This window comes from Phalacrocorax carbo, chromosome 1 (assembly GCF_963921805.1).
Source record: "Phalacrocorax carbo chromosome 1, bPhaCar2.1, whole genome shotgun sequence".
Classification (NCBI taxonomy): domain Eukaryota; kingdom Metazoa; phylum Chordata; class Aves; order Suliformes; family Phalacrocoracidae; genus Phalacrocorax; species Phalacrocorax carbo.
The window spans coordinates 87,058,364-87,119,690 of NC_087513.1; the positions used below are offsets into that span (position 1 = coordinate 87,058,364).

Sequence of the window (61,327 nt, forward strand, 5' to 3'; positions counted from 1 at the left end):
TCACTGAACAGACAGATGTATAGAAATGGTCAAAGATTCTTCCATAGCATGTGTAAAATGTAAAATGAAACAGGTAAGAGTGATTGATTCACCCTCTCCAGCCAGTCTTGCTGCTAACCTCTGGGCTCTCAAGAATTTCAGTGATGTGCTTTTAAACTACGCCAAACTACACGTCTCAAGCGGTTCTTTATGTATGACAACGTGAAGGGGTTGAGTGGACTCTTTCCCGTGCTTTTTGGTTGCCTGTTCCAACTTCTCCTCATACTTCAGATCCTGCCCTACCTGGTCTCCCCTCTCTGCCTTCTCTAGTTTGTCTAAATCCCCTTTCCTTGCTCCTTCATTCAGGTATTACCTTGCTAATGACATCCTTCACTTAAAAAACAATGGATGTCAAATATTTACATGGCGATTTCTGCAAATTCATTTATCACGCTGTGCGTCGCGCACTCTTTGATCTGTGTCCATTTTGTCTGTTTGGATTTTGAGCTATTTGGAGCTGGGGCTGTCACCTGGTGTGTGCTTGGGCAATGCATAGCACAACGGGATCCTATTTTAGACAGTACCTGAGGAATACTGTTGCAAACAATAAAAACAATTGTAATTATAATTACCCCTCCCCCAAGCTACATTAAAGAACACGATCAAACACTCAGAAATTAAAAAATCAACTCTTTGATGGGATTTTAATTCATTTCCCTTTCTTCTTCTGTATAAATATTATGATACCACCTCTAGCTATATGATAAAATAGAATTTTTTCTGCAAGGGTCTTGCTTCATTGATTATTGTTCATTTTTAAAAATATTTTTTATTCAAAATGGTGTCCTAAAACTTCCTTACCATAGGATTTTCTGTCATAATCCCTCAACTGAGTAGAAAATTACTGATTTCCTTCTACATTTTTCTTTGTTACTTTTATCAGAGAATGTGAGTGATTCAAGAGTATTAGTGAAATTATTTTGACAATGCTGACTTGAATAGTTGTTATTCTTACTATGTTGTAAAGATGGGAGCTAAAGCACAAATAGAACAAGCATAAAAGAGAAATCTTACATGTTAGATTAATAGACATAGATTCTAATATTTTAGGCTGTTGCATGTTTTTAGCATATGGTATATTAGAAGCACAGTAGCAAAAACATTAGCTTCTGCTAGAAGTGCACAGAATTTCTGCAATTTTTCAGGTGAGGAACACAACATATTTTAGTACACATGATTTTTGAAAGTGGCAAGGAATAAAGCCAGGCTTTCAAAATTTATTCAGCTTCTTTAACCATCCTTCCTTTTTACAATCTGCTGCCAACAACCAAACAACTTCTAATTTCAATTTTAAATAAGTTGAGGAAGCTGTGCATAAAAACTCTCTACACATCCCTAACTAGTTCCCAGGATCCCATTCACATTGTAGAGCAACCAAGGCTGGGTCCTGTGTAAAGCACCGCCTCTTCAAGGCTTCATGAAAATAAAAGTTTTGTGAGCCTTATCTCAGCTGCAGAGGTCTTTCTACCTAGAAGAAAGAATCACAGACTTTCTATTCTGCTCCTACCACTATCTTGTATTTTCACTAATCACTTACTTGAGCATATGCCTAAGTCTTCCCTTAAATCATTTTACGGCTATTGCCTATGGTTTTTTCCTTGATTTTTCAGTGTCTCTTTTAAGGAGGGAAACCCAAAGTGGACTTAGTATTTACTGACTGGTACCCCAGTACTAAAAAAATCACCTAGTTGACCATTTCAGCAACAGGACTGCACTAGCAGATAGAGTTGCTTGTCCAGCACAAACTCTAGATCTTTTGCAGAATCACCATGTCCCAGGAGACACACGCATCTGAAAGATATGGTCTGGTACTCTTGTTTCCGAGTCAACAGTCAGTTTGGCGGTATTAAAAAGAGAGAATTGCACTAGTGATATTTTGACTGAGTTCTCGTTCATGTTCACCCGTTACTGGTATTTTCCCAATTTGGGCTCAGTGGCAGATTCTGCACATCTGAACAATCTTGAATAGATTCACAACGTGCATTGGGATAATATGGGTAGGGGAAAAGTGTCTAGGAATCATGCATAAAAAAGGTCAGAAGAGTTTTGGCAGCAGCAGAAGATTTCAGAGGACAATAAATATGAGCAGTGAATCCTTCTCCCCTAACTCGGCCATCTCTCAGGGTATAAGCAGTCTCATCTTCTCAGGGATTCTCAAGCCAACCTCTTCCTCTTCTCACCTGCCTTGCACATTCATACCACTCTCCCTCTTTGCCTGCACCAAGAATATCCCTTGTAGCTTCTTCTGCCCCTGCTAGATTTGTCATCGTAGTGGGCTCTTCTTGCATTAGAGCTATTGTAAATGGAGTATTGAATTTTTTCTTTTTGTTCAGCTTGAGTTTGGGTTCAACAATAACTTCAAAGTAATAACTCAGACTCAGTTCTGTTTAAAGAAAAAAAAACCCAACTTGGATTAAAGTTTTTACTTTGGTTTCAATTTGATTTTAAAACATGCTTTGTTTTAATACACTCCTATTATCAGAATGGTCTGAGTGATTGCCATGTTTTTAGTGTTATTTACAAGTCTGTCAATAATTGTGGCAAGGGCACATTTCAACGTAAATTATTCAGTATCTATTTGCAGATTACCAGTAACAGTATTGAGTAGGGCAAAGCATGGGTCACCACAGAACTCTACTAGAAGTCTCCCAATTCAAATTTAACAAGGAGGGCTGTCAGCTAATCAGCCCTTAGTCATTTAGTGTGTGCTTCTCTGGTATATTTAATTAGAATGCCCTGTAGTCAAAGGTATTACAAAAGTCTAAAAACCATCATCTTTTACTGTTCCATTATTAACTCAAATTCTAATAACCTTGAAAAGTAACACTAATACTTTTTAAGGAGTATTAACTATATCTTCATTCTTTAGTCTTTTATTACTGAATCCCACATAGCTTTTTTCTTCATCATTTTGCCTCAGATCAATGTCTGGCTTACTGATTGATAATAACATTATAATATTTATATTCAATAGATGCTGAAAGCTTTCTCCTTGGTAATTACATACTGGAAGAGAGTTTGGTTTTAAATTCTTTACAGATGAAAAATTGTCTTAACATTTCCTTATCATATTATCTCAATTTTCTTTACAGCTTTTTGAAGCTGAGTTTATATTCCACTTGCCTCTTCAACAATGCCCTCTTTACCATGTTAGTTTAAGACAGCTTTACCTGCTCCAATTAGTCTCCAATGGAGAACAGTTCTAGTTGTGAGACAGAGGATAAGGCTTCTGCGCACCATCAGGATTGTCACCTGAGGCTCCACTCAAAGCATGTCTCTAGTCTCACATTAATGGAGCAGCCACAGACTCTTGTTTAACATTTTTTGGCCTTAGGACGGGAAAAATCTAAAAAAATATTACCCAGACTTTTCCATTTTTCAGCTTCTTCCCTTATGTCTCCTACAACTCAACCAACCTCACATGATTTTCACCTAGTTATGTTCTCAAAAATAACTGATACATTTTTACTGAAACATAACACTGAATTAAAATGTCAGCCAAAGATGAACATTGCACACAGAATTTTTCAGCTCAAATTATAAACAAGAAAGTGATGATGCAAGTGTTGAAAAAATGATATGTACAATTTCTGGTTCAAGTTAAAGTTCTTATTGGCTATGCAAAGTAGATATTTTACTATCTGTATTATAGTAGAGTCTGTGGAACTAAATGAAGATTAGGCTCCCATGTACTAAGCAGTCTACGTACACAGTTTAAAAATCAAAAAAATTGTGATTAAACATTGCCTCAAAGTGAAAAAACCCCAAGCAGTTATGCATCTTTAGCTATTAACATTACTTCAGGATTTTAGAGTTAGGAACATTCTATGGTAATATCCTCAGTGATAGGGTTTGGACTAATCTAGCTCAGTACTGAGTTGGCTACTGAAAATAATCACCTGTACTATGTGCAGCACCACTGATAGCAGACCTACAAGCACACCTTCTTTCGTGGTTGCTGGTTTGTTTCTCCAGTTCCTCCAACAGCAAATTCCCAGAGTCACTGCGCCAGATATTTCCAGCCCTGCAGATGAGCTGCAGTTCACATCACCTAAACATTGGTAACAAGCATTTTGTGGCTTCTCAGCCCAGGAATTGAACTGGGGAGAAATTAACAGGAGAAACCTGGCACCCTTCTCAAAAAAACTGGCACAAAGGGCTGACGTACGTCTTCAGAAGCACGTTAAACCTCGCTTACAACTTCGGTGTTACTCATTTGCTTTGATTCTGTTATCTGGTGCACTGGACGCCACATGGGCACGAAGATCCCATCTGGGAACACACCACGTCAGAGGTAAAAGATAAGGAGAGCTGCTTCAGTCTTGGCATTTGGGACAAAGCAGGGCAGGTTTGGGCAGAGAGAAGTTTTTTAAGGTTTCCTGTGGAAACTAACTTTAGATAGTCTGATGCATGGAGAAGTGAGCCGGGCAGATGTGGGTATCTTCAAGTAGGGGGCCAAGCTGCGGATCTCTCAGCAGAAAGGCTGCCACGGGCAGGGTCGGGCTGCCTAAGGAGAAAAGGGGCCAGGGAGACCTCGGAGATTATACAGGAGCTTGGGGAACACAAGGGCATTACACGGGCAACCTGCGCATGAGGCAGGACCCGTGAAACAAGAGCGGCGATGCGCCGGCGTTTGCCCAGCGGGGAGCCCAGCGCTAACGGCCCGCCGCCGCGGCTCCCCTCTGCGGTACTCCCGCCCACCCGCCGGTCGGCCGCGTGACCGGCACTGGGCATGCGCATTCCCGCCGGCGGGGAGCCTGCTGCTGAGCGCAGGCGCTGATCCTTCTGGCGTTGTTTCCCTTCCCCCCCCTCCACCCACCCCTTCCCGCCTTTGCCATGGCGACACCGAGTGGGCTGATCCGGGCCCTGCAGCGCGGGACTCTTGGCCAGGTAACCGGCCTGGGACATTTCCCGCCTGGACATGGGGTCTCCTCCCGGTCTCTCCGGTTGGGCCGGCCCAACCGTCAACCCGCCCCCACCGTGCAGCGGGCTGGCTCCGCGCATGCGTGGTACGGCGACTACGGCGGGGAGCGTGGGGCGGGGCCGGGGAGGGGGCCGTGAGGCTCTGGCGCCCCTCACGCCGCCGCTGTCTCAGTCCCGTCATTCCCGCTCGCCTGCTGGTTGTCTCTGGCGCTTCTCGGGTGTAGGGGCATTTACTCCGCTTTTACAAGGGGTGTAGGGGCAGGAGAGGGAGGGAGGCCTGAGCCGGCAGGGGAGGTGTGGGGGTGCAGCGGCTGCTTCCGCCGCGCCTTGTCGGTGTCCGGGTGGTCGTTCAAACGCTGAGGTGCCACTGGGCATCATTCAGGCTTGGTCTTTACTTCTTCTCTAGAGCATTATCTTCCTATTTTAAATGTACCTGCAGGCTAGAAAATTCTGTCTTTTCCATTAAGGAAGTAAACCGTGGAAGTGCCTGAACACTACTTGGAGAATGTACGTCAGCCCCCCGCCTTGCTACTTCCACAGCGTCGGTGGGGTGTAGTAGTGGTTAAATTTGCTTAATGCATTTGGGGTTTTCATTGTAACCACAAAGAACATGAACTTGCCTTCCCCCCACCCCTATTCTTTTACAAAATTGAAATGAAGGAGTAATTGTTTGCATTGATCGTGTTTGGGAAGATATCCTAAGCAATCAGCCAAGTCAGGTAGGAATATATTCAGCGAGCATGTGATTATAGGCAACCTCCTTGGTAAAGTTTTCTGTCTATAAATGATTTGCCTTACCAATCTGAATTTGTATGTAGCTTGTTGTCTTGTTTTTAAAATGAGTTAAAGAATTACTTATTAAAACAATCTGATGACAATAATACTAATGCGTCATTTCAGTGAATGTTTGCTTCCCTTAGCTGGACAATTGGCTTTTTCAATAAAGTCATGCTCACATTCGTATATCATACAAATCTTGAATGGTATGCTCTTTCTGTAATGGAACATTTTATCCAGAATGGGTGTCAGGGTAGATGTGTCTCATGTTGCTTGTGAGGAGAAATAGGATAAGTAGAAGATCAAAGATGGCTTTCAGTTTCTTGGTGTTATGTGTACTATCTATGACCTTGCAGCAACTGAATTCTATCTGTAACCTTCAACCACAGAGGAGTTATTCTGAGATTTTCAAGCTAAAACATACACTAACACACAAAAAGTCAGAGTATGTAGTGGTGGGTCTGGGTAAACTACAAGTTGTAGGAATGTTTGAGTTACTTCACAACTAGGATTTTTTAAGGTTAAACTTAAGAAATGAAGGCATATTTCAGTTCCTTATCAAGACAACTAATAGCATGCAAGTGACCTTGATTCTCCCCTTTCTACTGAGGAGGTAGGGTGAGAGGGAAAGAAGGACAAGCTGCTATCCTGTATGAAACTTTCATAACCAGTATTTTACTTAGTAACTGTGTGCTTCATAGTAGATGTTACTATGAGGCAGAGGTAAGGCTTCTACTTACATCCTTTTGTTTCAGAATTCATTCATGTATGACTACTTTAAATTTTAGCCGTATAGAAGACCTGAAGAGTCTTGACATGGCATACTCAATAAACTTGTTCGGTGTTTCCATTCCTTTAGGTGCTTTGATTTTATTTCTCATATCTGTACCGAAGTCTTCAAATTTGAACAGTTATGCTGTCCCTGTAATACGTTTGCCAAAGCAAACAACAGGCAGGTCTTGCAAAGATGCCTCAAACTACTCTTTGTTTTTAGAACAAGAACTGCAGATTTCCTTGAAAAATATTGAAAGGGTTTGTATATGCTTATCTTTCCAGCCACTCACGGTGGCTCTTTGGGATCTGTTCAGTATTCTACCAGGTACCCTCCACCACCTTCATTCCTCTAGCAAAGGATTCTGGTTTATCTTGCGTAATAGAGAAGTCTGCTCTGAGTGAACTTGGCTCCATTGTATATTAATATTCGCTCTGACACGAACTTCTTCACCACCTCTTGAGTTGCTTGTCAGGTCAATATTACTCATCAGGTGCTTTGTCACCTGTTTACTGTTACCTGATGTCCTTTAGATGTGATAGGTCTGAGAATGTACTTCCTTCCTATTATTATTTAAATGTTTGAATTTAACAAACAAGAGGCCCAAAGTTAGTGTTGGTTATGTAACCTCATACTGCCCACCTCCAAGTCACAGTAGTAATTTAAGTTGTTTCTCTGATTTTAAGTTTGCGAGTCCAATATGCTGTGGGCTTTTGTCATTTTCCCACTTCAAGTACCCTTTTACGTCTACCTGGAAAGAATTGCGCTGGAATTAAAGCGGTACTTAAGTGCTTCTTCAAAAGAATTTATGCTGTTACTGTTGCCAGACTGGACTTCAGAGTAGTTTAACTATTATGGCAGACAGCTTGCAACAGATCATGTATTTGCTGTGTGCTAAGGAGTGATATTCAAATTTCAAGCTGGAAATGTGTTTGTCTTCAAATTTGAGCAGTATATATATCTATTGGCACCCTTATAGTTTTGGTGTTTTAGCATTTGATAATGCAGTCATAGTTATTAGAAGATGTCATTTCTGTGGTTTCAGCTTTGTTTCACTGTAGTGCACAGTTCATTGTTATGCTGGATTTATCATGGTGTGGAATAGTTCCTCTATACTTCTTGTTGTACATACTTCTAGTACACAACTAGAATATGTAGGCATAATATATGTGGTTAAGAAGAAAGTAACGTTTTGTTGGACAGATTGGTTATATTTTGGGTATTTTGACTTTTAAGAGCTTATTTTCAAATTCCTTGATTTACTGTTCTTCAGTGGTCTCTAAGCCAGGGTTATAGAAAGTCATTTCATCAAGTCTGTTTCTTTGATAAGACGCACTTAAAAATGGCAACTAACAGGTACTCAAGGGAATTACTGATAAAATATTGAGAAATCCACCTGTGGCATAACCTGTCAGTAGGAAAATCTAATCTAAGGTAAGTCAGTGAGCTGTTGGTGTGTGACCTCATAAAATATGAATTAGGTTTAATGCTGTCAGCAAAGCTCTACAAGTTGTTGCTATCAATATAAGTGTTCAGTTAAATCTTACTAGATCGGGCCTCACACTGTGTCAGTCACTGAATTTCCTGGGTTATCTTCATCGAAATCTTCAAGTGATAATCTCTTTGTAGTCTCACTGTTGCAAAGCCAAACCATTTAAGATCAGAAGTGGCCAGTGGTTGAATCCCAGCCTGTGTAGGCTTTCTTTTCTCCCATTCAGACCTTAATTCCTAAGCATAGCAGCTGCTGATAGAAAAGAACTCTTAAGTAAGTGCATGAAGTAAAGATAGGGACTATTTGTGCTTAGGTGACTAGGAAAGAAAATCTTAGCAGTACTACCAATGCCAGTGACACTGTTAGGCATTTCTGTATTAGTGTGAATTCAAGCTCTTTGACAGGGTATCTCATTTTTCTCCTTTGTATCCCATAATGGACTTCTAATTTGTTCAGAGAGGAGCCTAGTTAGCATTACACGTACCCCCTTCAGACTCTCTGATCTACGTAGCTCCTGCTACATAGTATGAGACATGCCAGAAGGTAGTTTACTACCCCAGTGAAGCAGAAGAATGACGAGGTCTGGCTTTTGATTGTAGAGTCTCATGCATCACTAGATGGCTTTCCAGGCTCCCAGCTAGAGGCCTAGTTTTAGTTGTTATTTGCCTTCAAGAAGTCAGGAGTCTTTGGTGCCATTTTTCTTTCCTAGTAGCAAAGTAGTTATCACTATTACAGTTATTGTGAGAATACTCTAATACCTATATTGCTTTTCTTCCTGAGAGTACATTTTAAAGAAAAAATGAACCTCTCATTTTGCTGCCTTTTCTCCTACCCTAGTCTTCCATCTTCGATAGGTCAGCCTTCCCTGGCCTTCACACATGTTCTATTACAATGGCTGTATTGTTGTTGCTAAGCTGTACATTTTGATGTCCTACAACCTTCATCTCTTGTCATCTTTCACAGGAGTGATGTGGGTTCACTTTTAGCTTTATGTGATACAGAACTGTATCTTCTAGCCACAAGGGCTCATATTTTGTAACACAAAGTACTTTCCTCTTTGATGCTAGAATTTGGTCATTATTTTCTGGCACTCAAAGGTTGGATTTGCTGTAATGGAAGTCAGGGCAGTGACTCTAGCAGGCACTGTTTGGGTGATACAAAGAGAAGATTGGTTTGAGTTCCACAGTCCCAAGGATGATGCTTCTACCTCTCGGTGAGTGCTGCACAGAAAACATCTCTGATGAATGTTTAATCAAGACCACTGCAAGTACCAGACCTTCAAATCCAAGGAATCTTAGCCAACATATTGGTAGTCTTATCAGCCCATTTAGGAACGCTCCTATTTCTTTACCCGAGTTAATACCTGAAAAAATGCCAAGGATAGATCCCTGTAGGTAGTTTCTCTAGCTTTCTTTACAGTTTGTGACTGCAGGTGGTGCTAAAATCAAGATGCATTTACTGCATCTTCCTCTACTGTGACAGCCTAATGGGTCTCAAGGCCAAAGTTAGACTAATCTGCCATGTTTTGCTCTTAATAAATCCATGTTTGCTGTTGTTTTCCTCTAGTTATCTTCTAGGGGATTGCAAAAGATGGTTTTTTGTTCCCTGAGAATTGATGCTAAGCAGACTACCTCCTGGACTGCTCCGCTTTTCCTGTATTTTTGGAAGCAGGAATGACATTTGTCCTTTTTTGGTCTTGTGATACTTTGCTAGGCCTCTGTGAACCTCAGTGATTCTGGCCAGTATTTTCAGTATTTTAAGAAGAGATCTTCTGACTGCTTGGCTCTGATGAAATTGTATTCTTTTTTTGAGGAAGTATTGTTCTTTCTGTATTCAGGCCACCTGATCACTCCATTGTTACTGTGCTAGTCATGTTAATGACTGGTCATGTTTCATATTTTTTAATGAAGATGGCCATGAAAAAGGCAGTTAGATAAAAATTGAAGGGTTCTTTCAGAGGATACCATTAAAATGTTTTTTCCCAGATTGCAAATTTAATCTTGAAAATTTTCAGCTATGGTTACCATATGGGTTCCAGAGAAAGGAAGTAACTGAAATTACCAGGCCCTAATCCTTAAGGATTTCAAAGATTGTAGTTAAAACTACAGTGGGAGAGAGAGCTCAGTTTTTAGTATCATTCAGATGTGTTTTGGATGAAATGCAAACAATTGAAAAGCATCCATGTTCCCATCTTGAATTTGTTGCTGTCGCACAGGGGTCACTTTAACCGTTAATGAAATGAGTCCCCAGATGCATGTAACAAGCTGCACACATACACAGGTTACTGCAGCAGGTCAACTTCAGAACGTCTGTCCAGACAGTTGTGTACTGAGATTGATGGATGAGCAGACAGTTTTTTAAGTGCCTGCCTTGGATTTATGATTGTCACTGTCCCCAGTGTAGCATCTCTTTCTTCTAGAGAGCATGAAGGTTGGAGGTTACAAAGTGATTTTGACTGAGAAAAAAAAAGCTGGAAATGCAGATACCTGTTAGACAGCAAAGACACGTGCTGTTTCCTGGTGTCCAGTATGGGGTTGTTGAGTATGTTGTAATCTACAGGACCTTTAGGAAAGATCGAAGTGACTTGAGAAATGCTTTCCAAATACAGGTAGACTCTATGTGGATTCATGTGTAGAAATTGATACCTTTTTATTATTATTATTATTATTTCCCATTTTCCTGAATTTTAACTTCTTTTGACTGTTGTTGTTGGGCACAGATGCTAAAAGTTACTTAGTTACCCAACTCCTCCTGAAATCAACTGGATTTAGCAACGTGTTCCAGCCTTTGGATTAAACCTCTAGTGTCTCCTGTCCAGGATGGAATGGAAGTCTTCCCTAATCAGTAATTTGTTTTTATTTTAATCACTAAATAACTTATGTTTAATTCTCTGGGAAAACTGGCTTATCTTTCAGATAAAGCATTGGAAGGGTTCTCTATGCCAGAATGAAACCATTGGCTTGTGCACCATTTTCAGAGCTGAAGTTAGTATGCAGTAAGAATATACATTTCTTGGGTCTTCACTGGATTTGAAAGAACTCAGATGTCCACAGAGATTTATTAGACCTTCCAGTCGTAGAGAGACTTATCCTAATCTGCCTTGCTTAATGCCTTGTCTCTGGTGGATTTTGGCCACTGTTGTAGCTGCACAGGAGAGAGCCCCCATTGTAGACAGAAATGAAGGATCTTTGAGGCGTGAATGGGTCCTATTCATTTCCGTAATGGAGTTCTAACAATAAAGTCTGGCAAACATAGATTGTTTTAGCAGGAAACGGCCCTTTATGCTGGCGTCTTGGCAGGGCTTGGGTAGAGTCCCACCATTCTTTCCCCCTTCTGGCCCTTGCTTTCAGTGTCATGGCTGAGCCTGTTTTTTCTCTTGAGAGACTTCTGTTTTTATTAACTTGTTTTTGTACAGTGAGTTTAATGAAAGATGCTACCCTGGCAGCCCTGGATGTTGAAGTTTTGTGTAAATTTCTCCGGTGCATACGGTGGACAAACATGTTGTGAATTGTACAGTCTGTAGTGGATCACCACTGTCTCTAGACCGCAGACTAGGGGTCTTGTTTTAATGCTGTTTCATTGGCAGATAGAATTTCCATTTACTAATACAGCAAGTGCTATTCTAGACATTCAACAATTACTTTTTCCATGACACAAGTTGTGGTTTATGCTGGGATTGTGGGGTTAGATGAACAAACATTTTGTGGAGTTAACTCAAATTACAGTAGGATCAGAAGTTGAAGTGAAGAAAACCCCTAAACATTAAGTCAGTTAAGTCACCTTAGATCATATATTTTTGAGCTCTGCTGAGCTCAAAAGTAAGTAGTGAATTGAAATTATTTTCCTTTTGGTTATTTGAGCCCTTGACTGTAACAATACCATTCTTGGAGTCTCCAACTCAGACAAATCACATAGCAGATTTTATATTTTTCTGCTGTATCAGGCAAATCTATGCATCCACTGGAGAGGATTAAATACATTTTTGCCCCCAGAGGTGTCCACCTTGAAAGTGCACTGAAGTTCTCACTGCAAGGGAAAGGAAATAGACATATATTTGTATATATGTATACACACACACAAGTATACAAAGAAGTATATATACTTACTTTTTCATTTCCCTTATTCTTGTGCTGAAATGTGATGATTGCTACCAGAAATTAAATGTCTGCTTCTACTTTTAACTTTGAGTTCTTTGAATTATACTGGGGCTTGCTTCTACTTCTTGGAGCTGGCAGAAGTAATGGAAAGGTGTTTACCTGACTGCTTTGGTGATGTCTGGATGATACCTGAATGAAGAATTAGTGTTGTGTGGAGGGAGCACTAATAGGGCTTTCCTCAGTTTTCATGGTGTTGCACATAGGTCGTGTTATGAACTACTACTAGGATGCTGATGTTATCTTCATAACCAGGCAGATAAAACCCTGCTATGCTTCATTTGTATTTAGATGGCACTTTCATAACTTTTAGGAATTTTTTTTCTTTTTTGGTTAGATATCCTTGTTTTTTACAGATAAGGGGTTTGGAGCCTTACAGTACACATTAGAAGGTGAATTAAGTGCTTCTTGATGATATTTCAAAGTGGGGTAGGCCCATCTATAGTTCACCTACTTAGGTGCATGTCAATATTTACATTCCTGTGCAGAAAGATCCCAGGGTTGGATAGTGCTAGGTTTCCATTTTTGAGGCTCAGAGCTCCTGTATAACTCTTCTAATTCCCAGAAATATTCAGAAGCTAAAGTGAGATGAAATTGTATACATACTCCCACTCTGACAGATGAAGTATATGTGGGGTGGAATCCCATCAGTGTCATTTCTGGTCACATACACTCAGCAACAATCAAATATTATACCTTGGCCTTCATAGTGTCCTCCTCACAAATCTGGATGCTGAACTGTTAATCTCATTTGGAAGGCTGTTGGCCAGCATTCAAAAAAACTGAATTGCTAGGATCTTCACAACTTCCTAAACTCACCATCATCTTTTTTCCTTTTGCCAGGTGCATAGTTCTGACTTTGGAATCTGACATGTTAGCTGTGCCTTGGAAAAGATATAGCAACATTTCCATGTTAATAAAAGACTCCAGGCTTCCTGATGATCTCACCAAAGATCCGCATTGCAACTATTTCTGTCACTTGCTTTCCCACTCGTAGGTACTCTAATATTCCTGTCCTTTGGCAGCAAGATTGCTAAATGGCCTGTTTTGAGCTTATTCAACAGCAGGAACAGTTCTTTTCAGGTATTCTGCCTTAATGCTAGGTCTCATAAGCATTCACTTTTCTGCTAACCGGCATTGCTTTTTACGTTAACAGCAAAGAAATATGGGGAGGTACAAACTTTTGAAGACAGTACCACGGTATGCTGTCCTTCCTAAATATAATCTTTTTATAGCCACATCAAAGTTTCTTTCAAAGGTGGTCTTTGACTTCTACTTGAATTGGGTTATCCATTTGCAAATATTTTTCTTGAAATCACATACTTGCCAAGATGTGGAAAGACTTTACTTAATAGGCATCCATAGGGTGCTTTCCGTTTGCATGGAAGAACAAAACAGTTTCAAACATTTCAAAGCCTCTTTGTTGCTTATGTAAAGGGAATGAGGGGTCCAGCCCTCTGAATTCCTGACTGAATCTCATTTTGCATCTCTGCTGGCAACAAATTAGGCCATGTAATTGCTGCCACCAAGAATGAGTACACATTCTGCTCTTCATACCCATTCCATTGTTTTTTGGGTTTTGGGGGTTTTTTTGGTTGGTTGGGTTGGGTTTGGGGGGTGTGGGAGAGGAAATAGCTACATTTGAGATCTTTGCAGAGTTAAAGCAGTGTCAGCACTTTGCATGTTCATCAAGCATTAAGCCAGGTCAAAACAGCCAAAGGGGCTGTCACTCCCATCAGAGGAACATTTTTACAGTTGGCCATGCAAAACTGATTGTAAGAGTCTAGTAGAATACTTGCCAGTACTCAAAGAAAAATGGAGTATTGCATGCCTGAGATACCTGCAGTACAAACAGTTGGCTTCTTTTCACTGATGTACTCTTAAAAGATACATGTGAATTGAGAGTTTGTAATTTGCCTGATTTCCTGTGGGCCAGTTTGAATAATACAGGTTAACTTAGCAAGGGAGAGCTCATCTTTAAAACAAAGCAGTGAGTGTCACAACTGAGCTAAAGAACTTTTCATTTGACATTTCTGGGTTCACAGTTTATAATAAGCGGGCCCACGACTACAGTTTGCTGTGACTTGGGTGGCATGTGCTGTGGCTGTTCTAGTCTCACAGGTAATGTTCTATAAATTTCTACGTGCTTTAGGTCTCAAACATGATAACGCTTAATTGTACTGCTACAAATCCTGACCTGCATTGCTTTTGTTTTTCCATTCCTTAGATGTTAGTGACCAAGGAGCAGACTTTTTAAAGCAGCGTTTTATTGTGCTAGTGACTGAAGATGCTGGTGCATGTTAAATATCAATCCTGCAAGAACTTCCTCTCATGTAAGCAAAGAATTTGCTCTGTGTACAGAAAACTTCGTCAGTTGTAAATTCAGTCTGCTTGTTCAATGGAAATACAGACACTACACTCCTCCTGTCTTCAACTCAACCTCAGATTAAATTCCTTAGGAAGAGAATATAGCTTTTACTAACCATTTATCTTTTGGGGTCAGTGCATGTATCTAAACCAGGGCATCCAGATGAGCTTCTGTGCTCCTGGACACAGGAACGTGCCTTGGCTACATCCTCTTGGAGGGCAAGACCTGAGCACAAATGAACCTCTCTGTCTTAGTCCCCCTCGTCCATTCCTCATCCACTCTTTGTCATTTCTGTGGAAACAGCCCAGTCTGGTGATTTCAGGACCAACCTGCACTGATAAAAACAGTTTGAATGTAGTACATGAGTATTGTCTTCTTCAGAAAAAGCTTTTTAAATTCTGTAGAAGTCCCTGATACAAACATGATTATTATGTCTGAAATATTTAAATTGATAGAATTCTCTTCAGCATAGACAAGGAGGACCAGCTGTAGCATTTTTCTTCGTGCATTTGTGCACCATTAGCAAATTTACTGAGATTTCCACTTCCTAAGGCCTCTCAACAGCCATCAGGTGGTTTTAAAACTTTCCTTTTCACCTGAGATGGATTTCAGGCAGTGACCACAAGGTGAAAGTTTTTGAACAGCTGTGTTAATTTTGGCCCCATGTGAAATGAAGCCAACTTTCCTTGCTACAGGAAATTGCCAAATAAAATAATGGAGAGGAAATGAACTACTCTTTGAGTTTCTAGGACAATATTCTGAAGAAACATAGTCATTCCAAACAAAAAATATTTTTTAAAAAACATCCCTCTAGCTGTAAGTCAATAGTCTTTGTTTATATCCCATAGGGCAATCTTGGTAGCAAGCAGACTTCTCACTTGAACAAAATATATAAAAAATATAATAAACTCTCTTTCAGCTAGAGGTCAGAGAAGGAGCAAGAGTGATCAGATGTTTTTAAGAGATGTGGATACTACTGTGATCAAAAACATGAAACTTCTTTCATTTCTCTGGGAGACAGTTATGGGGGCGTTCTTGAGCTGTTTGTTTTGTTTTGCTTTAAGATTGTGATGTTTTCAGTACTTAAAATGTTTTCATCTGTTAACTTAAAAGCAGGTCAACATTTCATTTATCAAATAACTTATATTTATAGTTTAGAAATACAATATGCTTTTCTTTACATTTTGACAGTAACACCTGTATCATGTAGCAAAATGAGTGGTAATTCTTCACTTGTTGCTATCAGTTTTATTCTACTGAATAAGTGTACACTTCTGAATGTAGGTATATACCAGTTTGCAAGTATTAAATGATAACCTGTATTTCACATCTCTTGACTACACAGGATGTTTTTTCGAAGCATGTCAGTGTTCAGCTGCTACCTGTGAAAAGGCCTCAATTCTTAAATTTTGTTAAATGCAGGTAGAAAGACTTGGATCTTGAAATGCCATGAGGTCTAGCCTATCTAATTTCCCTTTCGTCTTCTTTGGTCGCTGCACTTTGACCTTAATCATGCCTATATAAGATCATAGGCTGAGAGGACCAGAAGCGATCCAAACAGAGGTAATCTGGTGTTTCCTCCTCCCCAAAATAAAAATTAGCTGCCCCTACTTCTTTATCAACACATCTCATATTTTTATTTAATAAAGAACCTTTCTAAGCACTCTGGTTTTGTTTTCTTTTTCTTACTGTTGGAAAGTTTTCTTTACATCTGGTCTGAATCTTTCATACTGCAGCTTAAGCTCGTTGTTTCTTACCCTATTAACCATGGTCCCAAAAGTCTTAAGTAGAAGACTACATATTTAAGGCACGTTTAAGACCTTGTCCCTCCACAGTCTTCCTTCTGCTGGACTAAACCTCAGTTCTTTCAGGCTTTCCTCCATAGCCTTATTTCTGAGGTCTCTCATTGGACTTGATTATACTTCTATGGCCTCTTTCTACCACTGTTTTGAAACTCAGGACCTAAAACATGTCCCAGTGCTCCAGCTTGAGGCCATCCTCATCTTTAGTAGGACGAGTAAATTGGTTTGTGTCTTCTGGATTTTAATCCTATTCATACATTCCTGGGCAACTTTTGCTGTATTTTATAGAAGTGATGGGTTTGCAGCAGCATGATATTGATTCATACTCACCTTCTAGAATGTTACAAACCCTAGATCCCATTTTTCAGTTGTTGCCTGGACAGCTATTCTCTTTCCTGTGTTTGTGCAGTTTAATAGTCCTTTCTGTATGTACTTCTGCCTGTTAAACAGCATCCTATTTTTCACACTTTCTTCTTCGTTTTGTCAGTATCATTTTGAGTCCTTATCATCCTTCCAGCTTTGTGTCATCTGCAGATTTAATGAATACTCTTTATTTCATCATCCAGATTACTAATGAAGATATTAAAATATTAAATAGTACTGGACCCAAGGGAAGACCCTATAAAACTGTATTTGGTATATCTTTCTGCAACCACTGTAAGCCATCAATAAGTGCTGTTTTGGTTTTTTAGGGTTTTTTTTCTGTCCAGTTCCACCTGTGGCATATATTATGTTCTAGGTGCTGTTTCCCTAGTTTGTGGGAAACTGAGATAATATTGAAACTTAATGAAAATTGTGATATAACATTTAGTACTTTTTCACCATTCTAGCATCTCTTGTGCTATAGAAGGTTATTAGAGTGATCTGACATCACTAGTTTTTGAGAAATACTGTTGTCTACTGTTTATAGCTATAATTTCTTATAAGTTCTTTATTTGTTCCTGTATTTTTCCAAGAACTGAAGTTAAGCTGACTGCTACAGAGTAACTCCACTTTGGTGCGTTCCTGGGAGGGAGCATGAGGTTCTCTGCTCGCTCCCTGTGCCAGTGTGCTTTCTGCCAGCCCACAGGGGTGCAGCTGGATCGGGAGGAAGGCGGACCCAGTGGGTTCTTCGAAGAACTGTTTCCAGAAGGCAACTGTGCCCTCAGATTTTAATTGTTTGGTTGTTGCTGGTTCAGCCACATTGTTCAATGAATAGTAAACTAGTTTTTCTGTGGATTCGTGTCTCAGGGGTATTCTCTGCAGCATAATAAGCCTGTGTCTCTGCTCCCTCTCCTTTTCCCTTGTGCCACCTTCTCCAAGCAATGCCTACAGTACTGTAACTATCAAATTTTCAGCTTTGAGCATTGTGTGCATCATCTAATGGATTTGAAGCAGCACATACTGAACTGGCCTGACCTTCACACCTTACCCGGCTGGCCAGAATGTTCCTGCTGATGGTTCGGCTCGCTCTGCTCCCGCTGCAGCCTCCTGTCAGTGAGGCACTAATTTGGTTTCTCTCTTAGCACCTTACTTGTGTGGTAATTGTAGGAACATAGTGTTATTAAGTCCTTTACCCTTTTGCTGAGTCTGGGTGAAATGGGCTGATAAGGCCTGCATTTAATGCCTGTGGTTGGGTAGAAGCAGCTACTGAAGAAGGTTTATGCCTTAGCTTAAAAAAAGGGAAGTAAATGGTTTGAGAATAGTTAATGCAGGGTTAAGGCTGTATAGGCTGCTGCTGCTGTCTTGGACCATTTGAAACCATTGCCTGCAGTCAATGTCAGACTGTGTGTGTCTTTGAAAACCAGGAGGTGCAGAAGTAGAGCATGTTTCAGCATGTGTTGGACTTGCTCTGTAACTGCACCTCTTTGGGGTATGTCTCAGCTTTGAACAGATGTCGTAGCATGCTGTCCTTCCATTTGATGTGGAAAACTGCAGGGAGCACAGCACAAAAGAAAAATAAGACTGTCAGGCTGTGTACTTGCTAAGGAAGACATCATGACTTAGAATAAGCTATGGCGACTGCTGTTGGCTGCATGCAGACCCAGTGCTCGGTTCCTTCAACGACTGTGCACAAACCCTTTCCACTCTAAAATGGTATGAGCACCTCTTGTCCTAGGACCTCTGCAAGACTTGAGCAAGCTGTTCTGTTTTGTAGACTGTTTTGTAGACTTGGTCCCCTAGCCCAAGTTTGTGTAACCTGTTTCACTGGGCGTGGGAGGGAAGGGTCTGTGGCTGCCTCGGGTCCAGAGGCACCTTCTGTTGTGTGGCAGTGTGAACAGCGGCAACCTGCTGTAGATAATCTTTGTGTCTGTCAGTACAGCTGTCGCTAGCACGTTGAGTGGCACGTGGAGCTCATAAAGGCAAATGAGAGAATACATTTGTGGGACGCAGTGTACAACATTAAAAGATCCATTTGCTTAGTCATCTTTAACAAGGCAGCATGAGAGGGCAGCCTAACCCAAACACAGTTATACTGTATTCTTTTGCTAGCCCTAGAGGGCAGAGTTAAATTTATAGGGTGGGGTTAGTATGTGCTGTAAATGTTCCTCCTTTAAATGTGTTTCTCATTTTAAATATAAATAAGAAAATCTTACTTAAGTTTAAATATAAATGCATTTGACATTCAAGAAAGGGGTACCAGGCAGTGCTGTTTAAATTTTAATTTAGTTCAGTTTCTGAGCAAGAAGTTAATCCTTTCTCAGAAGCTATTTATCTGAAAACTTGCTCTGGTCTAAATATATCTCTTTCTAATTTAATATTAGCTCTTTAATCCCTAATTTTAAGCATTAAGCGTGATAAAATAGCAGTTGTGCCAGATGAATTTGATGTATTGAATTACCAGATCAAGATAAACATGTTTTAAAGGTTTCTACAGCAAGTTTGTGGAGAAGTAATTGCTTAAAAAGCAATAAATGAAGCAAAGTCTGTAGTACATAGGCTGCTTCTAAGTTTCCCTTTTCCTTCAATTTTTTTTCCATCTCTAATAACATTAACACTTAAATTGTCCTAATTAGGCTTTAAAATTTATGCTTTAGCTAGTAAAATCTGACCTGTCTTGTTTCCCTTCATTTTGCTGTTTAATAGCTTTCTGAAGACAGGTTTTGCTAAGCCAAGATTAACAGACGAGCATATCATTTTAGCAACGAGAGCTTTGAAGTTGCAGAGTATTAATGAGGGAAGTAAAAAAAAATCATAGACAGATGCAAAAGATTCAGTAGTAGGAGACTTTTGTCAGCCAAAGAATTTCTTTTGTTTCTGAGGTTGAGGCAAGTTTTGGGGGTTTTTTTGTTGCCTTTTTGATCCCTTTTGGGAGGATCATGATGTTTGAAATTTCAAATTTTCCAATTTCTATGTTTTACTCATGTCTGTGTTTGCTTATTGCTGCTCTTTCTTCCCTTTGACTTTCACATTTTCTTTTCCTCTGGTGAATTTGAACTTGCTTCAGTTTGGGACAACTATGGGTAAATGAACTGCCACGGATAAATCTGTAACAAGAAGAGCAAAGTCTGTGAATGATCCTTCGCTGTTTCCTGAGTCGTTGCAGTCTCATTAATCAGCGCTGGTGCTGTGGAGGCTGTGTGGTGTGTTATGTCGCCAGCACAGCAGCTTCTCCATCCCTTTCCCCCACCCCCTGCGTGCCTACACAGTGGGGAAAACTAGAGAGGGAAGCCATCAATCTTTCCTGTCGTAGATGTCAGCAGTGATTCTCCTGTCGGCTTCCTGCTCTCTCTGTTGTGCCCACCACCTGTGTTTAGAATTAGCTCTGATGCTGCAGATCGCACTCGGATCTTCACCTGTTCTGCCCCAACTAAATAGCTGTTAAAATAAAACAGGGCAGCTAAATGCTATAGCATGTGAATATAACCACCACTGTGGGTTGTGGGGTGATTTCTGTTGCAGCTGCTATTGTACTGCTGCTGCTATTGTAATACTGTCATAATTTTCTGTAACCGTGGGTTTTTTAGGTCTGAAATCTCTTGCTTGTGTTTCAGCCCAAAGGTGAACTTGTGAGCAAGTCTTTATGTAATGTAAAGAAGAAAACATTTATTAGATACATTATAGATAGAGGCATAAGCCTATCTCCCATCAGTTAGCTTGCTCGGATAGCTTTATGAACAAAGTCTAAAGAAATTAATTAGTCTGAGGCCTTATCATTACCTTCGGTTACTCAAAGAATACAATTAGCAACAGGCACTTTGGGAGTTTATTTTTATACCTCTATATCTGGGTAGTGGGGGTCTTGAAAATGTGTCCATCTCCCCCATCACTGGGTAGATTGAGAAGCTGTGATGTACTGCCTCTGGACTTCTAGGGAAGGATTAATGTCATCATCTTGTGGTCTGTTCTGTTAAATAATACGTCTAACACAGACTCTAACCAGCCCAACTTTTATGTATACTTTTATGTAATTGTATAAATGTTTTCCTATGCAGTCCTGAGGACTGTCTTCCTGTTGGCAGCTTTCTCCTACCTCCTTGACTGAATGCTAGCTTTTTCTGTTTTTAAAGCCCACAAAGAGATGAAAGTGTTTCTAAGGCACAACATTTCCTTATAATTGTAGCTTGTCTGCTGTCATTTCAAGTGTATGATGGCAATATTTATGTGGACTTATAAAGAAGAGAGGCTCTGAGAACTTAAGTTCTGTGAATGCTTTCACTTGATTGTGTAACTCCTTTGTGAAGTGGAGGAACTGTATTATGACTGATTTTACCACATATCTGAGAAAGAGTTTTCTGTTGACCGTGCCAGGCAAATACATGTATTCAACAGGTAAATATGTATATTCAACCCTCACAGAATTCATAAAGCCAAACATGAACAGTATAGGCAGGATACTAAGAATTGGCTAGTGACATGGGATGTTTTGATCTGCGTGGATCTTTCCTGAGAATCTGTGGATTCTCAGCACTTTCAGAGGCTTGAATTGGTTTCTTCTTTTGAATTAACACAATCTGAGGCTTCCCAAATCGCTAGTTACCTCTCCAAATAGCTGTATTTTGTACCCATGGTTTGTGTTTCAGTATGATGAGAGAGAGTTTCATGCTTGAGTTTGCCTGGCATTTATCATGATCAGTTTAGAAACAACAAGAAGTATTCCTGGTGAAGTCTTAAAAAATCTTTTAAAAAAAAAAGTAAAATGAAAAAGTGTATCTTCCTATAATTTTAAAGGAGGCAGAGGTGGCTTCTTAAACTTATAAACAAAGGGAGACTTACCATTTTAAATGTTGCAGACGTGGTGCTGTAACTTTATGGCCAATGATACAATCAAATGCTTTCAGCAATGGGGTTGTCATTTGCTTTCAACTTGATTTTTAGTTTGGAAAAGCAATTCTAGATTATGGTTAGCTGTACAATTCCATGCTTTTTTTTAAAGGACTCTTCAACTATTACTTTCCAGACTTTCTAATGTTTCATTTTTAAGAAAGACATGTTTTCACAGATTTTTCTAAAGTAACTATTAATATTTTATTTTCAGTTTTTAAGCTTGTAAATGTTTTGCCTGGGTAGATTCTTAGCTTTTTTAAAGAAGTCTTGTAGCTGTTGTATTATTTAGATATCAATTTTAATATATGTCATAATAATATGTATTCAAATTGTACAGATATCTAAATTAGAGGATATTAACAAAGTAAATTTGAGTCAGCTGAAAGTCATGGAATGAAATAGAGAAACTTAATTGTGAAACTTTTCCTACAGCTGCAGATGGTTTAAGAAGCATATGGCATCCTGCTTTGGAGGTTGCAAAAAGCTTTTATACACGATTGGAAATGCAATATGTACAGCTACCAGCATCCGAAGAACTGCATAGCTGCTTTTAGGGCTTAGTGCTGCTGGGCTGCAGAAGAGCTTGGAAGCTTCTCTGTGTGTTCTTTAACAGACAAGAGTGTCCTGTGTCTGCTTTCTGAGGTGAACATTTTAACCCCTAAAATTGATTGTCCTCCTTCTCCAGGTTTCCTATAAATAGTGAAAGGTATTGTTTTCCTATACAGAATGGCTGACCATGCGTAGTATGTGAAAATAGTTTGGCCTACTAAGGGCCAAAAAACAAACTGAAACTCAGTCTAAGGTGCCTGTATTTTTTTTATTTCCCCCTTCTTTGAAGAATTTTTGCTTTGGTAGATTGTTGTGAATATAAATTTTAGGCAGTTTGTATGTTTATTTTCAAGAGTCAGTAGTCTTCAAGTCAGTTTGCCCATACCATTAATAACATGAGAAAGTTGTGTGTTATACATACCTTTCCCTATATAACTGAACAGCATCCAGTTGGCTTTACTTACATGCTTTCATAAAATTCTTTTGATTAGACAAGCATGCTGTTAACACCTTCTTTCCTTTAAAAATAAAACTGTTTGTGGTGGTCTTTAGGAGACATGCAGATAGGATTTCCTTCACTCTATAGCAACTTTGGTGTGTTCTCCAGTTCTGGCACATTTGTCTCATGAGCAGGGAATGAGTGTGGTTTTTACTGCTGAATTGAGGCCTTGATAATTGTAGCTCCCCTTACTACAGGTGTGGCATAGGAGAAAAGCTCTGCTTGAGTCCAAGAGAGCAGCACTGGATTTTGGAAGCTATCATCTTTTCCAGTATACTCTTTTACATTGAAAATGGATGTGGCCATATTGCAGCGTGTCAGGACCAGACTTTAGCCATCCTGCTGTGGGACAAGAATGTAATGCTTATGCCTGATTATTTGAGAGCAGTTGGATGTTGACAGTTTTTCAGTATAAGGAGCAGCAATTGTTCATCTCGTCATGAAAAAGGAGGTTAGGTGAGAGAACACCTGAATCTTAATGAGTTTGGGGCCAAGTTTCATTTAGAAACACTGCTGAGAAATGTAATGTGGTGTTTGGAATTGCCATGCAGAAGTCTTATTGAGAGAAAACAAATAATAGATGGTAAAACATCTGTCAGATACCACACTTCTAACAGGAGTGAAGATTAACACGCAGCACTACTGGTGTAGGTGCACATACCACACAGAGTTAAACATACGAACAGCGGGCTCACACTGTGCTTACTACAGATGTCTGAATGAGTGAGTGCCTGTGGGCTGGAGCTGCATGTCTTGTGGCTTTCACTCTGCTCCATTGGGAAGTCTTCACTCCTTTTGTTTTTATCCTTTTCCAACTCCAGTACTTTCGAGCACACAGCTCCCATCCCCTGACCTAACAGCTCCATTGAAGTGCATTCCAGTCCCATGATTTCATGGTACCAGGCAGAACTCCCCTGCCATGCTGCTATGCTGCCCGCTGCTTCTCACAGAGTGAACAAACAGGGAACATAAACTCTCTCCAAAGGAGTGATGTTCTCTGTATATTTTTAGTGCTGGAAATCCAAGATTCATTTAAGGGTGTTTTGTGTGGGCTTTTTTTAATATAGACTTCTGCTAACACAATGGAATTGTTCATACCACCCTTATTTGCTGTAACATCTCATGCTTTATGTTGTTAAATGGGATCAAAGGAGTTAAAGATGAAAGATTGCTAGTCAACTGGTCCCTCAGCTGGGAGCCTGTGTGGGTTTCTTCTTTGTAATGTATTTGCTAGGTCCCAGGTCCAGCCTAGCTCAATTTTCATTATTGGATTTACTTGTTTTTGCAAATTCCATACTTAAATAATTGCTGAGCTTAGGCTCAGTATAATACGACTACTGTTTGTTTCTTATGTTTAACCTGATATTTATTGCCCATATTCTGAGCAATCCTTTTAAAAGTAGTTTTTCACTGTTTGGATGCACAAGTACCATTAAAGATGCCATGCTTGCTTTCACTGGTATACTCTTTACTGGATAGACAGGAAACTTTGTTATCTCTTTATATGAAACTGTGTCCATTTTACATTGTACTTGGGTGTTCTCTTTCCAACATGTAGTGTGTCACCAGATGCTCACTTAAGTAGAGTTACAATAAACTTGTCTTTAATTAGCTCATTGTTATGCTTCGCATATTTGGAGTTAGTACAGAATTTGAATGTATAGCGTATGTTGAAACAGTGATATCTTGTATTTTCTTGGTGAAAAATGTTCTCAAACTACCTCCTTAAACATCTCTATTGCATTTGTACCATCTATTTGAGAGTATAATTATGAAATTAGAGGACGTAATCTTGCCAGTACATCAGATATGTTTGTAGTGACTTAATCTACAGTGATCTGGGAAGGGGAAAAGGCAGGTAATCAACATGTCATGGGAAGCATATGAAGCAGGGACTGCAGCTGCAAGGGAATGGAGTCTGTGCGACTTGGGGACCATCAAGATTTATAAGAAGAACTGTTCTCCACAGGCTCAGGGTGCCAGCTCCTTTTGGGTCAAAGTGTGGGTATGTGAGCTGATCTGTGCTGATTGCACAGAGATTCCCACTTTCTGGTGTAACAGGCAGTAACCCCAGGGGGTAGAGCTGTTCCTGCACTGAAGTAGCACTACCTTCAGGGTCACAGGGAAAAGAAGCAATAAGATCAGGAGATGTTTCAGGTGATGCTGTCTTTGTCTAGACCGCAGTTGAAAGATGTGCAAGTTTCTGCACCATGCTTTGACATGGTCATCCTAACATGCTTTCTATTTGATGCACATCCATAGTGGATTTCTAGAATATTATAAAGTTTCTTAGCTATTCTAACAGTGCAGGTAGGAAACATATCATATCAAAAGCCACTGAAGTCAAGGCAGTAGTAGCTTCCTTACCATATGGCATACTCTGTACCTCCTTGCTGTCTTGATAGACCGTGCAAGAGCTCTTCTGGGAAGCAGCGAGTAAGGAAGCACAAGTGGAGGAAGGAAAGAATACAGGAACACAGGAGGGGTGAAACTCTCTGATAAGAAAATGGGAGAGTAAGGCTGTAAGAAGGTATAGCCTGTATAGAAAAGCGTGGTTAAACAAGGGTATAAATGGGCAGTGGAAAGCAGGAAGCACTGTGGGGAGATATAATTGTGGGAAGGAGCATCAGGATTTGAACCCAGTGAGGGGAGACAGGGAGATGAGAAGAGGTAATGTGCTCTGACAAACAACCAGCTGTTCTGGGATCCCTGTAGGGGCAGAACACCGTCTTAGTGATCATCTGTTTATAGCCTTGTTTTCTTCTTGAGCTCTTATTCTCTTGGTGAAGAGCAGGGAACATGGGAAGCAAAGGACGAATGTTATGCCTGCTAAGTACCTGTTGCATTGCGTAGCAACTGCTCTGTGCCCTTAATAACAGGCACAGCTCTGAAACCTAGTGAATCCTGAGTTTCTACAAGACTTTATTTATGTATGTTGGGATTCTGTATGCTCACTTCTATAAGTGACCACCTGGCCCTTCTCGGTGTTAACAAAAAGTTGGCCGCAGTCCTTGGGCCAGGTAGTAGCTTAGTGGGAGGTGGGGGGGCTTCTGCAAGTGGTGATGAATGCTTTGATGTAGTTTCCTAGGAAAACAAGGGATCAAATGGCAAACAAGGAATTGAGTAGCATAATTCCATATTTGTGTAATGGACAAAAGAGGCATGGGTGGTCAAGAACTGGAAGTTAGAAATGCTGTTGGAGGAAACGGTATGCTTTTCATTGCAGTGACTACCTTGCAGCTCCTGTGCTGGAGGTTCTCCCAGAGCACGTAGAAACTGACTCAATAATATAACGAGAAGTCAAACAGATATTTGGGATGGGGTGAGGGGGGTTACCTGGACTTAGATATGTTGGTATTTATGTGAGCAGAAGAAATTAACATGGCTGCTAGCCCAAACCTGCTCTTATATGTCAGTGCAAACACTTAAATATCAGATAAGAAAGTTGTCTTGACCTGAAAAACAGGCTTACTTTGAAAGCAGAGAGAATTTTTCAGCAAACTTTGAAGGAAATTCTGAACTATATATCATGTTTTAAAAATTATTTTTAAAAGTGCCCCATTCCGCTTGGAAACATTTTCTTGTTAGTTTTTCTTGAGTCTGAGACAAAATTAATTAAGTCAATTTGAAGTCCTTTGTTTTAATAGTTAAAAATAATGGTACTTGGCCTTGACTTTTGCTGCCATTTTGCATGGTTTCAAGTTGTATGACTTTTTTTTCTTCCCCATATATTTGTAAGAAAGTCACAGAAATTAAGATGGACTACATCAGTAAATAAATCCTCTCTACTTTGTTATAGATGTTGCTTACAAAATTTAGCAGGAAAAAAATAATGCAGCCAGAGACATAATGAATTTTATGTTCCTGGAGCACAACAGAGTCTGAGGGTTTGTGTTGTGCAGCTTTGTGACTGGGACTCCCTGTTGAGGTTGGTGGGACCCTCATTTATAAGTTGAGCAGTCTTGCATGCTCTCACAACTTGGCACATAACAAGCATTTAACATAAAACACTGGTGCTTTACTTTCTGAATGTGGTGGAATTCTTTGGAAAGGTTGGGGAGGTAATTGATCATACACTGACAGCTTGGGGCTCTGAGAAAATGGTCAGATGGAGGGCTGGGATGCAGGATAACAAACTTTCCAAGACGGTAACTGTCATTTAGCCAAGCTATACATGTTTTAAGCTTTTTAATCTTTGCTTGCGACCTCAACTTCTTAATCAGTTTTTGCTGCTTCTCTGTGAACTCTTTTCAGATGTTGACATTTTACTGGTACTGATGCATCCACAGTATTCCAGGTGTGATCTTGAGTTATAGTGGTATTTCTTTGCAAAGCCCTTTTAGAAACTCTACTGCTGCCAAGATACGTAGTTTCAGGACTTTGATCATCTCCTTCATTATTCTTTGACCTTTGGATCAAGGACTAGGTTTCTTTCGGGAACCGCTCAAAATATTCTTTGCAGCTAGAAAAATAAGGCTTCGATGTTTATGGGAGTTCAGATTGCCATCTACTTGGATATTGCATATGTTTACAACAAAAATGTTTGAATTTATCTGTGCTTTGATCCTCAGTTTCTGTATCAGAGTTGATGATGCACTAAAAAGAAACATACAGTTTTGGTGCAAAAAAGGTTGAAAGAATCTACCGCTTGGTTTCTGAGATCTAGTTTTCACTGATCTTGTTTACAGCTATGTTTGTTTGCATATGCAGTCCGATGGCTTAAAATGATGCTAGTTGTCAGTCTCTGCTTTAAGGTAGAGTATTTTGACTGAGTTGCTACAATTATTTTCAGTCAGTCCTGAGGCAATTTATACATTAAGACACTGATAGGAGGAGAGAAGAGACAGGCATAAATGAGGCTTTATTAATGACTTTAAAATATAAAAGAATCTGTCAAAAATGCATGTACTAATTTTACCAATGCTTTTTAACAGAATATGGTCATGGATCGGATTTTCTCTGGTATTCAGCCAACTGGGGTGCCTCATCTGGGTAACTACCTTGGAGCCATTCAGAACTGGGTGAATCTGCAGGAAGAGTGCAGCTCAGTGCTGTATAGCATTATGGACATGCACTCTCTCACCATGCCCAAGGACCCAGCTGTTCTGCGCCAGAACATACTGGACACCACTGCTGCCATCCTTGCCTGTGGTATTGACCCAAAGAAGTGTTTCTTCTTCCGACAGTCACTGGTTAGTGCTCCTATTATGTTAGATTTGCTTCTCATTAAGTGGCTTTCCAGATATGTTAATGGATGAGCATAGCATTACTAAACTCCTTTATCATCTTTGTGTCAACAGTCCTTGAAAATGTTAGCAATGTTAGATTTCAGACTTATCCCTTGCTGCTGTTTTGAAGTGGCTGAAATAATGACTGAGAAGTTCATTTAGGGATAAGTACATTTTAAATTTCCCAAGCAGAGCTAGGAGCTTGTGCGAGTTATGAGTAATATACCAAAAAGAAGTGTTAGGAGATTATTCATTCAGCTCGATAAGTCTCACTGTAGTCACAAGTTGTTAGCTCATAAATGTATAAACATAGTCTGTGCAACCATAAAGGCAAATAAAACATGTTTCTGTGGTTTTGTATCAGCACTTACCACTTGATCTGCCAGCTGCACAATATCTCCAACAGGTGATTGACATGGTAAGTTTTGTGTCCATTCCATTGTAATCACCAGGGAGTTCTGTCTTCTCTGAGATTATTTTTCCCCATCTTTTCATATTCACCTTTTTCCACCTGATCTGATAATTCATATGTGAAGTATTTGCTGCTTCTCCTGACTACCCCAAGAGGTACGGGGCTTACTTTCCCACTTGGCATATGTCAGCCTCGTCTATTGCATGCTGCATTTTCCTGGAACACAGCTTAGTTTCTTCCCTGATTAACTTGCTGTAACTGACTCTGAACAGGCAAACTTCTGTAATTTCCCACAGAGGCAGATGTGTCATAGCTTCTGCTTTTGTGAAGACATCTTTAAATGGATGTGCGACTTGCAACAGAACCGTGAAGGTGATGTGCACAGGGTCTGACTTTTATCAGTGAGAGATGAAATCATGCTATTATAGTCCTCCTTTGAACGTGGTTCTGTACAGGCAGAGTTTCCTGTGGTTGTCAAACTGCAAAGGACAATCATAGCTCCATATTCCTGGTGGATATTGAAATGATGAAGACAGATACACCTCCTGCTTCACTTTTCCTCTGTACTAAAAAACCAGTCTAAATAGATTAGCTCAGAATTCTAGTGGAGTTATGTTTAAATTAATTTATCCTTTGTTCAAATCTGCTTATCATTTTAAATAAGTTATCAGCTTGGGTTTTAATTTGGCTCTACTCTGACTTAATTCACATTGAGGCTGACATTAACGAATAATCTCAAGGTGAGTTACAAGCCAGTGATGCAGTAAAACCCAGCCTGGAGTTTTGGGGTTTTTTGTTTTCAAGCAACTGAACAATTCACTTAGTTACAACACAGGATCAGTGTCTAGATACTATGAGAGGACTCTTCAGCCCAAAACAGAGATAATTTGGAGGTTATGGTTAGAGAGCAATAAAGTAAAGGTTTATAAAACTGCAAGTGAAATAGAGAAAATAGATAGAGAACAACTGTTTTATCCACTAAAGAACATGAACTGACAGGTATCGAAATAAGTTAACACCTGGTAGATTCAGCACAAGCAAAACAGTGCTGCGTTTCATGAAGTCAACAATTAGGTTACAGGACTCCTTGGCACAGGATACAGCGCGTGCTGAAATGTGTATGAATTCAGAAAAGGACTCAACAAATTAATCTGAAAAAATCTATTGAGGACTGTTATATACCTGAGGTGTCACCTCTGCAGGAAGTGCTGCAGCCATGGTTGGAAGGGTATCTATGCTTTTCTGTACTTAGGCTCTTCTCTGTTGGTTGCTGTCAGAGGTGGATGTTTGATCTGTTTCAGTGTTGCAAATCTGATGTTCTTACAAGTCTAAAAGCTAAACTACTGCTGTTCCATGTCTTGCTAAAGCCAACACGCAGACTTCCCTTGAAGCCAGCAGATTATCAGTGAGAATCTTACATTGCAGTCAGCCACAGAAAGCATGTTGTATCTTTCAGAATATAATAATGCAGAGATTGAGTCTTTGAGTCCCCAGAGAGAAAGTATCAGACTCAAGAAATGAAGAACTGTAAGTGATTCTTACAGTGATGTTACGGTGTTTAGGCTGGCCTCTGTTAAACAGACTGCCTTTTAGCTTAATTTTTCTGCATGTCCTTATCTGTCCAGGTCTAGTGGTTTTTCTTCTTATTCAATCTAAACCATTAAGTATTTGCTTTCTGTGGGCATTGTCCAATGTCTCGAACCATATTCTTACTAGTACTTATCACACATGTACGAATACCATTTTCAGGAAGTGGCTGATTCCAGTGGGCTTTTGTAAGCTCACTGCAAGCAGAAGGAGGACTATTACAGTTTGTGAATCTAGACTGGTTCAGTAACTATTCAGGCTGAAGTGGTTTGTTGACTTCCCAAAAATAAGTCTATTCAAGCTGTATGTAGTGGTCAGATATACCCAGAAATGCACTATGGTCTATTACAATTGCATTGGCAGGACCAGATTTTCTCTGGAAGCAATTAAAAGGAGTATCTGCAAGTAGCTCTTGATGTGAGGAAAGGAGACAGGAACCTTGCTAATGTGATTATTGTTTTAGTATGATAATGAAATAGTACGATAGGAATGTCATAATATTGAGATGATTATTCCTAAAAACAAAGGTGTAGGAAGGATTGCAGCTATTGCTAGTCAAGGAATTTTGTTGCTTGATTTTGGATTGCTAATTGCTCAGTTTTCAAAAAAGGAGCTGGCCTCTCCTTTTTAGCCACTGTAGCAGTCTCCAAGGGAGGTCTAAAAAGTCACAATTTTGTTTACAAACATTTGGCTGAGGTGTAAAGCAAAGTGACCAAAACTGATTGTATACTTAAATATGTTGTACTTCCAAAGGTCATCAGGAAAGCAATGAAAATCCAGCTGCAAGTAGAGAACTGGTTGAGGTATTTGGTTATGGGCAAAGTAGCTTTCTCTTTTCAATACCAGATCAAACTGATAAATGAGAGAGTTCTCAGTAGATTAACATGCTACAATTATTGCTGTATTTTCAGTGCTATCTTGAAAATTACTAGATCTATAGATCACAGAAGTGCTACTGCAGTGACTTCTGATTAACACGTCTGTTCATTTTTTTTTTAAACAAGCATTGTGCAATGAAATTATTATGAAATAAGAGCTTTTGGTTTTAATCACCAAAACCAGCTACAACTAATGACTGGTAGCACCCTGATTCTGTAGCAGCATATAGCAGAATGAAATTCTTGCACTGCAAAAGTTTGCTAGTAATAGTAATTTCCCATTAAGGGAATTGCTCATGCAGTCAGTACTGTATATGCTCCTGTGGTCCTCTTATTTCCTCTGGGTTTACTTGAGCAAGAATGGTCTAGAATTGCTGGAGGTAGTGGGGGATGTGGTTGGTTGTTTATTTGTTTGGCATACTCCTTCTGTTCTTTCTTTCTGCTGCTGCTTGTATTGCTTCTCTGCAATATGTTTGTCATGTGAAAAAAAAATATTGATTACTTTGTTTCTTGAAAGGCATGTGTATTTGGTAAGGGTTTCACTGTCAGTAGGCTTTTATTTACAGCAGGGTTTATGCAGATCATCTCTCTAATCCAGAACTATCTGAAATATCTGCCTCCAGAGTTTTCCCATGTTTTATCATTCTTTCCAATGCAAGCAAGAGACAAAAGGCTGAACAATATTAATCACAGATTGACTGCTGGGAAAAAGTGTGGTAAGAACAGATACTTCTCATATTTACACTAGATTTACACATGTTTGTACTAGTCCCAGAACTGATTTCAGTGATGTCCTTGCCTTGCAAGTAAAATGAAATGAAAGCGAGATTAATTTTGCATAGACTGATTTTTGTTGTATTGCTCAGAGAGTATATGGCCTCTGTTCTTATGTATCAGGTATAAAGCGAAGTTATCTATAAAAGGAAGGTGTTAGTTTGATGAAAATTAGGTTTGTATGCTTCAGAATCTACCATTTGTAAATTATAGCATTTTTATATGTATAAACAGAAAGTTAATGGCTGGCTGTATATTTGGTCTCCGTACACCAAATATCTCCCACACTTATATTACCATATACAAACTTGAACTCCAACTTAGGGAAGTAGTGGCTACAAAGAGCACGTGATGATAACTTGAAAATACGTAGAAGCAAGGATGATGATGAATATTTAGGGTAGTGTTTGGAACTGCATTGTCTGTGAAGGATTATAAACAAGGACATGTAATTAGAGTATCTAGGCAAACACAGTTGTGGAATATGTCGGACACCAGAATGGCCTCCCAGTGAGAGAAACTCTTTCATTACAGCTTGATTAATTACATTTTCTTAAGTAGGACAAGTCATAGAAGAGTGACAATTTCTGTACGAATAAAAATTAAGTGCGTATTTCAAAAATACGCATTTTTATTTGGAGCACAGCTGCAAGATATATGAAACGGTCTTTGCTCTTAGAGAAAATAATGTCAAGATACGCTTTGAGTGGCTTCCTATGCCTATCAAGCATAAAAGAGAAGTAACAGAATAATGACTTATACAACGTATCCTGAGAATACTAGAAGAAAGAGCAGATATATTCCTTAAATTGTACCATAACTGATATAAGCTGTAACAGTCATCTTTTATAAAACTTAGAATGTTTTAGTGAAAACAAAAAAGACTCCAAGTTGGGGGGCAGGGGGGTGGGGAATAAGGAAGACAGTAAGCAGTCTGCACACATGGTAAGCTTATATGGTATAAACCATTTTCTCAGATTCCTGGTGGGTACGATACACGTTTCAGTTCTTACCCATAGCCATCTTGTATCTTATCTGCTTTACAGTCAAAACAATTTTAGAAACTGCTGTTGCTTGTATGTGGTCTCAGACTATTCTTCCTGTCCACCTACCTATTGGAGTAGACACATGCTCAGTGTCCCAAGCGAAACTAAAATTACATCAGAGATGATTCAGCAGGCAGTGGTTGATATGCTGCACTAACACTTCTCTTAGGAGTCCTGTGAGTTTCTGGACAGCGTAACATTCAGTTTCTGGGCAGAAAATTGCAGTTTTCAGCCTTCTGGATGGGGGTGATTTATTTTTTTAGTATAATCAGCTGCAGTATTCTTGCAGTGTGCAAGCAAATTGAAGCAGTAACTCTGGGAGGTGGGAATTTGCCAATTTGTCTTAGCCTTAACTCCAAAAGCCAAAACACAACAATTTAAATGTGCACACTAACTGTTTCACTGCTATTATTTTCCAGAAATATCCAGCTGCTTTGTTTTGTGGGCAGAGTTTGAATGGATTCATGCTATTTCTTGTCCAGTTTTCAGAGGGGCTTAAAAGCTTCCATTGCATCATAGCTTATAAATTCATTTAAGTACATTAATTTAGAGTGGTCCATTGAAAACTTCCTGTCATAAGAGAGGAAGTATGTGACTATTAAATTTAGAAAATTATTCTGCTTCTCTCATCCCTGTTTTCTCACCCATAGGACTGGGCTAGACATAACTAGAGCTCAGTGGGAAGAAAAGTCATGGTTCAGTAGGATTTAGTTTTCTTCCTTTCTTTCTTCCTTAATTTACCTGGTTTATTTCATACTATTATGTAGCTGTTACGTGTTCCTCTCTCCACCAGTCTTCTGGATACACCAAGCTAATTAATCAAACAGTGTTGTGGGTAAACTAGGAGAATGTTTCTGAAAATAAGTTCATCTCATAATGAACAAAGGGAGCGAAAATGGTGCCTGGGCCAAATTACTGTGCTCTGTCTGGGATTATAACCAGTATAATCTGATTCCAGTAGGGGTATTCTTGGTCAAACTCTTTGGAGAGGAGAGGCAGATCTTAGTTCTGTAAGTTTTAGCCAAATAGAAACAAGAATAAGTTATTAAATTGTTCAAATGTAATAGTGAAAGCTGTAAATAATGATAGATTTACCAATGATAGCTAGATAACCACTCCCCAATTCAATATATTGCTTAAAATGTTCTTTAAATCAGATATTGCTTTTGTAACCGTGAACATATTCCACCTACACTTGAATTATTTCTTTGAACAGGAACTTGAGATTCCATGTCAAATTTTCTGTCATAAAAGTATCTCACTGGGTGTTCAGTTGCTGAGTGCAGTTGATTCAAGAGCAGTCCAATCTGTCTTGTTTATGGCTCCATTATTCTCTCTAACTGTATAATATAGAGATGCGTTACCAAGTATCTTGAACATACTGTTTGCAACCTTAGGCGTAAAATCTTACCTCTTATTCAAGAAAAATAAATGTGATCAGCACTTTCTTCCAAAAGGCCACTTAAGTTTTTTTGAAAGCACTAACTGGTACTTCTAGGAGAGACAAAAATCCTAAACAAAATGTTTCATTTCTTTTGAAATGTAGTACACCTCCCCACCTCTGTTCAGATTTCTTTTAGTACACAGCTATCCAAATTACCTCCCCAGACCTCTTTGTTTGCCCTTTACACTGTCAAAATAAAATCTTTGAAACTTATTGCCCATTTGAAATGTAGCCCTTAAGGAGGTTACACTGCTGAGGGGGGAAGCTGTTTCCAACTAACAGATATGCAGCAAACTTGCAGTCCTTTACAGGGAAGGACTGTAGGGTGCAACTTGAGGAAATCCATCTTGAAAATTAAACACTGCATCTCTTTTTGCAGGACACCACTTAAGCTGCTGACACACAACTTTGTATAATAAAGCTCACAAAGCTGAGTTCCGGCATTGCTGATTTGCCTGCTTTCAGATCTGCTCACAGTATCCATGCTTTTCCCTCTGTTATTGTTCTTGAATCTCGTTGCTTGCTGTCCTCCCCAGCTGTATGTCTCAGCATGAGAAGTCATCTAGAATTACTTGGACTAAAAGTAGCTATTGGTTTTCCATGTATATATCATCAACTGTGGCTGTGGCCAGGGAATAGCAGCAATAACATGGTAGGGAATAGCTAGGATCAAGGACAAAGTAATAGATCTGCAGGGAGAAGCCCTGAGGTTGTACTTCAGCATAGAAAGCTCCAGAGATGATCCAAGTGTACAGCGTGATCTGAGTTTAATAATGTCAAATGGTCGCACAAGTGAACAATTAAGAAGGTGTTTGTCTGTAAAGAGGGAGGAGCAGGGTGAAGGAACAGATGTTTGTGCCTTCTAGATAACTGCTCGTTACCATTTGGAAGTGGTCACCTGTTAAGTAAGTGTGCTTAAAATAAAGTAAAAGGAATCTGACTATGCAGACTCGGGCTTGTCGGGCCACAAGGAAGGAACATAAGTAGTTTGTTCTGGAAATAACTCTTTGATTAGTGATTAGTAAGCCAGGTTGTGGGGGATGCTTAATGCAATGGAAACTGAAGGAGGAAATGTGTCAGTGGTAATAGCAGAGAGATGACCATCTTGACCCTTTGAGAAATGTTGATGGTTTTTACAGACTTTTAACAGATTAGGAAAAAAAAACGTGTTAAAGTAGGAGAGAGCACAGAGCAGGGAAAAAGAGAGAAACTTGATGTATATACTGAGGAAAGCAAAGGGTATGATTTGGGCTGTCTAAAAAGAGGGGTTCGCTATATGGATCTGGTTAAGCTTTTTTCATGAAAACTGCTAAGTGGGAAATAGTTGGCTTTGTAATGAAAACAATAAATAGAGGACATAGAAGACTGTTAGTCCTCCAAATATTTTCAGCCAAGCTGCAAGAAATATTTCCTGAGAAAATACTGTTTATATTGAAAACAGGCTATTATATTCTTTCAGGACACAAAAGTAGCTGGAGTTGACATGAAGGATTTAATGGATTAGATAGCTGTTTTTCACAGTTACCAATGATTGTGACATCCTTGGAAGTTGGTTTGACAACAGTTCAGGAGCTGTCACTGGTTGTGAGTTTTGTTTGTTGGAGATGTAATTTTGTTTTTCTGCATTTTGTAGTATTTTTATACTGGAGTATATGGGGAGAGAGCGCTGCTGAGAAACTGGTGTCTTCACTGGAGAAGAGCTAAGCTTATTATCTGTTCTCTTTCGGGAGGGTAGGGCATTTGTGAAGTACAGTATAGCTCCAGAGAGTACTTGAGTTGACAGATTTTAAAATACAAACCAAATTAAGTTCTTTTCTCATTCAAGTATACACAGAATAGCCTTAGCTGATTGGAACTCTATATACTTTTATTTCCTAAAGTCGTAATTAGATTTTGTGTGAACTCCTTTAAAAAAAAAAAATAAGAAAAGAGCAAGCAGAAGACCTCTCTGACAGTCGTACTCTTTTTAATGAAAATTTTGTGAAAGTGATACATCTTTGAGAAAAGTCTTCCTTGTGATGGCGTGATAAATGCTACCTAACAGAATAGGAAGCAACTGAAAATCATTCAACAGGCTGATAGAAAGATGAGATGTCTTTTCTCTGTTTCATTTCATTTTTTGAATTTACTGGAGGGATTGCCTCTCTTCATAATACTATGGGGAGAAAATGTGTTACTGGGATTGTCCTACTGACCCACTGGTCAAGATGATGATAGTGATCAGGAGATGTTAAGTGAGATGAGATAAACTGCAAGTTTAGTACAGGGAGCAATGGTATTACACTTCAATCCACATATAGCCTTTATCAGGATAAGATATACAGATAAAATTTTTGGATGCAATAAATTACACTTCCTAGTTTTACAATCTGTTAGAAATTATGCCATTCTACATTTGCTTTTGGGTGGTGCACAGGACCTAGTCCAGGATGTTTTAGTGGAGGGCTCTCAGTAGTAACAGCCTCATTCTAGCAGTGTTTAGCATTGTAGCTGGAGGAGCAGATCAAATAAAGTGTGTGAATGTTGCATTTGAAGAAAGGGAGCTAGGTGAAAATTAAGACCAATTGTCAGAAATGAATAAACAAAAAATAAGAAAGCTACAACTGTTCTGGAGGTCATGTTTTAAAAAAACCCCAAATGTATTTAAAAGAAAAAAGACAAAAAACCCCACACAACCACAACAGTTAAATGTGTGGTGCCACTTATGAAAAAAACAGTGGTCCAGCAAATCCCTTCCCATGGTTCCCTAAGCTAGGCTGCAATCACAGGAAAAGATTAGATTTTCAGAAGGGAAGACTTGCCCAAATTAGGAAAACAAGAAAGCAGACAAAATTGACAAGCCACCTTTTTTTAAACAAAAAAATTATGGGGGCTAAAAAAGAATTTGAGGAGAACCCTGCAGAGGATTCTTAAGCTGATAGCTAAGTAGTCTTGCATCAAAAACAGGAGATCATTTAGGGGATCAGTGGGCACAAAGTATAGGAGACACTAGGCGTTGATAAGGCCCCAAGAGCAAGGCTCAGTTCTTTGTAGTAGACTTTGCTGCTGAAGGTACTGGGGAGGTTGCCACTATATGCATTTTGTAGCAGCAGATCAGAAGAGCTAAGTCAGTCTATTGTAAATTTACAGAAACTGTTAGTTAAAGATAGGCAGTTTAGACACCAGATGGCATTCAGCTGGGAGTCTGAAAAAAACTCAGATGTGAAATGGCAGAACTGGTGGCCAGGGTGTGCAGTCTGCCACCATAAATGGTCACCATGCCAGAGGAATATTAGATTGTTGTCATGTTGGCAGTACACAAGCAGAGCTCTAAATGGGACCCCAGAAACTACAAACTAACAACTTTGACTTCTGTCTTACCGGGGATGGTAGCGTCTTTGACAAAGAATAGGATGTTGAGTGCATGAGTAAGCAGTTGCTATGGTTCCTCTAAAGGGATATCCTGTTTCACTAAACTGCTGCACTCTTTGAGGGTGTTAGTAATCATGTGGATAAACAGCATCCCAGGAACTTAATGGATTTGAATTTTTTTAAAAGCCATTGGCAAGGTTCTATATCAATTCTTATTTTAAAAAAATAAACGTATTGGAGGAAATGTTCATATAAGTCTTGCAGCTGGCTAGAGTTGAAAGCAAATTAGGGTATACTGATCACTTTTTTTGTTGTTGTTTTTTGAATGGCACAGTCAGTAGTCATGTCCCTCAGGGATTCATGCTGGGAGCAATTTGGTCAACATCTTCATTCATGATGTGAAGAAGGTCATGAACAGAAGTTTGTGGGCAATGTTAAGTAGTTCTGGATAGTCAAATGCTATGCCAAGGAAAGGAACTCCAAAAGGACTTGTAAAACAGCATGGATAGGCAAATTAGTGGTAGAAGAGCTTTAAATGTAAAGCAAAGCATCTAGGTAAAAGTAATCTAAACCTTCTTTACATAGTATTGAGCTGAGTCACAATGCAGGGAAAAAGGTCTTGGAGTCTTGGAGTCATCATTGGCAGTTGTCTGAAATTGTTGGCTCGGCAATGAGTTGGTCACGAGCGGTGTTGGTCACGAGTGGTGTTCCCCAGGGCTCAGTGTTGGGGCTGGTCCTGTTCAATATCTTCATTGATGATCTGGATGAGGGGATTGAATGCACCCTCAGTAAGTTTGCAGATGACACCAAGCTGGGTGGAAGTGTCGATCTGCTGGAGGGCAGGAAGGCCCTACAGAGGGACCTGGATAGGCTGGATCATTAAGCCAGAGCCAATGGTATGAGATTCAACAAGACTAAGTGCCAGGTCCTGCACTTGGGTCACAACAACCCCATACAATGCTACAGGCTTGGGCAGGAGTGGCAGGAGAGCTGCCTGGAGGAAAAGGACCTGGGTGTGTTGGTTGACAGCCACCTGAACATGAGCCAGCAGCGTGCCCAGGTGGCCAAGAAGGCCAACAGCATCCTGGCTTGTATCAGGAATAGTGTGGCCAGCAAGACCAGGGAGGTGATAGTGCCCCTGTAATTGGCACTGGTGAGGCCGCACCTCGAGTACTGTGTTCAGTTTTGGGCCCCTCACTACAAGAAGGACATCGAGGTGCTGGAGCGTGTCCAGAGGAGGGCAACATAGTTGGTGAAGGGTCTAGAGCACAAGTCTTATGAGGAGCGGCTGAGGGAATTGGGGTTGTTTAGCCTGGAGAAGAGGAGGCTGAGGGGAGACCTTGTCGCTCTCTACAACTACCTGAAAGGAGGTTGTAGCGAGGCAGGGGTTGGTCTCTTCTCCCTAGTAACAAGTGATAGGACGAGAGGAAATGGCCTCAAGCTGCGCCAGGGGAAGTTTAGGTTGGATATTAGGAAAAACATCTTTACTGAAAGGGTTGTCAAGCATTGGAACGTGCCCAGGGAGGTGGTGGAGTCTCTATCCCTGGAGGTATTTAAAAGAAAGGTTGATGTGGTGCTTGAGGATATGGTTTAGTGGTGGGCTTGGCAGTGATAGGTTAGCAGTTGGACTCGATGATCTTAAGGGTCTTTTCCAACCTTAATGATTCTATGATTCTGTGATTCTATGAATTTTCAAAAAAGCCAACAATATGTCATCTTTTCCATATCACCAAGAAGGGTATGGAGAACAAGGAAGAGGTGGTGTTTTTGTCACAAAACTTTAGTGTGCCCATATTTTGAATGCTGGGTAAAGCTCTAGTGTCTGCATCTCAAGAGGAAGTATTGAATTAAAGATTATGGAAAGAAGAGCAATTAATGCTACAGTGGAGAGAGTAGCTACCTTAAAAGGAAAAATTTAGGAGTCTGGGGTGCTTCAGTTCAAAGAGGAGAAGGCTGAGGTGTAGATGAAATCAAAGTTGACAAAACTGAATGTGGAATTGTTCCCCAAATTGCACAATACAAGAAACAGGTAGTATTCAAAACTAGTAAACAAAGAGTTTGGTGCATAAATGAAAGTAATTCTTCACACATGAGGTATGAACCTCTGGAGCTTGTTGCTGCGTGTGGTCATGAAGCGGGCAGTATCAGCAGGTTCAGAAAGGGATTAGACACATTCATGGGGAAGACGGATACTAACAGGACTGGGCCATGGATAATACCTTCTGATATTCCCTATTACAACAATTATGGATGCTGGAGAATTATAAGGGGAAGGTACTGTAGGAAGCAATAGGCTCACGTGCTTGCCCTAAATTCCATTTCTTGTTGCTACTTGTAGAAACAGAGTGCTAGGCTACAGCTACCTCTGTTGTGATCCAGTACAGTATTATTTCTTACATTCTTACATTTTGGTTGTTTAATGAAGATGTTTGCTCAGAATTTTAAATGGACTTGGGGCAAGAGGCTGACTGAGTTTGCCTGAGAGAGTGGCTTCTCCTAATCGTGATTCATTGGTATCGCTCTGTGCCAGAAAGGAAGAGTAGACTGGGCCTTTATTTTACTGGTGTCATATACATCTTCACTTCTTCCAGTTTCTTTGTATCCAAAGTTACCCAATCAAAGTGATGGAGTACTGTAGCTTAATAAGTAACCACATTTGAGCTGATGCACAGTAACCGACCAAATGCATCAATTACCTGCCCCTCTTGCCAAGTAAAACACAGTAGCTTAAACCATGATTTAGTCTGACAAATGATTTGTGGTTTAAGCCTAGTATGTCCTGATTCACAGACAAACATACAGTCAGTTATTACAGTTTGGGTGATGAATGTTAACTCATTAGGCTCCTCTACTAAAATTTTTTCCAACTGAAATCTCTCCCCTTCTGTGAACTTTTTTATATTTTCTCCCCCTTTTATCAGGCTTTTTCTTCACAGTATTCAGCACTCTAGCCTTACTTAGGAAAGGACTGTGTGTGTTTGAGGATTAGAAGTGACTTAAACTTGCTAGGACCCAGAACTGCAGATTCAACTCAACAAATGCTGTTTAGATCACTTTGTGTTTTGGTAACTGATGTAATGTCAAAGCCGCTAATGCAATGAAACACACGTGCAGTCTTGGCTGTGGAAGCAATGTCTGACAGAGCTGGATCAATGACTGCATAGCTTTTAAAGGGAGACCTTGTCAACACAAGTGCAACAGAGCACCATCTCCTCTCTATCCGTGACTAGAAGAAAGGAATGAGAAACCACTTTGAACCAGATGGTGATTCCTTCTAAATGAAGCAGGGATCTTGAGTGTAGTATTTTCTATAAAGTTCAGTTTACCCTTTGTATCTTGCAGAAGGTGCATTTGGTACATCTTGCTGCATTTTGTCTTGTGTACAGAAGATTGCAGGTCAAATAAGCATGAGGAAATTAAAAGGAAAAAAAACTGTGGGAAAGGCAGAAAGATGGGAAAGAAAATCAACCTGTAGTATTTCATATCTGTAACTGCTGAGCTGTTGTCCTGAGGTCAGATACCTCTATACAATATTGACAGTCAAAATAGTCTAATGTCTATTAGCTAGGGAATGGCTACATTTAAAATGTGACAACAAAGAAATTGCCATTAACAATGCTAGTAATTCTTACTTGTTAACAAACATTTTTTACTGCCTTACATCTGGGTTGTTGTATCATATTGCAAGCACAAAGCTTTGAACATTTTTGAGATGGTTAGCACACTCTTAAGCTTCCCAACCTGCAAATATTGCAAAGAGTGAATCAAACATGTAAGCAAAGGAGCAGAACATAGATCACCTTTTTCTTTTGATTAGTATTGTATATATAGCTAATTAGCAACAGACAAAATGACAGGAAAGAAATTAAAGAACAGCATATGCGTCAGCAATGCTTGCCTCTTCTACTAATCCTAAAATGAATATTTGAAATGCAAAAGCTGAAGAGTGTATATAAAGAAGCTAAACATGGATTCATCCAACAGAGGTTGTTGCACAGCACATTTCATGTCTCTGCCTGTAGAAAGTCTTCCTCTTAGGAGGAGGGGGCCAATCGTTCTGTCTGATGTCTTTCTGAAACTATTAAAATTTCACTATCAACGCACTCTCTCCAGAACGTTAAATGAAGAGTTTGGTTTATGACCTTAAATGGGATCTTCTTTCCTCTCTCATCTTTTTAAACCACCCTTGTAGCGAAGGGCATATGGAGGCCTGATCCTTCTCTTTCACCTGCGGATCACTATTAGTTTTGATAGGATTGCATAACTGAGGGACAAATTAAGTCACAATTCAAGCTGTACTGTAGTTTGACTTCTGCTGTTATCCCTGTTTTGCAGACAGGCCAGGGTCATTAAGGCCTGTTGGTGCATCCAAAGCCCTGACAAGCATCACCTGGACCTTCCACCCATGCACCTTCTACCCAGTGGCCCAGGAGCTCTACTTAAGCTCAGGCCCAGGCCCCCAGTCTTCACCTGAGCTATGTCACAGTGTACTTGTGCTCAACCCTGTCCTTGCTGCCCTGATTTTCTCACTGGTCTTCCTGGATTGTCTTCTGATGTGACTGATTACTTTGCTATGTCTGGTGATCACCAGACTGTCACTGTCACCACCCCTGCCCTGATTAAATACTGCGGAACATTGTCCTGGTCAGGGAGGTAACTGTTCCTGCCTGGCCTTGCTGTTCTTGTTCTGTGGCTATTAGCTCAGACTTCTATGAAGGACCTGCAGTTATTACACTGCTGGATGTGCTACAGTGTGATGTAGCTCAGGCAAGGACTATGAGCAGTCTGGCCTGAGCTGAAATGGGCCTCCTGGGGCCATGGGCAGAGAGTGGGGATGGAGGGTTCAGGTGAGGCTGGTGAGGACAATTAAGGGAAATTAGTGCATTCTGGGCTCTGATGCAGAAGAAATGAAGCTTGGGAAACTTAGCGGCACTGAAATGGGAAAGGCAAAGAGGTTTTGTAACTATTAATGTATTATGTGGGGAAGCTGTGGCACAATGGACAGCAGTTCGTTAGTTTATGTGTGCATTGAACTCTGTTATTGCTAAAGCATTTTCTTTCTTGTTTGTAATACGAGTGGATAGGATCAAGAGCCTTGTTATGCTGCTTGAGTTTAGTGCATTCAATCCATGCAGTGTCCAAAACTTTCCATTAGCTTGTCACTTGACCTTATTGAAAAATTATCAGACAAAAATAGTTTTCTGATCTGCGATACTATTTATCTGAACTGATATTGAGAAAATATGCTTATAAATGCAGAAGATTAAAATAGATTCTGACTTTGTACTTCCAGGTTCCTGAGCATGCAGAACTTGCCTGGATTCTTGGGTGCTTGACTAACGTGCCACGTCTGCTACGCTTGCCCCAGTGGAAGGTATGGACAGTTTCATAAATCGAAAGGAAATGTATGGGAATTCAGTAGAACTGCTGTGCTTGAAATACTTGTTATCAGTGAACTACCAACTGTACCTTGGCTGTCCTTGCTTTAGGCTTAAGTAATTCGCTAGTCCTATGGTGGAAGGAGGAAAATATGTCTTTCCAGGTCTGTTGCTTTCAGTGAATGTTTTTCTGCTGGAAGCTACAGGATAGTATTTTTGCCAGAAACTTGTAGAAACCGTACTAAATAGGAGGGCTATTTAGTGTTGTTAAACTGATTTTGCTAGAATGCTTGGAGTTATTTCAATGCTTATTTAATAATGCAAAACAACTACAAGATATTGCAGTGGAAACCTTGAGCCTTGCTGATTAAGGAGCTCCATAAAAAGCTTTTATTTTTCCACTGTGAAGAGTGGCTGTTCTGTAGATTTTATGGAAGAGGGTGCAAAAGAAGCATATATTGGAAGAGGAGTGTAGACACTATAAGTATTAAAAATGTGCTGAGTGATAAAGCTAATGCAGGTTAAATGCCTGCTTTTACAAGTTTCAAGCGTTCATTTTCTTAATCTTGGTACTGCATCAACATTTCTGCATCAGCTGAATTCTTGCATTTAATTTCCTTGTATTGTATTATGGCATTTAGTAAGCAGAAAAACCAAAAAGCAGGAGAGGGAAGTATCAAAAAAAGGAAAAAAAAAATAAATCTTAAGAGCAGTTTGGCTTGTAGAGTTCAGAGCAGTCTTAAATACCTCCAGATGTTTTCTTTTTTCCTGTTTTTCTTCTTAATTAAATAAAAACAGTAAAACTTAAATACAGCAACCAGCGTTAATGCATGGTATAGATTAAAGCCAACCTTTTCAAACCTGAGGTTCTAAAGTTAAGCTCTTAAATCCAACTTCGACTGGATTGACTTTCCAGATCTGCAGATAGGTGTTACAGGTGCTAGGCTTTGCAAATTAGGTCCCCTGAACCCTAGGCACTTAAGAGATGTAGACAGAAGACAGGATTTGTATGAGAGGGTGAGAAAAACTTAAAGACAACTGAATAGTCTTAATAATATAATTACGATCGCAAGGGTTTTGTTACTTAACTGTTGTTAAAAGCAAAAAATAGATATGCCATCACTAGAACAGAACAAGTATCTGTAGCCTGACTATCTTGGTTTAAATGATCCATATCACAGAGCAGTAAAGGACTTTAGGGCAGTGGTTGGATTGTTGGGAGTAGCATGAACTAATAGAGAGAACCCTGGATTCTGCCTCTGTAGTTCTCAGTTCTCCTCACAGCAGTCACTGACTCTCCAGGTGACTGTGTATGATCACTATGTCTTGACCTCTTTTCTGTGAATTATAAAGTGTTTCCAAAATTTACTGCTGAAAATTCTATTTTAAAAGTAGGGGTTATCAATAATAAGTGTAATAACCCAGCTTGATTGTTTTGTATTTGTAACCATTTTCATTAGTAAGATCACAAACAGAAAGAAAACACAAGCCTGTTTTCTCCTTCCTACAATATCAGAATAATATAGGGAAATTCATAAATATACGACATAAAATGGGATGTGTGAATTCACAAGGAGTGGATTTTACATGGCACACTTTCCTCTAGAGTTACACAATAAGTTACTCAAATTGGTTGGAATTCTAATTAATTAAAATCGCAGACTTTGATACTGTTACCCAAAAAGGTGATTTCTCTCTGTTTTTCTTTTGCAAACAGATGAAGCGTGCCTGCCAGAATAATGAAGGAACTGTTGGTTTGTTGACTTATCCTGTGCTTCAGGCAGCAGATATTTTGCTGTACAAGTAAGAGGCAGAATGTGAGCCTATGGGCAATGTCTGTTCAGCTGCATTAGAATGAATGTTCATCAGGTCAACATGCTAACTTATTAAGTGGGGGAGCTGGGTGTGATTAGATCAGAAGATTGGAAATGGATGACAGCTTTTTTACCTCTCAAGTGGCTGGTTGAAATCTAACCTCGTTTGAAAGCAACAGGCAGGGCTGTAAATAGAAAAAGCTGATCACTTCAGAACAGTTCTTAGGGAATTTTAACACATATAATGTTTAATTTTACGTATTACATGGTCACACACATAGATATACATATATTTTAAGTAGTTATGCTTTATTTCATGCAGTGTACTGTAGAGATACTTAAGCTGGCTGTATATACTGTACCCGTATTAGTGTGGGATTCTGTGTAGGCCTGTTGATACTGATGAAAAAGTGAGTAATTTACTGCACCTTGTGGTACCTGGGCTGGTTCCATTTCCTCTGTGGTCTACGATGTGCTGCAGTGGAAATACACTCTAATGAGGGACTAGAGACTCTGCATGCCAAAGTTAGTAGCCTAGCTGATAGAACTTGTAGTGCATTGCCATGACTGGTTGTATTTCAAAATACGTTTTAAACTGTCTCAATAAGTATCAGAGATAACACACTATGTATTGATTATTTTTATGTTCTGAGAGCATGTACTTTGTGGAATTGTTCTGAAGTGAAGCTGTGAATGTTTATTGGGACAGAGAAGTAATATAGAACTATAAGGGCAGGGACTTAGGAGGATAGAGTAACCAAGACTGGCAAGTTGTTAACACAGAAAAATCTATCTAGAGAAATTTAATCCGAAGTGATCAGTAGCAAGGGAAAACAGTAATGTTAGAAGATATTAGATGATATTTCTAATTCTCTTGAATTTTAACTAAAAATAATGGGAAGCAAAAGTCAGAATGAATTTGAACATTAAAATAATCTTCTAAGCAGTGAGTCCCATTTGATTGTCAAGCAGTGTTTAAGGGTGAAAATTAGACAACTTTATCAGAAATCACCTTGGTTTGGTTGAGCTCAACCATGTATGTCTTTTCCATTTATAATAAGATCACGTGATTAATCATTCCTTAGTGAGCCTTGGAAGTGGTTTGTTATCTACAATGTGTATTAACTGCAGGCTGTCCAGACAGAGCACAAAACAAGGAAGTGAAAGGGAAACAATATCTCTTTGAAGAAATTTGACATTGTATCTTTTAATAAGAAATGTTTTAATGTAAAAACATAATATTGGGAACAAGAAGCAGGGAGAAATGGGACCACAGAAAGGAAACGGCAGTCGTGAAGAAGAATTAAGAGCTGGAGGAGGGAGAGAAACAGTACTAATTCAGATAAACCAAGGATCAAAGAGACAGGAAAATGGACAGAAGGTAAATATATGACAGAAAGGAATAAAAATAGCACCAGGACAGAAATATAAAGAAACCAGCAAGGAAAAAGGCAAAGAATCATGCAGAGGCATTTATAAAGACAATATGTTTTCTGTTTAGTGGCAAGCTTTGTGAATATGGAACCATTTTGGCATATGGAAACATTTCTTTTGACCGGCTTTTAAAGTATATTGATTATGGTAACTGATTTTCTTTCTGTTAGTTCTAGGCCACTGTGGTATCCTATTGGCTACTGTAACTGTTTTTAGGTTGCCTTGCTAACTGGTGGGGAATAAAGGTGGACAGATTGATTCCTGGATGTCAGCCCAGTAATTCAGAATCGGAAGGAAGGAGTACCGTGTTGAACTGAAATTTTCTGGGAACTTAAAAGATGCATAGTGAACTTTCTTATGCTGGAACATATCCAGGATTCAGAGCTGAATACCCCATAAGCCTTAGAAAAAAAAACTGCTGGTGGAGGGGAGAGTAATCAGAAGCTGGCAAGACTTCAAGTCTGCCTCATCTAAAAGAATCATACATTTTTAGCAAGTATGATTAACTGTGGGAAAGAATCACCAGGGGAAGTAATGGATTCTTTACCTCCTCGTGTCCTCTTGTGCAGACTGTGTTTTCCTCCAGAACTGCATTCAAGCTATTGAATTCAATACAGAAGATCAAATGATCCTTTGATCCTAACAGTTCTAATCTATGAATGATAACACTTGTGGCAGTAGAGGCACAGGCTCACCCGCATGATATTTATATAATGATGACCTATGAGGAAGAACAAATCTCTTCTTTCCTTCCCTTGATAAATCCACAGTACTAACTTCTCCACAACAGTGATGGTTTCCTGAGACTTGACAAGGCAAGGTGCTTGTGCTTTATGCCTTGCAGATCTTTTCTTACTTTGTTCGTACACTATAACACGTGCTCTTTGATCTCTAAAGAGACAGCAGGAGATTCTACAAACACCTTTCCTAGTGCTGAGTTAAATGATTTGCTTTTATTGGTATCTTCACTGTGTATGTTTTCACAAAGGGCTATTTTTGCCCTTGGAGATGTGCTTCAGTTCAGCACAAAAAGCAGACTCATCCTGGGATACAGTCAGTTTGGGGTCTTGCTCCCACAGCAGCTATATCTAACTGGGACTGAGTGTTTGGCTCAACCTGGCCCTCAATCATGGCAGAAGCTGTGACAGTTTTCAGTAACATTTCAGCAGAACCGGAGAGCTTTGCTGAGTTTCCTGTATCTGTCTTCTATTAAAAGGTCGACACATGTTCCCGTTGGAGAAGATCAAGTCCTGCACCTGGAACTAGCCCAAGATATAGCACAACATTTCAACAAGAAATATGGAGAATTCTTTCCTGTGCCCAAAGCCATTTTAAGTGAGCTGGTCTTGGTTTGGTTGTTTGTTTGTTGTTTTTTTTCTTCCCCCTTAACCGCACTTCAAGGTTGAAGATGGATTTAAATATTGTGGAAGTAGTTTCGGGGACCAAGAAAAGGGAACAAACTGATGCTAAGGGAGTGGAAAATTAAAAACTGACAAAAAGAGACTAGAGGCTGTGAAATTCAACTCCCAAGATAGACATAAGGCTTTCCAAATCCCCGGTAGAGGAATGTATGCGACGTCTGGTATTCTAGTCCTAGGGGCCAGATGCACTCTGCTACAGCCAGTAAGCCTTCCTCTTCAGGTATTGAACCTTATAAGAGTAGAGTCTCTGCTCCATGTTGCTAGTTCAGGAGACGTGTAAGGAACAAAAAGAGAGACCTCTAGCAAGCAGAATTCTTCAGTGTCCAAGTGGTAGATATTTACATTAAGCATGCTAAACAGCTTGTAGGTTTATTGCTACAATGCTCAAAAATCTTTTAAATATGTTTAATATATACTTGCGTATTTCAGTAAGAGTCTCTTACAGAGCTTAGACTTTCTATTTTTGATCTTCAGCTCAGGGAGACTTATAAGGGAAATCTTCTCAGCCATTTTTGAGCTATAAGGTCATAGGCCGGGGGGTGAGGAGGAATCAGATGGCGCAAATGGCATGTTTGTTAAGAAACGTGAAGAATTGGGCAAGGAAGAAGTATTGCATCTTTGTTGTAAGTAATGTAGAGGAATGCACAGCAGAGACCTTCGCCCCTAAAAGGGCAAGGAGCTCTCACCTTAGAAAAGACAGGCAGTAATAAACCTTTCTCAGTTTTCAAGCCTCAGTGACAAAATGGTGTTAGATCCAGAGTGGAGCTTAGAGAATACTAGGTATTGCAAGCTCTGCAGTTTCTAATGAACAATTAAATTCTAAGCACTGTTATAAGGAGCTGAGTGTAGCCTATGATGCAGGAAAGACTGTTTCCTAGGAAGTAAAAAGCTCAATTTGAAGAGGAAAGAAAAAAAACCAACATTTAAACGTTCCTCATGAAAAGCATACCTTCATAAGTGCACAAGTATATACAAACCAGTGAAATTTCCTAGATTCTTGGAGGAGTTAGGGACCTATTCAGACTCACTAGCTGTAAGCAGTTAGATTACCTGGACTCCTTCAAATGTGCAGAAAAGAGATGGACCAAGGTGATTCAGAACAAGCACTTTCTGGGGCAGTCTGAATTTTACCCTGGAAGAACACTTACCCTTTCACTGAGTAAATAGGCCATTTATGACGAGTATGTGGGTAATTTAGTTGGCTGTATTAGGTGCCTAAATACAATTTGGTGTGAGTATTTTTTAGATCAGTGGTACTTTGTACTCCATGAATGATATTTCTTGGTGAAAGACTGAAACTGTTTGGGTTTATGCTGTTAAAGAAAGTACTTTGCAATATTCCCCTAATGCTACTATTCTATTTCATTTGCACACATATGTCTGAGTAGTTTGTACAATACCCACACCTCTCTTATCTGAACAGTGCTTTCCCTCTAACGGAGCTGGCTAGTGTTCAGTTAGGGAACTTTTAGTAACTGTTTTTATTGATATTTGGGAGAATTACGAAGAGATTTTGGGTGGAAAATTTTCCTAAAGTAAGGAGATTAACTGTTCTGGGATACTTTTTTACCAGTGGATTTAACCTGTTTGTCCACTGTTCTAAAACCTTTCAGTAATGTGCAGTCATGCTCTCTAGGTAACTTGTCCCCAGTGCCAGGAATACAAGGGAGGAGAGAGTTTTTGGGGAAGATCAGCATATAGCTAGAGAAAACATAAGGAAGTCTCCTAGCAGAAGTTTCTGCTTAGTGAGGAGGGGACAAATGGACAAGATTTTAATTTAGTTCATGGGAGGAGAAAAGTGGTTTAGAAAGACAGGGAGGGCATAGGAGCATACGTGATTGTGGTCACAACTCATTTTTAAGCAAGAATAAACAGAACTTTGTCATGCTGCTACAAAGTGTTCTTAGCAATTTTCATAAGCAACTGTTGTCTGTGTGCATTCATAATTATTCCTTTTTTATTTTTTAAGGTACAACAAAGAAAATAAAATCCCTAAGAGATCCAACAGTGAAGATGTCCAAGTCAGACCCACAGAAGTTAGCTACTGTTAACATAGCGGACAGCCCTGACGAAATAGTGCTGAAATTCCGCAAAGCTGTGACTGACTTTACCTCTGAGGTGACCTACGACCCAGCCAGTCGCCCTGGTGTCTCCAATCTGGTGTCTATTCATGCTGCAGTAACAGGGCTTAGCATCAAAGAAGTGCTGCACCAATCAGCTGGTCTTGACACTGCTCACTACAAAATTGTAGTAGCAGAGTCAGTTATTCAAAAATTTGCACCTATCAGGAATGAAATCAAGAAACTCCAGGAAGACACATCCTATCTGATAAAGGTTTTAGAGGATGGAGCAGAGAAAGCCAAAGAACTGGCTGCCCCCATCTATCAAGAAGTAAGACGACTGGTGGGATTTCAGTAGAAACTGCCAAGTTGCAAGGACTTTTGTTTCCTGGGACAGACATGTTGTTATTTGTATCTTCTTAACCATTTTGGTTTAAAACAAACACTTTTTTTCCTTGAAAATCCAAGTAGAACATTGAAGGTGTTTGTAATAAAAAATATGCATGAAGCCAGGTTTTTCCAGTGGGACCATCATTGAGCTTGTCTGGATAGTCAAAGAGGGTGGGCACGAAGTAATCCCACAAAAGCAGAATATAAGGTTGCCCAGATGGGGCTTGGGGTTTTTCCATTGATTGCTACAAGAAGCTGAGGTATAGGTGAGGTGATTAGAAAGATTCATCATTTTCTCAAGACCATCCTTAGCTGTGCATGTGATCTTGTTACAGATGGACAACTCATCCCATTGGAGGTTACTCAGCTTTGAGATGTGCTTGAATGTGTTCCTGGATAACCAGAATAAAAGCACAGGCTTACAAATCAAAATGCTCAGGGTGATGACGAGAGAACTTACTATCTCCCCATTGCGTCTTCAAACTCAGCGTAATGTTGTATCTGCACCTAGTTTGTGTGAAGTGAGTCAAAGAGTCTTATGGATATGGATATCCATACTCTAAAACTCACTGTGACTAATGTGCCTCTATGATGGTCACTCCAAATAATCCAGAGAGCTGACTTGAATTTCACTTCTGCCACCTGTGCCATCCTGTCAGTCAGGTCTAAGGTACTTCAGTGAGAAATGACATGGGCTTCAGCTACTCCTATCTGCTGTTTGGCTTAGCAGGGAGGTCCAGGATTTTCAGTTCAGCATCAAGTCTAGGATTCCTTTAGAAAAGGTGCAGAGGAAAAGATGTAATCCTGTGTGAAAGAAATCTTAGATTAAGAAATCAGAGAACTTCAAGTAAAATTTACAGAATTACTTGTTTAGAAATTTGTGGTGATGTCAGAGACAGAATGGGATTAAATAGGTCTTTATGAAATCTCAATACCGAGCCTCAAGAAAACTCAGTGATGGGAAGGATGGTGTTAGCCTCTGATGATCTTACGCCTCACAAGACCCACAGACTGGGACCCATGGACTACGGTGTTTGTTGAGGAATGTATGGCAAAGGCGCAATGCCAAAAGGAGACCCTCTTCTTAAGCAGGGGTCGTAGAACATGTTAAAAGGGCTTTCAAGCCCTACAGGTCCTGTGCCAACATATTTGGGTGTATCATTGCACTTACTGGTGCTGTGTTTGAAATCGCTATACTGTAATGTAAATTGAGTTTGTCCTGTGCTGTGGCAGCTTGTGACCATTATAGGTCTATGGCATTTGTTATGAAGGACTGCAGTCTTACATGACTGAGTTAGTAAAACTGGGGGGGGGGGTGTCTATCACATAATCTTAGGCTGGAAGGGACCTCAGGGATCATCTAGTCCAACCTTCCTAGGAAGAGCACAGTCTAAACAAATGGCCCAGCACCCTGTCCAGACAACTCTTAAAGGTGTCCAACGTGGCAGAGTCAACCACTTCCCTGGGAGATTATTCCAATGGTTGACTGTCCTCAATGTGAAAAATTTCCCCCTCATGTCCAATAGGAATCTCCCCAAGAGCAATTTGTGTCCATTCCCCCTTGTTCTCTCCATGTGACTCTGTGTAAAAAGGGACTCTCCATCTTCTTTGTAGCTACCCCTTAAGTACTGGTACATGGTGATGAGATCCCCTCTAAGCATCCTTTTCTCAAGGCTGAACAAACCCATCTCTCCCAGACTATCCTCGTATTGCAGGCTTCCCAGTCCTTTGATCATGTTGGTGGCCCTTCTCTGGACCCCTTCCAGCCTGTCCACAGTCTTTTTGTATAGAGGGGACCAGAACTGTACCCAGTACTCCAGGTCTGGCCTGACAAGCACTGAGTAGAGTGGGATAATGACTTCTTTATCTCTGCTGCTGATGCCCTTTTTGATGCAACCCAGCATCCTGTTGGCCTTCTTGGCCACAGCAGCACACTGTTTGCTCATGTTGAGCTTCCTGTCCACCAGGACCCCCAGGTCCCTTTCCGCAGAGCTGCTCTCCAGCCAGGTGCATCCCAGTCTGTGCTGCACTCCCAGATTATGTTTTCCCAGGTGCATGATCTTACACTTTTCCTTGTTGAACTTCATAAAGTTCTTGTTGGCCCACTCTTCCAGCCTATCCAGATCTTCCTGCAGAGTGGCTCTCCCTTCTGGAGTGTCTACTTCCCCACTCAACTTGGTGTCATGAGCAGTGTCTATGTAATGCAGTTGTTTGTTTGTTTAAAAACCAAAAAAGCTATTTAGTTTTAAATTTAGCTAATTGTCATAGTGAGGTGATTCAGAAGGAGTTACTTAATTTTGCAAAACAAGAACGGGTGGACTAAGTGTCTGCAGATCTGTACTGAGACCTGTATTCATTTGTTAGGGATCTGAAGAAGAGAACTGCCATGCAAGGACTTGATGATGACAGAGTTTCTAAAGTTAGTCAAGACTAGAGGAGCAGAGTGGATGGAGAGAGAATGATGGGAAACCAAACTCAGTGTAGACAAGTCCAAGGTAATGTCCTCTGGAAATAATAAGGGTATTCAAAAATAGTCCTTGGTTTCAAATTAGCTGTAGCGGATTAGGAGAGGGCACAGTTACAACTGCGCATACCTAGGTAGTTTCACAAAACTTCTGTCCATGTTTAATGGCTGCGTTAGTCTGCATGGGAGCTAAGACAGAAAATTAAGGCACACAGTTACCACTGCTTACTGACTTGGCATAAAGTGTTTGCTGTTTTAACATGGGTTGATTTCTGCAGGGGTCCCATAATAGGTTCCTTACGAGAAGCTAGCACAGTGTTCATGGAGATACTGAAAATCTTTAACACTAATGTATCTAGTTTCTACCTGTTCCTCCTTTTCACTAGCAAAGATAGGAGCACGTATTCAAAAGATGAATCATAGTTTCAAGGTGTCATTACACTTCTGATACTCATATCACCTAACATGTAGGGCTGGCATTCAACACACCTCATTTGCAGTAAAAAGGAAATAAGTGTATTCATGTCTTCAATACAATTTATTAAAAAAAAAAAGGGGGGGGTGTGACATCAACAGGCAATTCTGGCTCGTTACCTAAGCTGTCCTGAGCGCTCTTTCCAAAACCGTTAGATTGTTTTTTCAGAAAATCACATAGGTGAAGCAGGAAAAAAAGCTTCAAAGGAGACCTTTCTTTGGGGTGGGGGGTTAATACATTACATATTTAGCAGTGTTTCAATCAAATTTAGTATTTTCTCTCTTAATTCAAGAATATGGGCATTTCCCTTCCCTTTCCCCTATTAGTAAACAAATCTTACTTGCCTGACTTATTTCCTTCACATAAGGAAATATGCCTGCTTTTTCTCCTTCAGGAAAGCTAAACTTGTGTAAAATGAATATGTTCACCTACTGATTGTTGACTTAGCCTTTTATTTTAGTAGCTCCTGTGGAGGAATTCTCAAAATAAAAGCTGCGTCTGCCCAGTGAAATATTCCCAATTCCACTAACAACCATGATCATTAGGGGCCCCTGAGGGGAGACAACTGTAATGTAGATGTTTGCAGGTACCTGCTTCCTATTTCAGTTTTCTTAGAGTGTGGCTTTTCTGGGAAGTTAACCATCTTGGCATTCAGGTTAAGAATCTAGCTGGACCTAGCCTGTCTGCCTCTTTGCATTCCTTCAGCTGTTTACTTGGCATCTGGGAAGAGTTTGGCAGGAGGAAGCTGAGCTTGAAGCAACATGTGCTCACTACTATCAGTAAAAGTTGTTTGATACCAAGCTACTCTGATCTCTTTGGTCTTCTTCTGCCTCCCTGTTTCCTCTTTATAATATTTTTGTAACACCCATGGTGTTCTGTGTCAGTGTTTACTTTAGCAAAATAGTGCAGATGAGTTAGAGCAGCTTTTTAGAGAACACTTGTTGGAGAAGGTTTGATGTTGGAGAAGGTATTTCAGAAAGATTTGTTTCACGCTAACTCTAGTCCAGTGTGCTGGGGATTTATTGTTTGTTTACATCTGGAGTGCAGTAGGTGCACTCCTGAAATGCATTTTCATGTTTGGTTTCATCCAGTTCATGTTCCGTGAGACTTTTCTGTGATTCCTGCTGAAGTGCAGTTAGTGGGGACAGTGGGGAGTTTCTGCAGAAGCGCACTCCTGATCCCAACTGCAGTGCTAGCGTAGACATGCCTTGTGGTGCTGTGGAGGTCATTGTAAAGTGTCTTCCAGGACTGGGTGCAAAAGAGATCAAATTGCATCTTTCCTAGTTGAAGAAAGAAGAGTTGAAAAGTACCCCCTGCTGTGTTGCTCTTTGTTTCAGCTTCCTCTTCTTCAGCGAGCCTTCTCCTTGAATATATGCAGTAATTTGTGTCTTAGTCTCGAAATGTTCTCCTTTCCCATTCCTGTATGTTTAGTTGTATGGGAGGTACATATGTAGTGGTTGGGATCTGCAGGTATAGCGTATGTACCTAGCATCTCCAGGTAGCTGAAAAGATTCGCTTACCTTTAGAGATTAACATCAACTCCGCAATTAATAACTTGCTAAGATCTAACTAAAATATTTATACACTTGAGACATTTGCCTTTGCAGTCAATGCTTCCTAGGGAGTCATCACTTATCAGAAGATGCTGATAGTTGGTTTCAGTTCTGTGCTCCTAATTTAGAGCACAGAATTTACTGGGAATTTTAGATTCAGGAACAACGTTTTCTTCCGCAGAGACTCCAGGTAATGATTGGCCTCATAAATTAACTCTGGTGCTGCTCCAGCATCTGCATACATCCCTGCCTCAAATAATTGGAGTGTATGTATATTGTACATTATAGTGGCATTTGTTTTTAACTCTTAAAGATGTGGCTGAAGTGTACGTAGTTTTAAGACACGATCTGAGTTGTCAGATTCTCCAGAAGGCCTTTTGCTTAGTTCTGATTCAGTGTGTGTTTATCTACAAACAATTCAAGTAAAACTCCTTAGCAGGGTTATGGTTGCCTCCACTCAAGGTCAGGGAGTTCATATCAGTGAGCCAAAAGTTTAAGGACAGTGAAATGGGATCCTTGGGGACTGACCTGCATGTAAATGTCCTGGGACTGTAGGTTATCAGAGCAAGTGTTTTCTTATCCTTGGTTAGGGCCATCATGATCTTGACAACAGTACAGCAGTAAATACTCCTGATGAAAGCCTTTAGTAGGCTTATGTAGGAACTCTGTATCTGATTTGTTGAGGACTATACCATAACACAAAACTCTTACTTTTCTGGTCTCTGCAGTTTGCCAGATGATTGTGTCAGCAGAAATCTGTTTGGAAACCATTAGCCAAAGCCAAATCTAATCCTCCACTCCAAAGCCTTTGGATGTTTTCCCAAAATGGGGATTTCCCAGAGCAGCTTGGTTTTGCTAAGCTACAATACCAAATTTCGGTAGTTGCTATAGGATCAGGAAGAGCCAGAGGTCCATTCTGAATGATTTGTTCATATTTGTCATTACTGCTCTTACGCATGTTCTACTTATATGGCTCAAGGATCGTGACAAAACTCAGAGGGGGTCTGTGTGTGGTTCTGGCAATGGCAACAATATGGACCCAGGTGGGTTTGAGTCTTGAATCTAATAAGCATGCTTTTTCAGTGATCCAGCTTGGTTAGATTTATGTTCAGAACAAAAGATGGATCTTTCGCCTGTACTAATATCTCTGCATTTGAGTTCCTGGATGCTGCCTACCTGTTTGTGACTGACTGCTTCACAGAGAGAAATAGTCTAACATGCTAGCATACAGAGTCTAGTGGAAAAGGCTTTCTGTTCAGGAAAGATGTTACTTGTTCTTGCCAGGAAAGCAAAAACCCTCTTCCTGCTATACTGGACTATCCAATTTCCTTTAAATCATTCGATCTGTTCCTTCTTTCTGGGTAAACTTGGCAATAATAGCTGCAAGAAGAATGTCACTTTATTGTGTAGTCAAAAGTCTTGGAAGGACCCAGGTGTCTCCTCTCATCGTTTCAGAAGTCCCTTACACCATGGGACTTTACTAGTTGCACAAGCCAGTTTCAGGGAAAATGCTTTAGCAAAACTGATCTTATGTGACATTTGTTGATCTAATTAAAGTTTTGTGGTTTGGTTTGGTCTTTTTAACTCACTAGGTTGTGAGAGAAGACTTTTGTTAAAATCTGAATTTCAAAACAAGCGTAGTCCTTTGGTGATCAGGTGACAACTGAAATAATGGAAAATTCTTTTTATCATCACAAAAGATTCTGTGCTGATTCCCACTCTTTTCTGTTGGTTTTGTTGGTTGTGCTAATGGTCATATTGTGGAAGGTTTGACAGAAGAGTATTTATTTTGGTTTGTGCCAATGAAAAATCATTCTACCTGCAACAGTCCCACATTATTGTGCAAGTGACGGATTCATTCATCATTTTGCTTTTAGGCAGCAGCTTTGGTTTCATAGTTATTTTATTTAAAAGCAAATGCCAACCTCCTGCACTGACGGATGAGCACGTGTGCCCAGTTACAATAAACAGTTTAACATCTGGGAAGATATTCTGCTACTATGGTAAACTGATGTCACAGAACACCATGACTGAAGATGAGATTATCCACTGCATGAGTGGTCTCATGCTGCCTGTGGATGTGAAACGAAGCACTGAGCTTAATGTCTGTTGTGCTGTCATGTTCGCAGCACTCCAACGTGGCTGTGAGAGAGGAACAGCAAATCTGTGCCACACCAGAAGGCTCAGTCAGTTCCAGATGTGCTATATTTAGTGTATCTGCAAGGTGAAATGTCAGGACAAGAGTTCCAGCACCAAAATCCTTAAAAGTTACTGAATATTTGATAGTAACAGCATGCTTGTAAAAGCCTGAGTACAATGGCATGGTCATAGCCTCATTCATATGGCTGACATGAGAAGTCACGCAGCTCTATGGGATGGTGCAGTAAAGTTAGCAATCTGCTTCCTTGATACAATCAATGTAAAGACAGTATGAGTCTAATTCGAAAGGTTAATGGATTAACCTTTACAGGTGGGAAGCAACAGCTTATGGCAGAACAAGGTGGTACCAGCTCTCTCTTGCTGCCCTAAACCATTCTGAAACAAGATGCTTACGGTTCAAATGGGGACTTGTACAAAGCACAGGCAAGATCCTCCATGCACAGTGTCACTTGTCCCGCATGCTGTTGTATCTATGACTCTCCAGTCAATCTCATTTCTGAGGCATGTCTTCATTGTTGGTGTGACTTTATTGTCATTCATCAATGTGAAATGATAAGTCATGTGCTGATAAAATTAGTGAAACTTTGGTTAGAAACATGGAATATATGTTCTCTGTTATCTTTGGTGAAAACTTCTTTCCTGAAGCCCCAGGATTTACAGAAACATATTGTTAAGCTAAATACAGAATAAACTGCAGCAATCACAATATTGTGGAGTTCGGGATCCTGCTGAGCATGCTGAAGGTCAGTACTAAGACAAGGGTTCTATATTTTATAAGAGCAAACTTCAGTTCACTCAGGGCTCAGTTGGGAGGGATTCCATGGGATGTTTCTGTGGAAGATGAAGTTGCTAGTGAGTGCTGGGAGTTCTTCAAGAACTGTCTCTTGGAAGCACAAAACCAGTTTATCCCCTATAAAGGAAAGGGAAGTAAGTGGAGCAAGAAGCCCCCTTAGCTCAACCATGACCTCCTGGTCTACTCAAATCCAAAAGGGAAGCATACCAGAGATGGAGAAATGGAGGATTATCTGTTGAGAGCTACAAGGACAATGCCAGAGTCTGCAGAGATGCAGTTAGAAAAGCAAAGGCCCAGCTTGAATTGAAACTGGCTGTAGATATCAAAAATCACAAGGAAGTGTTCTTCCGGTATGTCCACCACAAGCGGAAACAGAAGGAAAACATAGGCCCACTGTTAAACAGAATAGGAGAGTCAATCACCAACGATGCTGAAAAGGCAGAGGTCCTGAACACTTTCTTCACCTCTGCCTTTACCAACACTGTTGGGTCCTAGGCTTTAGGAATGAAATTCCCAGTTGATCCAAACATAGACCCACCATCAGTGAAGGAAGAGTTAATACATTAATTATTACAGGAGCATGACCCCTACAAATCGATGGGCCTTGACACCATCCGCCCGAGGGTGTTGAGAGAGCTGGCTGACATCATTGCAAGGCCACTCTCCATAATCTTTGAGAAGTCATGGAGAATGGGGGATGTCCCAGAGGACTGGAGGAAGGCAACTGTTACCCCTATCTACAAGAAAGGGCTTGAGGGAGGATCTGGGTAACTATAGGCCCATCATCCTTACTTCAATCCCTGGGAAAGTTATGGAATGAATCCTCCTGAGGGCCATCACAAGTCAAATGAAGCACGTGATTGTGAAGCCAATATGGCTTCACTAAGGGCTTCACTAAGGGCAGACTGTGCTTGACAAATCTGGTGGCCTCCTGCGACAAAGTAACCTGCTTGGTTGACATGGGGCGGGCGGTGGACATTGTCTACCTGAACTTCTCCAAGGCCTTTGATACAGTTCCCCACAGTCTCCCTCTGGAGAAATTGATGTGTTATGGCCTAGACAAGTGGTCTGTGCAGTGGGTGGGGAACTGGCTGACAGGCTGCACCCAAAGGGTGGTGGTAAATAGCTCCTTTTCCAAGTGGCAACCTGTCACAAGTGGAGTCCCCCCGGGATCGATATTGGGCCCAATATTATTCAACATCTTTAGAAGTGATCTGGATAACAGAATCAAGTGTAGCCTGATGAAGTTTGCGGATGGCACCAAATGGAGTGGGGAAGTAGACACTCCAGAAGGGAGAGCCACTCTGCAGGAAGATCTGGATAGGCTGGAAGAGTGGGCCAACAAGAACTTTATGAAGTTCAACAAGGAAAAGTGTAAGATCATGCACCTGGGAAAACATAATCTGGGAGTGCAGCACAGACTGGGATGCACCTGGCTGGAGAGCAGCTCTGCGGAAAGGGACCTGGGGGTCCTGGTGGACAGGAAGCTCAACATGAGCAAACAGTGTGCTGCTGTGGCCAAGAAGGCCAACAGGATGCTGGGTTGCATCAAAAAGGGCATCACAAGCAGTGAGGCATCAAGAAGTGCCTCTTGATTGCTCAACCCAAGAAAGATCTTTCTGAGTGGGTTGGGGCTTTTTCTGCCCACACTTACTCCCTCACAGCCTGTCTGGCAGATGTTCCTACAGCAAGAACAGGAAAAAGAGCCATTTTCTGTTCAGGCTTGTGGGCCAAATGTAACTTGTGAGTGGCACACGTTCTTTTTAGGCAACACTCATCAACTTTCTATTACTGACATAAGTGCTTGCAAACCCCCAAAATTGAAGTTGTGTGGATATTTGGGGGGGGTGGGGGGGTGGTGGTGTATTACAGTAGCTGTGGTTCTTCAAGACTTGTTATCCACATGTGCTCTGTGTCCTGCCTTCCATCTGTTCTGATCAGAAAGTTACTCCTGAGATTCTTGATCTTAAATAGAGGTTACAGTTTTTTCTTGCAACAGGAAGCAAGGTGTGCAGAGTGAATGCTGGGCTTCAATGGCTGTGTCTCTTAAAAGAATCCAGCCATACATTCCTTGGGCATATGTGGAATCCACGTGGACAAGGCATCTCAAAGGACCACAGTTTTACTATAGTTTTGATGCACAGAAAGCTCCTCCCCATCACATCAAGAACACTTCTCAAGAAGCACTGGAGTTACTGTCTAGTCGCAGGCTGAATGTACTGGACATGAATGACTAAAGCCATTTCTGTCTGAGAGCTTATGTGTTCGCTAGGCATGCACATTGGCACACCAGGCAGAAGAGCCTTGATGGACCTTGGAAGAACATTGGCTGGGAGAGGATTACTGCTGCTGTTGAGACAACTGATCCAAGCTGTGACACTCCTGGCTTATGTTCAGCAACATGAACCCCCGTAGAAGGAAGCTGTGAAGTGGGTGAATTCAGTATTTGGCCTGTGCGAAGGCTGCAGGTTGTGTAGCATTGGTGTGACCTGTTGGGAAAGTATCATTTTGGTGTTTAATAACCATTGCAGAAACAGCTCAGGATTGTGCTGGGATTCTGAAGATCCTGGATTCAGGTGTGTTGCTGTCTTCTATGTGGGAGCAGGTTGTTCGGGCTTCACTGAGGATGAAATGTGCTTTTGCTGGGTGAGGGGGAGGTGGAGTGTTTCTAATGGGCTTAATTCCTACAGAGAAACAGTGTTGTTAAAACAGACTTCAGAGTTACAATATTCCTGTATAACATCAAAATTCAGGTGGTTAGCATCACTGCTGTTTTAATCCATTTTGCTTACCAGCATCACATGCTGGCAGGCTGCCTTGGAATAGAAACTCCGCTTTTTTCCTTCTTTAAGCTGGCGAAGTCCTGACTCAAAGGGCTTCACTCTATTTTCTGCTTGCCTTTGGGGAGATGGATTAGCTGAAGTGTGAATGTCGTCTTTGTGGTTTATGAGGATGTTTCAGTAGATGATGAGTGGGTTGTCAAGGGAGATCGCTGGGTGGCCTGAGAAGATTTAATGGATGCTGGAAAGTAGAGGGGGCAGGTTAGTTCTCGTTAGTTTTTAAAAAAAAAAAAAAGTGTGATGTATCTTTAGCTGGGGATCAGCAGCTGAGAAATAAAATAAATGGAGAAGATTTCATATCAACTTCGTAGAAAGTTTTTCTACAGCTTCATAGAAAACAACAAAATGTGCATCAGCAAGGCTATTTTGTTCTGTTGTATTTAATCTGATTTGGGTCTTTGTTGTCTGCCTTGCAGTTTTTTGCTCCTTTAATATTATTTCTGCAGGAAGAGTTTTGCTCTTTGGTTAAGCAAAGAAAATCTAAGACTGTGTTTTACCTTCTGTTTCTTTGATGCCCTTGAGCAAGTTGCTTAACTGAGCTTTGCCTCAGTTTCCTTTGCTACAAAATGAGCTGTGGGAGACTTCATTACACAGGTATTGAGAGGCTAAACTAATATTTGTTAAGCGTTTTGAGCCTTCCAGTTGAAGATGCCCTGACTTGGTGCTGAGTTACAGTATTTCTTCCTGAGATGGTCTATTAGCAGTGCTTGTGGCATGAATAAACATAGTGAAATGTGCTGGAGGGCAGACAGTTCAATCCAGGGTAATAAATAATGGATCCAGTGAAAGTGTCAAAGTTGTCTGCTTTGCAGAAACCTGTAGGCTATTGCTTTCTAACTTGATACTTTTTATTCTGCTGCAAAATGCTTGAAAATGTCCCGAAAGAAACTTATGCTATGGTCTCTACTGCAGCTCCTCAATCTTTGTCTCTTCCTTGCATCCTCGAAGTGAGGGCCTTGGGCAAGGATCTGATACCAGTAAAAGGGTAATGCCACGTGGGAAAAAAATTACAAAATTTCCTGAATAGTAAACAGTTTGGGTTTCGTTTTATTTTTTGTGGGTTTTTTTGTTGTTTTTTTTTTAAGGACCTGGTCCCTCTGCTCGTTTGGCACTCGCCTGCTAGTGGGTGTCTCTCGGGTGGGATGCCCCTGCCTGCTGTTGTTGCAAGCCTCTCCCCGCTCCCCACCCCGAAAATAGCACCCA

The 61,327-nt window shown here is 40.3% G+C and overlaps 1 protein-coding gene across 3 annotated transcripts; it reads left to right on the top strand.

Annotated features, from left to right (window-relative positions):
* The first annotated feature begins 4,779 nt into the window (after window positions 1-4,779).
* On the top strand, window positions 4,780-49,957 carry WARS2 (tryptophanyl tRNA synthetase 2, mitochondrial). 3 transcript variants are annotated; one of them, XM_064465179.1, is made up of 8 exons: window positions 4,785-4,929; window positions 14,385-14,490; window positions 27,557-27,814; window positions 28,215-28,268; window positions 42,636-42,716; window positions 44,438-44,523; window positions 47,185-47,303; window positions 49,359-49,957. In XM_064465179.1, the coding sequence occupies exons 2-8, from the start codon at window positions 14,455-14,457 to the stop codon at window positions 49,805-49,807; spliced, it is 1,083 nt and encodes a 360-aa protein (XP_064321249.1). In that variant the 5' UTR covers window positions 4,785-4,929; window positions 14,385-14,454; the 3' UTR covers window positions 49,808-49,957. The 3 variants fall into 3 exon arrangements, with proteins under 3 accessions (XP_064321241.1, XP_064321259.1, XP_064321249.1); XM_064465171.1 differs by lacking the exon at window positions 14,385-14,490 and having other exon boundaries at window positions 4,780-4,929; XM_064465189.1 differs by lacking the exons at window positions 14,385-14,490; window positions 28,215-28,268 and having other exon boundaries at window positions 4,782-4,929.
* Window positions 49,958-61,327: the final 11,370 nt, after the last annotated feature.

Bases quoted from the DNA above. Each gene is read 5' to 3' on its own strand.
- WARS2 (XM_064465171.1), top strand. From the start codon at position 4,876: ATGGCGACACCGAGTGGGCTGATCCGGGCCCTGCAGCGCGGGACTCTT. The intron at 42,717-44,437 runs GTATGGACAGTT...TTTTGCAAACAG, and splicing joins TACGCTTGCCCCAGTGGAAG to ATGAAGCGTGCCTGCCAGAA. The intron at 44,524-47,184 runs GTAAGAGGCAGA...TTCTATTAAAAG, and splicing joins GCAGATATTTTGCTGTACAA to GTCGACACATGTTCCCGTTG.